The sequence below is a fragment of the Oculina patagonica genome, chromosome 11 (genome assembly GCF_052425735.1).
Source record: "Oculina patagonica isolate OP01 chromosome 11, crgOcupat, whole genome shotgun sequence".
Classification (NCBI taxonomy): domain Eukaryota; kingdom Metazoa; phylum Cnidaria; class Anthozoa; order Scleractinia; family Oculinidae; genus Oculina; species Oculina patagonica.
Genome location: NC_135768.1, coordinates 23,406,700 through 23,478,052, shown reverse-complemented (window position 1 = coordinate 23,478,052; position 71,353 = coordinate 23,406,700). Strand labels below are relative to the sequence as shown.

Genomic DNA, 71,353 nt, shown 5'->3' with positions numbered 1-71,353 from the left:
AATTCGCTTTTGGCAGGAAACGAAAAACTCTTTAGAAGCAAGTTACTGGTCGACAATGAAGAGTGCTGTGATCTTGTTCTTTGTTGTTTGGATGGTCTGCGTAGCTGATGGTAAGGTGTTGCTTTTAAGTTGTCATTGTACAATGTTAGTTATATGCAATTCTAAAAATGCGCATTGAACTTCGAACTTGACTCTGAGTTTTGTATAGTTGATCTTTGCTTTCTTTTTCACTTTTTAGTCGTTGCTACAGTTTACATGCATGTTTCTCTAATAAGGGTGCCAAAAGTTTAGTGCAATTCATAACTACAATTTAAATGTTGATTTTGTGCTCTCAATGATCAGTCATAACTTAATTGCTAGAAAAATTGTAACTGGGTTTGCGTTTAATAATTCGTTAAATAACATTCTTTCGTTTGAAATTTTGATAACGAGTATCAGGCAAGGGAATAAAATATTGAACTGGTTTTAAAAATTTTAAACCAAAGATAAATTGGAACTACAGCAAATACCTTTACAAACTTTAACTAAAATATTTGCCATCGCTTTTTATGGAGCATGTTTCAGCCCAAAGCACTTTACCATTTAATAACGCTTTACTGCACAATCCAGCAATCCAGGGATGAAAGCAGAAACTGCCAAGCTGTTTTGGTACTGTCAGTACCTCCTCTTGACTGGACTACTCACCCACGCAATGTGCGAGATTCGCGCGCATGACGAGCCGCAGCCAATAAATTCCATTCCGACAGTGTTCGAAGGCTACCAAACAAATGTTGTCATCGCTCGTAGTAGTCTGTCAGAGTAAGGGGTCAATTCAGTCGCCGTGAATGCAATCGCATCCTCGAGCATCCCATCACGTCTCATAAATAGCTGCGCAGTTTGTGTAGTCTGCAACAGGAACGAACTGAAGTTGCTTTTTGGGGAATCGCATTGCTCTAATTTTTATTATTATTATTATTATTATTATTATTATTATTATTATTATTATTATTATTTATACAAGAGCAGTTTCAAACACCGCGAGATTTCCTCCTGTCAGCGAACGAGGAATAGAAGAAGTCTTTTTTTTTCTTTTTTAGTAGTAGAAGTCTTTATTAAGAAATCAGTCACAACATACGGGTGGCTTTAAAATCAATAACAAACTAAGCTAAACTAGAAAAAGAAAACCTTTCATCTGTATTATAAGAAGGATTTTAAGAAATAAATTTAAAAACACATCTATTTACAAAAGCCCGTTTGAATCGTTCCGTTTTTACTTTAGGGAGTATGAAGTCATGGCCCCTTTCTCTAAGAGCTCTGTTAGGAATATAAATTTTACGTTCAAAACATGTCTTTTGCAGTGATCGGGGCACGAGCTCAATGTCATTTTCCTTTCGAATATGAGGGCGAAACGTACAGCGAATGTACCTATAAAGGACATTCCATACCGTGGTGTGCGTGGGATAGGATCTACCAAAGCACTCGGTGGAGCAATTGCGGTAAGAAACGAACCTTAGCTGAAGCGAACCATTTATTTTCGAACTACAATACTATTTTCAATTTAGCCCCACTGGTACATACAACCCCTGTACCTATGTCAATTTCAAAGTTCAATTGCGACCTAGCCTCTTCACCTTTTCGCAAAAAAACTGACGATGACTTTTCAATCCCACTCATGGCCTGACCGAATGAATAAACAATGCCCAGTGAAAATACAATCGAATGCTGTCTCGTCGGCTCGATTACCAGCCGCTAGAAATCTAGAAATGAGTCCATCACTGCTTCCCGAAAAGGAGGATCCAGGGCCTTTAAATGCGTAAAGTAATTTGAAGACAGGCAATTCTTTAATTGACTTAATTTGGAATTAATCAGTGTTGTTACGTCTGGTGAAATAGAGCCCACCAAAGAATCAGAACATTTCCTAAGTTAGCAATAAATTAAAAATGCTGTTCTTTCTGAATGAAAACATCCCTATAACGTCGAACCATGTCGGTTGTCGGTTAGAATTTATTCGTCGCTAATCGGTAATTTTTTCCTAATTTCTTCGGTAGTCAGTAACATTGTTCGCCCTTTGGCGTTAGTCGGTTAACCCTATTCAGACACTAGTTTTCTATATAATATCAACACTTCATAAAATTTATATATATTTATTCTTTTGTATTTCTGCACTCGGTTTAATTCACATTTTACCTTTCATTTTTTGCCTAGAGTGTACAGAAAGTGAAAAAAGCAGATGTACTGAGGAAAAGCCGGTATGCGTGCCACCCGCTGATGGTGAGCCCGCGAAATGCACCAGTATGAGTCACTCGGAGCTGACTTATGGACGACGCTAATGCCTAAGACCTTTCCACTTGCGTTAATCATGTTTTTTTGTTGCATCACACTGAGAATGCCTTTAGTTTGTTTATTGTGTGCAACAACTAACTTACACAGTCTAGTGCAGTGATTGCTGAGACATGATGAAAAGAATAAAATTGATTTATGAAATGTTGTTTCTAAATTATAATATTTATAATTTTCCAACTTTGGCTCTCGGCTTTCGCCATGAGCACCTCTTACGCTTCTTGAGTGCTCTCCAAACTTCCCGGGTGCACCATAACTCGATAGTGCACGCTAAAGCATGAACCAATTGTGAATTAATTTCACAGATAGCCGTCCTACTCTACCAAATGAATGGGCCTTGGTATTTTAATGAATGCTTTCCGTAACATATAGTGTTTAAAGGAGGGATTGCAAAGTCACGGTATTTGAGGTGGTGGTGAGAGTTCTTGACCTTGAAGAGCTCAGATACACATCTTCGTACAACTTAATTTTTTACTTTGTACATAAGAGTGGCGTACCTCTTGAGTGCGCTCAATTTTTCTGTTATCAGATGACTTATAGAAGTTCCATACTAGATGACAATAAGTTAAATATGTCAAGATGGCACTCCTATATAATATTGGGTAAATAATAAAGGTGATAATCTTTAAGCTCGGTGATAAATAATGATGATGAATTGTTCAACGATGACACAAACATGGGACAAAGAAAAAATCTGAGTCTCCGAAGGGAATCGAACCCAGGGCCTCCCAGATACCGGTTGGGCGCTCTAGCTAACTCAGCCACGAGAGTCCTGTTGTGAGCTGGGCCATTTTACTAGGTTGATATGTGACACGCGCCCTAGGTTGATATGTGACACGCGTCCTGCATACTGCTAGGATCTGCGAAATCATCAAGAGTGTGGTAAGAGTGTGGAAACCGGTATCTGGGTGAGGCCGTGGGTTTGATTCCGGTCGAGGACTCAGATTTTTCTTTGTCCCATGCTCGTGTCATTGTTGAACAATTCATCTTCATTATATAATATTAGCTTGGCATAACAGGGTATTAAATTACGCAGGGGCACAAATATTCCTACTTTTTGACTAGCTCTAGTACAAAGCTTGCTTATATGATCCGCGAAATTAAGATTCTAGTCAATATTGACTCCCAAGGTTGTACATGTAATATATTGAAGGAAAAAGAAACAGAAAATAAGATACAAACAAGAAATTAATATCTACATAAATAGTACTTTAAGATAGAAAGTAGAGAAACAAGGAAAAGACAGAAATAAAAGCAAACAAAAAAGTACCAGTTAGTGAGAGAACCAAATTTCTATCACGGCATGGAGTGAGGAAGATGGAATATGATTGGTTTATATTATACGACAATTGAATATAAGGCAAGTACCCATGTAGTCGACACTGATCTATAAATTATAAGGCGTGCCATTTGAAAGAGCTCGATCCTGAAGGATAACAACAGAAACAGTCGTTTTAGTTTCTGAGGGACGCAAGTCGATTAAAAGCATAAATAAGAAAAGAGCTTTTCAACAATGAAGATTCTTGTGGTCTTGTCCTTTCTTGTTCTTGTGATGCTCTGCACAAGAGGTAAGTTGAAATACATTCATTGTGTTCAAATTTCAAAATCCACTTTAAAATGAACAAGTCTTCTTTTTTTCTTTGCATACTTTTCTCCACTTCAAGTTAATTTTAATAAGAGTCGACTCGAACTTGCGGACAAGTCTGGTAACATTTAATAGATTTCCTAAGTAGTGTGTCAATTGTTGCAAAAAAGCAAGTGCGAACCGCGAATTTTTAGGCAAACAATTTGTTCAACAATATAAAACAACAAAGAAATAGGTGACCCATGATCAGCTAGTGTCGCAAACACGATATATTTTGTTATTTGAAGTAAAAAACAATCGCTAAAGCAATTACGAACTGCTTGTTTTGACTGGGACAAATTTTGTTAAGACAGGCAAACCGTCTTCCAACCAAAAGACAGGACAATCTAGGACAAGCCGCATTCCCATATTGGATATCCCTTGTGACTCCAGATAACAATAAGTGGTTGATGATTGACTAGATTTTCCTCTAAGAATTAAGTACAGTCACAAGAACCGATGAAAAATGCTTCTTTAAGGGTGAAAATCACCCACTTTGTTTTTCTTTGACGAAAACTTTTGTGCGATAAAATTGATTGTTTTGTATAGCATTCGGTTGCTTTCACGTGAATCTGATATGGCGATCGTTGCAGGTTATGTCTTCGACAGGTAAAACTTTCAAATAATTGTTTTGTGAAACTGAAGACAAAAGTACTGTCATCCCTAACCTGAAATCATGCCCTCCCACCCTACTACTTTCGCCTGAACTTGGCGATTTTTTTGGCATAAAAGCGACTGAGGAATGTATTGGGATGCCAGCAATACCTGCAAAGCTATTGTACTAGTGATTTTACCTTTTGTTGTCTTCAAAATGTCACTCACATTCTGACGCGACAATTTGTTCAGAGAAATGACTGGACATTTCAAAACTTGTCCGCAAGCGTGAAACGGCATAGGTCACTTAAGTGTAAATAGGTTTACGGGCTTAACAACAGGGCACTAGTTTTTATGGATTTTTCACATGCAAAACCTATTCAAACATCATGTAGATCTCGTGCAGCGATCTTTTGTTGACGTTTTGTCCTTGTAGCACGCGCAAATACGTGAACCGTTAAAAAAAGCCGTTACGGCTTTTAAGAGGCTGTGTCTGTAATACTGGTCTGCCCGATCTGGCTTGTTAAATAGATTTCGCTCTTTTCTAGTGTGTTGCAAGACTTTCATGTACTTATACTAAAAACACAATTCACTTGACCGGATCATTAATTTTTTTCCAGTTTTTAAGGATTTTCGGTTCACCCGAACGAGCGCTTGTAACGACCACTGTCAAGGCTTAAATTTACCACAACTTTGAAAATTAATTAAAAAAGAACTAACAACTTCTGTACCAAACAAACACCACAGCCTGTTAAATTATGTCTTTTTAATTTATCACACCAACTTTTACGAACATTGAGTTCGAATCAAGCTAGCAGCAAAACATCAACGACACCCCTATCACACACCTTGATGAAACACTTGAAAACGGCTCAGATTCAAACTTTATTTTTGAAAAAGTGAGGCGGTCTACTTCAATCAAACCAACGCAGCCGAAAAGTAGATGTAATAGAAAATGTTCCTATCGAAAAAAACCTTCTGGTATCGTCTTAATGAAATATATACAGCTGTGTAAACTTGCATAATTTCGAAGATCTTCATGTTTGCAGCCATATCATTTTGAGGGACTCGTCAGGACGAGGAGTTTCATCAACTGGCCTCGCAGATATACCGAACACCTTCAGAAATAAACAAAGATTAGATATAAATGCATTGCAGTTCAACTGAAAGAGAATAAATCGTATTTAAAAATGGAAGCTCGACTTACATTTTGACTGTTACGGACGTACGGTTGTTTAATACTATTGGAATTTCGCTCGATGATTCCACTAGAAATAACAATATTTGACATACAAACTTCGACTTGATGTAGCCTATGAATCAGCTCAAGGCAGTAACTTCGTGCTTTTCCTTCCTTACTGGCGTACAGCAAAGATTATCCATCGCAAAACGTTGAACGTCGAAGAAACAGCCGAAGAAAACGGCCTGTCGGTCACTACTTCATGTATGAGGCACTATACGGTACACATACGGTACACAACGGTACTCCATACATGAAGTATATACCGACCAATCGATAAACATGTCAGTTTGGTCCTCTTTACCTGATGCTTGCTGTTTTGTCGTGAAAACAACTTCGCTGTACGCCGGTAAAGAAGGGAAAGCACGAGGTTACTACCTTTAACTGATTCAAACGCTACATTCAGTCAAAGTCTGCGTGTCAAATATTGTTATTTGTTGTGGAATCATCAAGCGAAATTCGAACAAGAATGACCTTACGCCCGTAGAAATCGTTGAAATGTAAGTCGAGCTTCCATTTTTAAACACGATTTATTCTCTTTCAGTTGAACTGCAATGCATTTATATCTAATCTTTGTTTATTTCTGATGGTGTTAGGTATGTCTGCGAGGCCAGTTGATGAAACTCCTCGTCCTGACGAGTCCCTCACAATGGCTGCAAACATGAAGATCTTCGAAATTGGGCAAGTTTACACAGCTGTATATATTTCATTAAGACGATACCAGAAGGTTTTTTTCGATAGGAACATTTTCTATTACATCTACTTTTCGGCTGCGTTGGTTTGATTGAAGTAGACCGCCTCACTTTTTCAAAAATAAAGTTTGAATCTGAGCCGTTTTCAAGTGTTTCATCAAGGTGTGTGATAGGGGTGTCGTTAATGTTTTGCTGCTAGCTTGATTCGAACTCAATGTTCGTGAAAGTTGGTGTGATAAATTAAAAAGACATAATTTAACAGGCTGTGGTGTTTGTTTGGTACAGAAGTTGTTAGTTCTTTTTTAATTAATTTTCAAAGTTGTGGTAAATTTAAGCCTTGACAGTGGTCGTTACAAGCGCTCGTTCGGGTGAACCGAAAATCCTTAAAAACTGGAAAAAAATTAATGATCCGGTCAAGTGAATTGTGTTTTTAGTATAAGTACATGAAAGTCTTGCAACACACTAGAAAAGAGCGAAATCTATTTAACAAGCCAGATCGGGCAGACCAGTATTACAGACACAGCCTCTTAAGACCTTTAAAAAACCGATGAAGACCGAAGATTTTCGGGTCGAGACGTCTTGTTTTAGTTTGTAACTTTGTGATACAACGTTAAGCTTTTTAAGTCAGTGACAAACCTTTTAATAACTTTGTTATGCCTATTCCTGACTGAAATTTTAGCATTTTTCGATCATGTCATTTATTTTATGCCTTAGAGGATATAATATTATATAACAACGATTAGGAGCAGTGGCCAGGAATATAATTCCAACTGGGATGTGGAACCTACCTTCAAGATATATATGACCATTCGGTCAGTCGGCGGCAAATATTTTAAGGATTTGTATGATACTAAAACAAAATTATCGATTTTCGATTGGCTTGGCGCGCGCCTATTTTGTCGCGTAATTGGCGCGCGATCACGTGGGTGTCACATAAACACGCTTGTTCCAATTTGAACAACTTCAAATTGGATACCTGTAATTGAAAACCTACGCCATTCCTGCTGCAGTCGTATGTACTTAGATGGGTTCTTTCTTTCTCTTTTGCAAATGTTTTTAAAACTGATAGAAAATACCTTTGAATATTTCATACAAAAACGTTTCTCACAGACTGCCAGACCTCGAAATTTATTATAGATACAATTAATTACTAACTGGATCTCGTGTGGCACAATTCAGCGAGTAAACATGCTCGTAATTTTAAAATAAATGCTGGTAATTTTAAAATTTTCGGCCCAACAAAGTTCTAGATCTGTTCACGTCAAAACTAAAGAAAGCTAGTATTCTGGGTGTTGGTGTTAAATCCACCAATAGTGGACTATAAGCATATGGAGTGGCCTTATGCGAGACATCTCTATTGCGCTAGTATTTCTCTTTGGACCACGAATTTGGTTTTAAGTCATCAGATCTTGGCATGCAGAATAATTTAAAGGAAAACATGGATTTCCTTTTTCCCCTGTCACTGGAAAAGATTTATTCCGTGCTTTTCAGTTCCAGTATACTGTTTTACATGAACTGGTCTCCTTTTTTGCTTTTCTTCCTTTTTCGTCTTGATCAAACGACATCGCTACAATCTTGGACAAAACTAGTTGCAACATACGAATTCCACGCATTTTTCACAAATGTCCCGACCTGCAAGCGGGTTTAAATATCTTATCCCCCTCCCCCCTACTCAATGTTGTTTCTTGAGGTTTGCAGCTTTAGCCCCCCTCCCCCTTTTTCCGATACAATAAAGACTAACCAAGAGAAGAGTCTCTTAAGAGCCCCCACATCAAGTCACTAGTCAGCCCCCCCCCCCCACCCCACACACACACACACTTGGAAAAATGTTCCGCCGTCCCTGCTATTAACAAAGGTATTTGCAGTCTCCGATATCTCTTTTATAAGGACACAAAATATGCTTCCTAGGAAAGATATAAGGCTCCTTAACAAAAACTTCAAACGTCTCAAAAAAAATTTTGAATCACAAAAATGGTATAAGCGAGTTCGATCCTTAACTTAAAAAACGGCGATTAAATTAATGGTCGCATTCTGAAGGACAATGTGTTTATATTGTGAACATATATACCCAAACACTTGCAAAGCAAATTAAGAGATCATTTACCTCAATTTCTCGCTTCGAATTTTAGCTAACTGTCCAAATTACCATCTCTGACACTTGAAAAACCTTCTGAATCATCTTCCTTTTTTGCAAAAAACACCTTCGCAGGCCGGCTTTTAAAAGCTCTCAAAGTTGGTTTAACTGAGTCTGACATGTGGGTCTTAAAATCCACGCTTGAATCACGATCGTCAGGGTCAGGGTCTCGGTTTCAGTGTCTTGGCCTAAAATCGTTCTGTATTTGGTTAATTTTATCAACTTCTCGTTCTCTAAATTTAGAGGAAAACGGAAGTAAGGCAAATTTTCTAGGAATTTTCGCGCTACCGGTCCATATGGACTGGTAAACGGCCTTGCGTAACAAGAAAGAACTAATGAAGTAATTTCCCGTAAGTTAGGAAATTCACTGATCAGAAGCTAAGCAATCATTATGTTTAGTTACATAAAATAGTTTATTTTCTGAAATAAATATATTTCATTTTTTAAACTCTTTTTGCTATTGTTTCTTTATTATTTCCTTTAAATGTAATGTGTTCTCCATATATCAGTAGTTGTTGAGAGCAAATGCAGCTATCAGCCGCATGCGGGACGAACTGCACGGCAACGTTATATAGACCGACACACGACACACAGAGGTAAATAAATTATAATTTAGCTTGATTTTTTAATGTTATAGTACACCCATCAAAATTACTGGATTCTGATTGGACGAGAGTACTACAATCAATCAAAAATTTTACTCCCTAGGAGAACCTATTACTTTTCTTTTCGAAGTTGACCCGAAGTCTTCCCAAGTTGACCCGAACACTTCCGAAAATTTTCCGATGTTAATTAACATCGGAAAACAAAAGTAAACATCGTCAACTAAAAATTTACGCGTCTTAAATAGGCCTTATGCATGATAACGTCGTATGCTCAAAATTCACCACCAAGCCTTGTTTACGCGAATTATTTTCAAATCTCTATCACCTTCATGCAGTTTTCTCGAGGGTATTCTTTTCATCTTTGCTGCTTTGGGAATTTGTTCATGATAAAATTTACAAGAATGCATTTCCAAAGCGAGTCTTGGTGGTGAAACAAGCCTGTCTGACGTAAACATGCATAAGGGCTATAAACGCGACTTTTTGACTTGGCGTTAATTTCATCAGTCGTTAATTTCCTGTAATGAGGTTTATTTATTTATTTATTTATTTATTTATTTATTTATTTCCTAGTGTGTACAGGACAGGAAGCACGTGACAAGGGCTGCCAACACGGGGGCACATGTGATGCAGCAGTTGTTTTTGGAAGAATTCGAAGTTTTCAGTGTAACTGCACATCCGAATATTATGGAGACCTGTGTGAAGCTAGGCGATCCAGCGGAGGCGATCCAGAACGTTATGGCAGAAAATGAATAAAAGGGGTTCAATTAATATTTAAAAAAATCACTGAAATCTTTCTGCTGTCGTTGTCTGTAGCGAAATTGATAATTTTGGCTTGGTGGTTCTTTCAATTGAACCCGTTACTTTGATAAGAAAAGCAAAATCGTTGTCTCCATTAAATGAAAAAAAAAACCTGCCCACAGATATTGTTAGAAGGTGCTGTAAAGAGAGTGTCGAAATATTTTAGTTATGTCTACACAAGCGTCGTGAAAATTCACCAAGTTTACACAGGTGCAGTGCAATCGGCTGTTTAGAAAATAGCATGTTCCTTGAAATAAATGAAAAAAAGTACACATTTCCACACTTTTGTTACGTCCAGTGTATCGACAGGGTTCCGATTCAAGGGCAAGTTTATGTATTACATATTTAAATTCATGGGTTCCCAAAAGTTTTCCTTGGACAGCAGATGCCACCCCCCCCCCCCCCGGTAAGGTTTTTCCGAAGTTTTGAAAAGAGGATTTACTCTACAACGCAGAAACTTTCAGTAGCTGTTCATTCATCCCTTGCAGAAATTTTGATATGTCAACTATGTGCCTATGACATTTGACGTTGGCATAGTAACGTCATAATTACAAGCAGGTCTGGCCAAAATTCATCATTCCATAAGCATTCTGGCTTGATTTTGCATCAATTTCCATTACTTTGTGACTTTTAAAGAAAATGGTGAAATCCAAGATGGCGGATCCAAGTGGGCAGCTCTAATGACGTCACAGCCAACACAAATTATGTCATCTTGTACAGTAAGCGAAGGTCTTTCTACTCAGTGCAAAATAAGTTCGATGCGTCTTAATAGAACAAAAACTCTGGGGAGGGGTTTCATCCACCCCTCCTCCCTTGTACGATGGTGGGGGTATGAATTTGCTTGTACGTCCGAGGGTTAAAAATCTACTTGGTAGAGAAGATCGAAATTTACGGCCAATTACCATGTCTCAGGGACCGCGGAGCAATTTTCCAATTAGGGGGGGGGGGGGGCTGACTAGTGACTTGACATATGAGGCTTTATAGACTCTTCTCTTAGCAAGTCTTTATTCTTTTCGGAAATATTGGGGTGGGGGTGGGGGCTGGGGGTGAGCCCTCCCAGCCCCCCCCCCCCAGTCTCAGCGGTCCCAGAGGGCCTTACAGAAGTGCAAAAATGTGAAATTTTCAATTTATTTCAGTGGACACGGTATTTTTCTATAAACGGCCGCCGGAGAACAGCGCAATTTAAGTGTTTTATATTATTATTACAATGGTTACAAAGCGGTGAAATACTTTAGCGCTTTATGAATTTCTAAGAACAGCACTCGTGAATTTTGTTAAGCTCTTGTTAACTTAACTTGGAACAATTGGACATGAGCAATGCTGTACTTGTTTACCTTCTTCTTATTATTCATATGAGAAACATGAGATCTTTGTTCTACTAGCGGGGGTCCCCACGCTGAACGAATAGGGCGAGGAAGATGGAAGATGATTGGTTTATGTTGTACGACTATTGAATAGAAAGCAAGTACCAATGAAGTCGACACTGATTTATAAATTATAAGTTGAGTCACTTGAAAAAGCTCCAGAGATTAACAAAAACAGCCTTTCGAGTTTCTGAGGAACGCAAGTCGATTAGAATCATAAACAAGAGAAGAGCTTTTCAGCAATGAAGATTCTTGTGGTCTTGTCCTTTCTTGTCTTGGTGATGCTCTGCACAAGAGGTAAGTTGAAATACATAAATTGTGTTCAAATCTCAAAATCAACTTTATAATGAACTAGTCTACTCCTTTTCTTTGTTTTCTTTTCTCCACTTTAAGTTTAATAAGGGTCCACTCGAACTTGCGGACAATTGGTAGATCTTGATGTTTTAAGTAGTGTGTCAATTGTTGCAAAAAGGAAGTGCAAACCGCGTTATCTTAAGGCAAACAATTTGTTCAACAATTTAAAATAACAAAGAAACAGGTGACCTATGATAGGCCAGCGTCACAAACAAGATACATTTTGTCATTTTAAGATGGTTTCCGCACAATTTTCGAGCAATACAGGCAAAAATAAAGTTACCAAAAAAACCTCTTATCATGGCAACAGTTTTAGTACAACTAACAAAAACCTGCCAAAAATTTAGCACTCAAGCTGACCCCGCGCGAGAAAAATGGATTTGAAGTTGTCTTTATTTCAGTTAAAACGGACGTTTCGCGCCAGTTCAAAACAAAATGGCGCGTGTTTTATACATTTTTTCGAGGTTTGACTTTAAATTTCTCGAGAATGCTTTAAAATTTAATTGCGGGGTCACTAAGACAAATGAATTTCGATGAGATCTTTTAAATAGTATACAAAATGTTGCCGTGCAATGAGTAGATTTTTGGTACTTAATTTTCGCACTCATTGCTCGAACTTTCAGCGGAATCCGTCTTAAGTGAAAACATTCACCAAAATAAGAACGAACTGCGTGTTTTGACTGGGAAAAATTTTGAGAAAACAGAAAAAACGTCGTCCTATTTTTCCAAAGGCAGGACAATTCAGTAAAAGCCGTTTCCAATATCCTTTGTAACTCCAGGTAAAAAAAGTCCTTGGCGATTGGCCTTTCCCAGTGTCTTTTCTCTGAGAATTTAGCGGGGCCTCAAGAAGCGAGAAAAAATGCGTTAAGAGTCGATATCGCCCACCATTTGACGAAAAATTTAGAGTGATAAAATACACTGCTTTGTATAACATTCGGTTGATGTTTTCGTGAATCTAGCATGGCCATCGAAGCAGGTCATACCTTAGACATGTCAAAATCTTCAAATTATTTTGTTATGAAAAACAAAATTATCGTAATCCCAAAACCTAGACGTGGTCTTCATAATGGAGAAAGCTTTCTTTGCAATTTTTGCTTATACCAGGTATCCTAACAGCCCGAGCATCAAACGCTGGACATCTGCGCGACTCAGAGAAGCGCACATAGCTCGCACTTGGTCCAACGCCACTGCATTTACGTCAGCCTTAAGATGGGTTTGAGTACGAGCCAATCGAACCTGTGAAATTTTGGTAGTTTGGCGGGGTTTTTGCATAAAGACAACTGAGAAATATATTGGGATACCAGCAACACATGCAAACTATTTTGCTTGTAGCTTCTCCTTTGGTTGTCTTTGAGATATCTGTCGCATTTTGACGCTACAATTTGTTCATCGGGACATTTCAAAAAGGGTCCGCAAGTGTGAAACGGTATAGATCACCTAAGTGTAAATATTTTTATCGGTTTAACAACAGGACAATAGTCTTTACGGATTCTGTAACACCTGCTAGCTAGCACTTTTCTACATGCAAAACCTATTCAGACATCATGCCATTTCTTTTGTGCCTTTACACCGTATCTTTAGGACACCAGTTTGGTTTCTCTTAAGAATATAAGATATAACAAAGATTAAGAAAAACGGTCAGGAAATCTCAGCAATCGTCTGGTTTTGTTTTGGCTTCTATGTTTATCGGGTGTTCAAGCTCTAAACGCGCTTGCGTGGAGGTACATAGAAGGAAAACTGAATATTTTCTACACGCTCTTCAAGGCACCCAAAATTTGAGCTTGGATTGAAATCAACCACGTGCTAGCACAGGGAACCCAGTTTCACGAAATGACCACTCTTTTTTTATTTTTAAATAAATATCATTTGATTCCTGAGATGAACTTTTATTGCTGTTATTTCTTTTTTATCTCTATTTAATATAACATGTTCTTCGTATTTCAGCTGTTGAAGGCAGTGGGACGATTCCCTTTGGCACAGACATGAACGGGGGAACAATGGTTAGGAACTGACAAAAACCTGTTGAAAAGACCTGGTTTAAACTTGAATTCTGCACCTGTACAACAGAAGAGAAACACTTTGAAACATTTTAGGACTTCCACCACGACTTAAAAAACATTCGACCACGAAAACAGCTTTTTAAAGCTATTGCATTGGAGCATGGATAATAGCGTATTTACCTAAGGCCAAAGAGTATTTAATATTATTGTATAAACATGCCGTTAATGCATAGTTGGCGGTCCTTTATCACACAAGCGATCGCTGCGAACGTTCCAGAACGACTTCTGACCACTTCTCATACTTGTGATTTTTGCGACCGAATTTTGCCGATGCATAAATAACATCGTCAGCTTTGCGAACTGTTCTTAAAACATCGGTGAATAATTTACCTATACTGCAGGCCTAAACACATGTTATGGCACATATTTTCAACAGACGTCACAGGTATCTAAGAACCCTTTCTTCTCATTAAAGTAATTATTTATAAAAAAAAACGCTTGTTGATTAACTTTTAGAACAAATATTGAAATTCCATTTTTTTTTTCACTTGTAAGAGAAGTATAGAGAATTAAGCATGTTATCTCGATAGGCACGACACGTTCCCCGCAGATCAAAATCATATTCTCTACATATTCTCCTTCACTTAATTTGAGCGAATTTGCATTATTTTTTCTTTTGAGTTATAATAAGAAGAATAGCTCATTGTCCCGTGGTCAAGCAGACAGTTAATAAGCTGTCAAGCTACTTGCTGAGTCATATTGGTCCTTGTCTGTCGCCAATCTATCATTCCTTGTCAAGGCTGTCTCTTTGCAGCAATGGAAAAGTATTTTTTAGCTTTTGCCTTCGTTTTGATTGGTGGTAAGTTTGTTTTTAATGCATATCTTTACGTACACTGTCTAAATATTTATTTTACACAACTAAGCTGGCAAACGATAACAAATTAATTCAACCTTATACCAACAGCAATATGGGACAGTTGTGGCCCCCTTGATAATTCCTACAATGTCCTATATCTACGAACTCCATAAAACAAGATGAAACAAGTTTTGATCTATTTTCTTATTCCTGACATAAGAAGAAAAGTCTAAATTATTTCATAACGCCTTTGGCAGATACTAGAAAGTTGTTCATGCGTTCATGCATTCAACGGTTCTGAATAAACATCAAAAACGAAAAAAAAAATGACAAAAAAGCTACAATTCTGGGATGTGAATGCCAAATATTTCAAGGTGCACATATGAAAATAAGAGAATATAGGCTCTGAAATTGAAACAGGCGGTCTTAACATAACAGCTTAGAGCAGCTTAAGTGCCTGTCCTGTATGACTTATTACGTAACCGCATGCAAACAATATTTTGCCATGAATAACTTGAAAAGCTTTGTCAGAAGTTGAAGAATTCATGTATTTTCTTTCGTTTTTTCGCGGAGTTTATCTGTTTTTCAAACTGATCATTTTCATACATTTTGCGACCGCCATAAAACAATTTCGTGCCAAACCTTACGTGTACATTGTGTTTTAAAATTACCAATTTATATTTAGTTGCTTCTATATAGATCACAAGAGGCCGGCAAAAAAACACTCCATCAAAACATTAGAAGGCTCATTGACTCAATACGCCTCTGGTAACAGGTTTCGATGTAATCGCTTTTCTTCTAGTTGATGTAATGTAAGGATCTTCTTATTGTTTATAGTTTTTCACATATTCGTGATAAGGTATGTCTGACTTGATTTATAAAAAGGTGGCTATTCGGGATGTTAAGGAAATGAGCGTTTTTTTTTCAAGGACATGGAGGATTACTCGGCTTATTTTCAATGGAATGATGCCCTGTTTGATGCAGTGATTTCAATTTTATATTGTTTGGTTTTTCTTGAGCTAAAATTAGCCCTCATTCACCGTTCGTTACAGAAATATGGCTTCAGAACTACGGTGTCATGTCAAAATTGGGGAGACACTTTTATCAAATCAAGTCAGATGTATTTATCACAGGAAGTCATTTCATTTCTAGCTGACGAAGGACGATCGACGTCACAAAAACGTTCAAAGTCTGGATGGACTAAAACTGATCGTGGCTATCAATTGGTCAAACTTAAACTGTCAGAAAACGTGTTTTTCAACCAGTAGCTGAGATCCAAAATCTGCACAACTTGCCGATAGCTGAAAAATAAGCTGAAATTTTAACTATTAGAATTAAAAAAACTGATACAAGTAATTTACATTACTCTGTTCTTATTTAAACCCTTTCAACAAGTTTTATCCGATCTACTTAGGCCAAGTCCAATCTAATCCAGATAAATTTGAAAACGCACTTTTTTGCTCTGATTTCGGCAACTGTCCAAACTACATGTAATCCGGTTAAATTGTCCAACGAAAACATAGTTTTTCGAAAACGCTCTTCAAAATAGATTATTTTGAAAATGCCAGCTTTGCGTTTAATTGTGGACGAGAAAAAAAAATTCGAAAACGGAATTTTTCGAAACCGGTCTTCAAAGTGGATATAATTAAAACGCATATTATCCGTATTTGACCAAAATAGATGCGTTTTCAAAATTATCCGGAATAGTATGGACGGAAAATATTTTATACGGCGTTTTCAAATTTCTCAGTTTTCCAATTTATCCGGAATAATGTAAACGGGGCCAAAGTTACCGGAACGTTTCTATTAAGGAATATTTTACAAACTTGTTCCGAAATTTCAGCCGCAAGTACCACAATGTATGTATTATTTCTCTATTCAGTTGCAGACGCACAAATCTTCAGAACGTTACCAACTAATGAAACAGGGAGTGCAGTGTCGTTCCAGGTTATTCTCAATACAGGTGTCATCTGTGCTTCCATCAACGAAACGTTCCAGACTACGGCTTGTTCCGATCCAGGTCGAGTTGAAGTGGTGTTGAATAGTATCAGAGAAGTACACTGGTTAAGGAATAAAATCGAAGCAGGAGGCCGTTTTGAAATAAATGGTACTTGCCAAAGCGACTCACTGGCTCACTCCATCTCTGGAATAAGTGGTGGGCTGGGCATCAGCAATTTGGGATCCCGAGAATTTCTCCTTGATGGCACAGAAGAAATAATGAACGTTTCCTTTATAGAACTAACTTGGGATCTGTCAGTCGAAGGACAAGCACAAGGAGCCGAGATGAAGTTCATCCTTTTCTTCTTTACTAAGAATGTTACCATTATATTTGAAGGACAGAAAGCTGATGTTTTCAATGGCACCGTCAAGACCACATATGAGGTAAAATTGGAAACAAACTGCCTTAGAGCGTCGCTTTGTTTACTGAAAGTGATGTTTTAGTCCGCTAGTTATTCAACTTGTGTGTTATATACTAAAACAATTATTCACCTCAGTGTCGGTGAATGTGGTGGATATCCACCACTATTTACCTCCACTTCGGTGAATTACTTATATTGGTCAAGGGTTTAAGTGACAAGTTTATCAAGCATTTGTGATTGATGGTTTTTCTTTCAGATTACAAATTGGCAGTTTTGTGACATTGAATCAGCAAACGAAATTTATGGCGAGCAGACCCTTGATCAGTGCCGGGAAAACCGAAGAAAATACAAATCTAAAGAAAATATCGATGAAACAGTCCTTGAGCTGAAGTTCGACATCACAAAGTTCTCGGCTGATGATGATGTCGATGCCATCATCAACTGTTTCCGTGACAAAGGGGATGACTTTGCTCCTGTCTGCCAGTTTGGTAATCATTATGCCGTAACATTTTCTGAAATTGTAAGTACATACTATTGCTATCCTTACTTTCATTGTTGTGCTAAATACTAAACTGCATTATTAGTTGCCTGGAGTACAAGATTTTATGAAATATCATTACTTGAACTATATTCCCTCGGGTCAAATGTGTCAGTCTTTGCAAGTCAATGGTGGTGTGACTCTGGTAATGATTTCCTGAGTTGTTCGTGATTTGAAAATTAATAATTTTGGGTTGCAATTTCTTTATTCTTATCTTCAACGCTCTCCTTCCATCCCTTAGTAGTGATTTATCAAAAGGACTGACAAAATGTATCGATTCTGAAATATTTGAGAAAGATTTTTTGAGGCAACTGCAAGTACTTTAGACACGTGACCCGCATGGCGCAGGCGTGTTGTTGGCGCAAAAATCGCCTCCCTGTTAAATATTCGACTTCTTTGTAAAATTTGGCTCTCTTTTGATATAGTTACTTTATTTGAAGTTAGGCTTGAAAAATTTAGGCAAGGTGATAATGCAGAGACGTTTTTGTCAAACTTCCAATATTATAGGCATGAAGTGATGGGGTATGTAAAATAATAATACTTGACTTTTGGGGACTAATATCTTCTTCTCGAGTTTTCTCATAATGTTGAGATTTTTCAGATACACCCACCGTTATTCAACACTGAATATGTAATGGTGTAATATATTTTTTTGTTGCTGTTTAATTATAAACAGCATTATAACTCATTGTATTATACCTCATTAAGCACACCTTTGTTTTTCTTACAGACTACAATAGACGGTGCTGTGGCTTGTCTACCCAACGAATATCCCAGGATAAATGACTGCGAGGCTCCTGAAGATTCTGTTATTTACAGAGAACGATTGACGAAGAAGGGCAAGGGTAGGGGCAGGGGAAGGGGCGGTGGCGATCACTATGACGATGACGACGACGATGATGATGATGATGATGATGATGATGATGATGATGATGATGATGATGATGATGATGACATTGATGATGACGATGATGATAGCAGTGACAAGGGCAAAGGCAGGAGCGAGGGCAAAGGCAAAAAGGGCAATGGTAAAGGCAAGTGCAAGGCCAAGGGCAAGGGAAGGCGCAGGGGAAGGGGCAGGGGCAAGGACCGGGTCAACGGCAACGGCAACGGCAAAGGAAATTGCAATGGAAATGATAATTTCGCGTGCAATAAGTCCGCTATTACCTTCGCTCTGCCGAAGTTTGAAGTCTCAGGGGTTTACGATCCTTGTGAGAGTCTTATTTGCTCCGGCAATTTGCATGAGTCAGCATTTTCATTATTGATGTTGAGTTTCATCAGTACGCTTTTCAGGTTCTTCTGAATAACGTGGATGCAAAAGCGCGATCTCTGTTGTGATACTTTCATGGAGGCTCTTTACATGTAGTATAGTAAATAAGTATAAAAAGCAAAAGGTGCGGACACAGACGTCTCTTCGCCTCACTAAACCTAGAGCTGAATTTCCCAAGTGACATTAGTGCAAGCGTTAGCGAGCGAAAATATCAGTATTTTGAAAATAAGCGAAAGCACAAGAAAAACAGATGTCATCAATAGCAACCGCCGTTGCATAAGCATAAGACATGGCGTACAAAACTAGAACTGTTTCCTATTAGAGAAACACTAAATATGGTGCTGTAGGACTAATTAAAAAGTTCCACCAACGTTCTGGTAATTCTTAAACGACAATTTTATATTGACGCCCATAGGCCCAAATCCAATCTGAAGACGTGGGATTCCTTAATCTCTATCCTTTAACTCAAGTTAACCATTTCATTCTGACAAAGGCACACTATTGTTCACACATAACCCAATCCCTCAAATGCGTTAATGCTATCGTTACTTTTGCTAAATTATTCATCTTGCACATTTGTTTCATTTGCACTGCTCAAAAAGCTCAATACTAAACATTTTGAACAAAAAACTGGAGTCGACATAATATTTTTGTGATAATGCTCATAATAAGGTAGCACTAATAAAATTACACTGTAAGTTATTTATGTTGGGGTACTGTAATTAACGTGTGGTATTATTAATAAGTGATGTTAAGTATTGTAAGAAGCGTTAAGTATCGTAAGTAATGTTCATATTGTAAGAAATTAAAGAATTATAACAATTGTTAGTAGTGGCAGTAATTTTAGTATTGTAAGTAATGTTGGTATTGAAAGTAACGTTAGTGAAAGACAACTTCTGTGTCTGACTCGCGCTTTATTGAAGAAGAACAAAATTATTGTAATGGATGAAGCAACGATAAATGTGGATTATAAAACGGATCAATTAATTCAGGAAACCGCTCGCACGAAATTCAAACATTGTACAAATACATATTAGGCCAATTGTGACCCTCCACGGGATTTGGTCACTTTGGTGTTGACACGCGCAGGACACGTTCGCACGGTTATAACACGGCACGCTTAGCGTGTCAAAAACCTCGATATGCGCATAACTAATAAGCAAAACAAAAGCTAACGTGTTCCGTGTTGGTTGCCTTTGTTCTTATCTGCTTGACACGGAAAAGCTTTGTTTTCTTGACACGGTGCGATAGGCTTTGTTTCTTGACACGGTACGAGTAAGCTTCCGTGTTGCTTGACACGTTTCGAGAAGATTTTGTTGCTTGACACGATAGGAAAGGAATTTGTTCTTGACACTTTACTTTTGACGAAATTAAATTCGAAATGCCGGTTGATGTGATTATTTAAATTCCAGTCGGATCAGATTTGCCCTGAGTGCGTTTTCAATCGGTTAACTCGAACTAGGATAACTCGAAAACAAAGCTAACTCGAACTAGATTAGAGCAACGAACAGATCGCATATTTGACGGCCATTTTCCACTCCTATCATAAGAATGTATGATCGGTTTACAGTTTTTTGACAAAATAAGTTTTTTAACTGATTTAGCCGGCCGAAGGCCGGTTAGAGAAAAAGAGGATACAAGGCTTGCAAGTCGGCGGCCGCCAGCAGCGACCTCCTCCACTTCAAACCGGAATAAACGCCAAACTACTGAAGCCCATCTCGCCTGTCTGACGATGGCTGTCGATCGGTGAGTTGTTGCTCTATCTCTTCGCCGAATTTTAGCTTCATCCCTCCAACATTTTCCGAGAAAATCCACGCTGAAATCATGGATACAGCTTTCTCAATATGATCGGTGCTCAACTCAGCGACCAAAGGAATTCGAAACATGCAGGTCGTTTCAAATTCACCAATCAGGTTTTGAACCGCGTTGGGCTGCCGCGGGATGCCAGCGCTGATTGGTGAATTTGAAACGACCTGCATGTCATCGAGATCAACTGTCAGATATAAGATTTTAACAGATGTCCATTGTCAATAAATCCTCTGACGAGAAAGCGACTTTATAGCATAGCTAGCAAAGCCGCGCAATCAAATTCAGTGTACATAAGCGTTTTTTTTTGCTCAAAAATGCAATAAGCCTGCCGGTTCTTTTTTGGGTTAAATGGTTAATTCATTTTTTTAATAAACATTTACTTTATTGTTTCTTATTTTCTCGGGAACTATCTCGCGAAAATGGAACGGGCATATTTTGCGGGACTTAATTTTCGCGATTTGGCCAAAAAGTACGTTTTAAACATAGAAAGTACAATAGAAAACGTTAAAAATAAATTTTCGCGGATCTTTAATTTCGCGAATTTTTGAAAATCGCGAAAATTAAGTCCTACGGAAATTGGTAGCAATAAGGTAAAATCCTTTTGTAGGTCACTTTTTCCCCTTAAGAACTTCAAATGATTGGAATGGAATTCTCTATTCAAATGAAAGAATGATGGAATTCTCTATTCAATGATGGAATTCTCTATTCAAATGAAAGAATGGAATTCTCTACCTAACTTTATAAGGCTATGTAACTTATCTGACTTTAAAAGGCACATCTGCAAAGCCAATTCAATTAGTTAATATAAGTCAATTTTAAATATGTAAATAGTAATTTTTATTTTAATTTGTTGTTATCTATTTCGTTCTTGGAAATATTAGCTGTCAAGCTACTCTAAATTCGAGTTTAAATAAAGTTTTATTATTATTATTATTATTTAAATGATTCGTTGCTCTATGTAAGTGGTCTAAATGATTAACATCGTGAACCACACTGGTACACACGCAGGGTCAAAAAAGCAATTCAGATAAGACTTCACCCTTACAATATCAACAGGGATAGTGGAATTGAAATTCCCGAAGCATGGATGCCCATGATCAAAAAACACAACACCAGAAGAACTAAACGACAGCGGACCCCTGAGGGAACAACACGACACCGGAACAGCGAGGATCGAAATGCACCAATCACAGCTGTTGAGAACCAACCAATCACAGCGCAGCAGCGTGCTTTATAAGGTTACACCCGACCAGTCGACCTTATCGCCTGATGAAGACTAGCAGTGTGCAGTCGAAACGTCGCAATCTACATCACAAGTGACACTACGTCGTGAGACAAACAAAAAAAAATACTTTATTATTATTGTCCTCTACCACGATGATTAACGACAACAGTTTTTACGATATTATCAAAAAGGTATATATTTGTAGTTTGTCTCTAAGTAAGTTATTACTTCGATCTTACTTCTTACTTCGATGATTTTTGTTTTGTAGCTGGGACTATTTTTTGATTAGTAACGACCAAGGTCGGATATTTGGCAAGTACTTTAGTGATTGGACTGGGAAGGTTATTCTCGTTACTGGTAACTACACAGTGATAACATTCAAGACGGACGCATTTGGCCAAGAGAGAGGATTTATGTTGAATTTCACTGTTGTTTCACTTGGTAAGAATAAGCAGAGATAGAGGATAATACGTGGTTGCGCGGAGATATGAAATTTATCTTCGAGTGTTCAAATCGATAGCTCACGAGTGAGATATCGGCTTTGAACACAAGAAGATAAATTTCATATATCCAAGCAACCATGTATTTTTCTGTTTATTATATAAACCTACTTATTACGATTTTTTGACGATTTTCCGAAGATTTCCGACCATTTTCCGAAGATTTCCGAAGATTTTCAAAATGTTGTCCGAAGGTCGTACGAATGATTCCAAACATTTCCCGAACTTTCCCGAAAATTTCCGAAGTTTTCCGAAGATTACCGAAGATTGCCGAGGAGATCCGAAGATGTTTCGACTAAATATCGATAAAATTTGGCTTATTGAGCATTGAAACGAGGCAAACTTTGCAAGCTGATTGGTTAAAAATGATATCACACATGTGTGGATATCATTTTTATCCACACATGGGTGAGACCATTTTTCTCGATTTGCTGCCACTCGCTATACCACTGCAGTTTATATAATAATGTTTTGTAATATACGTTAGACGAGGGTCTCAATGGGGTTAAATAACTTTTAAAAACAATGGAAACTAATTTTTTAACTTCTGTTAACCGTAATGGAAATAAACTAATCGTTAACCGTAAAAGCCAACCCCCCCCCCCCCCCATTGAGACCTTCTAAAATTAAATCAAATCAAATTTTATTTATACACGTGACACTAAAGAGTACATACAGTTCTCGTCAGAATGTGTACGTGTGTAAAAACAACAATCTATATAAATAGAAATAAAAAAGGATATTTAAAATTCTCATTAAAAATTATTATCGATATTGACAATTAATATTTACAAGTAAAAATTTAAAATATATAATAATTTAAATGTCGCAAATTACAGGTACTAAAGGTACTTAAATTTAAGCCATATAGGCCTTAAAAGATCGCTTAAAAGATAAAATGTCCTTTGATTCTTTTACTGATAATGTCCTTTGATTCTCTTAGACCCACTGCTCATGTATGTGTTACACAGTTATGATAAGAACTTTAACATTTCATGAAAATTATTTTAACATGTTCATGATCTAACGTGGTGCCTCGCGAAAGACGAGAACGCGTTTTTATTAAATCTAAAATAGCTGACTGTACAAAAATTCGTCTTTCGCATGAAGATGCTTGAAAACTAATTCTCAAAATCATAATTTTCAAGTTAAAACAAAAGTCTGAACCGTGACGGTGGTTTGTATATGGGATCTTAATTACCATAGATTTTTACGATTTTGTCTCTTTTCACTTTGTAGTTTTAGGTTCCATTGAGAAGATATATCAAATACTGAAAGCTCGTCAAAAATACTCCGCTGCGCGTCTCATTTATATTCAACTCCCTTTTCGTTGCTTGGAAATGTGATGTAACACTCGCTCTCGTGTTTGCTAAAACAAACATTAAATCTTCTAAAAAAGTTGCCCACGGAATTTTAATCTTATGAAAAGAAACAAACCACAAGCCAACTATTCTCGCCCAAAGTGCCTCAAAACCACGTCTGTTTTCGAAAATTGAAGACCGATCAGTATCGTAGTTATGATATTGATGTATTATAATGTATAACAATTAAGTTCTGAATTGCTTTTTTTACCATCGCAGGGAATGGTACGCTACTACCGTCTTTTAAAGGTAAGGTATAGCAGTAATGGGGGGGGGGGGGTGTTATATTTGACATTTAAGCAATGAATTGGAGCACTATAATTTCGTCCATTTCATTTATCCTTATTTTTTTCCACGAAACACAACAAGTATACAAGGCTAGCTTTTGGCAGTTTGTTAATTAAGGATTCCCACTTTGGAAAAATTGAATATTGGTACGCAGTCTTCATCGTCTTTAAACTTGGCAAGATATCCTCAGTTCTTGTTATAAGCAACAAGGGTTCGCCAATTTCCTCTTAGTATCTAATTTCACTGAATAAAAGAATTTATTAAAGCTTTTCCTGTCTTCCTTTTTTCTGTTGGAATAAGCTTAGCTTTCTTGTCTGGAGGCGTGAACCCTCTTTCGGATGATGTCAACAAAGTTGTCTGCTTCCTCTGAGTCGTTTGTTTGGGTCTGTTTTCCGGCTCCTGTTTAATAACAGACATTCATCTGAAAGTTTTGTTTTTGTTTTCTAGCGCTAAATGTTTTGAAAAGTCCAGACATTTAGGGACTTCTAGATCTGTCTCTTTTATCAGTGGAAATGATCCTTTTTTCGTAACCTGTGTTGATGTTTTCTCCCTGGCAACAATTTCTTCGGTACGGAACTGTTCCGCACTGGACTACGTCTGTTTACATGGAACCGTTTGGAAGCGATACGGGCCGGTTCCTGGTTCTTCACTGATTGTTTATGGAACCGGTCCGGTAGGGATCCATCCGAACTTTCCAGAACGGTTCTAGAACGCTCCCGTGTAAACAGAAAGCCTATTTTCGGACCGGGTCCATTTGGATCCGTCTGGAACCGGCCCCGTATAAACATGGCCTTACTGATAACAGGATGTTTTTAGAAAATTCACAATTAAAACTGTTGTTTTCCGTTGACGTCTCCACAGTTGGACCGCCTCTGTTAAACGGAAAAGAGACTTATTTGCTCATTTGTCAGTGTTAAAAAGCAGTGTAACAACCCTAAGAGTTCAGTAAAGGTTGATGATGAATGGTACCGAGAAGAACAGCAACGGATCGGCAGACCATCATTCAGGGAATGAAGACAACCCCGCTCCTGGAACTATTGTCATCATAAATTGTGTTCTTAATGCTCCACTGATGCTCATATCCATTCTGGGCAACGCTTTGGTATTGGCCGCCATAATAAGAACTCCTTGCATTTTCTCAACTTCAATGATTATGCTCTGCAGTCTCGCTGTTTCAGACCTTCTTGTTGGTCTCATTGCTCAACCGATTTATATTGCTCTTCATCTCACGAAAGGCCGTTTCATATACCATGTTTGGTACATGGTAGGGCCCTCGTTAAGTATAATTTCTCTCATGACAATAACAACCATCACTGTGGATCGATTTCTGGCTGTTCACTATCACATGAGATATGCTACTTTGGTGACTAAATCCCGTGTTAAATATACTTTAGTAATCATATGGTTCTTCAGCTTTCTTATAACAGGTTTCCACTTTCAGAATAATCGTGTACATAACTTTCTTTCAGGCGTTGTTATTATCATTTGTCTTATAATTTCCATATTTTCTTACATTAGAATTTATCTCGTTGTTCATCGGCATCAGTTACATATCCACGCTCAACAACAGGCAGTGCAAAGTTTCAATGCTGAAAATAACATTAACATGGTGCGATTGAAAAGAAGTGCAATGAACACTTTTGTGTTCTACATAGCTTTAATTTTATGTTATTTTCCAATTTATATTCTATTGACTCTCTTTGGAATCTCCGACATAGACTGGCAAACAGAATGGGAATTTGCTAAAACTGCAGTATATGTGAACTCTTCAATTAATCCATTTTTGTATTGCTGGCGTCTTCGCGAGCTTCGAACGGCAGTTGTAAAGACAGCAAGGCAGATGTTATGTAAACAAATAGAAGAAAACTAGACACTATCTTCTTTTTGAACAAAAAGACATGTAAAGAGAAGTTTTCGTCTTTTCCTTGATGTTTTAATTTTATAGCTCGTGGTGGAGAAATTGTTAATAACAAGAATTGTAAATAAACAAGATATACTTGTAAAAGACTCTTACAGGTCCTTGTGATGTTAGATTGATTTGCAATTAAATTTGTCACATCCCTAAAGAACGTTTGTGATAAACTTGAAATGAAAACCAAATACAAAAACCTGCGTTTAGTGTTTTTAGTTGTATTTACAAACGATGTTTACCTTTTAATAAGTTGTCGAGAATTCGAGGGGTGCTTACCATTTAGCCAAAAAATCCGGAAATTTCGGTTCGAAGTCAAATGGAAAGGAAATTTTCCGGAAACTCCGTTCGGAAATTGTGGACTACGTTTTGAGGTAGTCCTTTTATTCCGGTTGGAACGAACCGACGGAAATTTTCTTACCATTTGAACAAATCTTCCGCGCGGTTTTTGATATGTTTACAATATGGCGTCTTTATACCGATAGAGAACGCATATATTCACTTCGACCATAGAAATGTCAGCACTTGTTTAACAGGAGAAATAAGCTGCCTGCCTCTGGTATTCCACTTTGGAAATGTGTTAATATTTTTTTTCAGGACAGGATCAAGCTTGAACGTGCCAATTGTCACCCGACTGCGAAATTCACTCGGTGCGTAGGTGGAAACAGTTACCTTAAAATAACCTTGTATTTTGTTTAAATCGCGTCTCATGGAACAGCTAACGGCAGTAAACAGCATCAGCCCATCTTCTTCGTCAAAAAGTTTGTTTTTTACCTCAAAATATTCAGTTATATCGACCGAAAACAACACTGAATTTGGCGCTGGATAGAGTGAGCGGAAAGGAACGCCTGGTAGAACAATGGTAAGCGAACTCTCATCCGGTTGGTCGTTATATTCGAAAAAATCGCTTACCATTATGCAACGGTCACACCAACCGGATTTTTCTTACAAATGGTAAGCAACCGAGGTCGACTGATTAGAAAATTTTACTATGTTCAATATGGATCCATGACCACTTGAAATTATTTTTCGTTTTTAAAGAAAAATGGGACGGGGCTTTTGAGGCCCGCACTGACTTTGAACGCTTATTACTTTTATCAAGATTCAACCAAACGCTACCTGGTTGGTAACCAGTGACGGATCTAGGGGAGGGGCCCTGGGGGGCGGACCCCCACCTTATTTTTGGGCCAAATATAGGCCCGTAGGGCCGAGAAAAAATATTTTGAGAGCTGGCCCCCTCTTATTGCAGGGTCTGGATGATCGGGCCCCCCTTTCAGGGACGGCGGGGCAATTTCCAAGTGGGGGGGGGGGGGGGGGCTGATTAATGACTTGAAGTGTGTGTGTGTGTGTGGGGGGGGGGGCTAAAAAGACTTTTCTCTTAGTAAGTCTTTATTTTTTCGGAATGCACAAACAATACTAGCATGTATAACTTTTATTTTTTTTAATTTACTCACACAAATCTATCACTGCTGTGTTAGTAAGTTGTGTTAGACAGTAGTCTGCCAAGAAGGTCAAGAAGCCGTGATTTAAACAAGTGAAAAGTTTTTGCGGTCTTAGCGTCCGGGTCGATGGCTACCCGGTCTATACAGCTCATAGCAAAATGCAGGTTTGCCTTCAGCAGCTGTCATACACACGTCTGTCCGCCTATTGCAGTGTAATCGTCTTTCTTCCGCATAACTACACCCTAGGAATAAATGAAACGGACAATGTGATTAAGGTAATTCCCTTGAAATAGAACTGCTCATAGATTTCCAACCAAACTTTGCCAGTTGGTTGTTTACCTTAAGGGAAGTTAAATTTTGAAATAAAAAAGGGGGGTCACCGTATTCGTTTAGGAGCAGGAAGACCTTGTATTTACCATATAATTCCTTATATTTCATTTGCGAATACTGGCAAAGTACACGTTTTCGGTGATAATGTATAATTCTGCCAAAAAAAAATTGATCTGTATTCATTTTAAAGAAAGAATGTTTCTCGAGCTAAGAGAAAAAAATGATAGGTCACCGAACTCGTTTACGAGAAAACGATAATTTCTCTCTCTCGCGAGCCAAGCCGCATAGAAAAAAGCCGCCATTTTGTTTATGTGCGCGCGCTAATTACGCGTAAAATTCTGCGCAGTAAGGATGCGCAATGCAATACTAGGGAATCACCTTAAGCCCCATTTACACGGGAGAAAAAAATTGGCACGGCTCGGATAAAATTGGTACCCGTACCAAAAAAATAGCACTGATACCCTGTTTACACGTACTTTTTTCCTACCGTGCTAAACTGCGTTAAATAATGTTTTGGTGCGGGTAAAAGGCTCAAAACCTTGCCAGCGTACGCGATTCTGCCTTAGTGCGCATGCTGCTATTTCATTTAAACGTCGCATATGAGTCGCGCATCTTTTCGCTTTGTTCCCAGAAGACTAGAAAAGGGTGAAGGTATATGATTATTGTTCAAATTGCAGCAGTAAATGGCAGCAGTGATGGCTTGTACCTCCCCTTTTAACGACGACGATTATTTATTTGTATTATTATTTTATTCTCCTCGCATATTTGTATCAACTCCTTAAATCATGTTCTTCCAAGGCATAATTTCAGATTTCGGCTCTGGACACTAACGATCACGAACTCAGGAGAAAGCGACCAAAGAAGACTGCTGAAAGTCAAGCTAGTTCTTCCGTGAATGTTCATGAGATTTTCTTGGCAACTGTTTCTCTTAAAATACGTGTCTAAAATTCCGCTATGTCGATCGAGTGGAATTTGTTGCAAATTTATTGAACGAAGTTTCATAAGAAAAGAGTTGGTTCAGTACGGCTAATCGTTTACACTACACATTTTATTTGAGCCGGGTTAGATTTTCAGGAACGCGGACCAATTTTATCCGTGCTCGGACTACCTCGCGACTAGGTCCGAGCACGGGTAAAATTTCGGTTCGGTACGGGTGAGGCAAAGTCGTTTACGCGACAAAATTTATCCGTGCCGAACCATTTTTTTCGGTACGCGTACCATTTTTACCCGAGCCGTGCCAAAAATTTTCTATCGTGTAAATGGGACTTTAGGGACCATTCATTATTTATGCCAGGGGGTGGGCTGGCAAGATTCATTATAGACAAAACCAAAACATGTTGACCCCCATTCCATACAAAAGAAAAACATAATGCCCCCGCCAAACAGGAACTAGCCTACTAACAACCAGTGTTTATTTTGTAACAAAATAGCCTGCGTAGCAGGTTTGTATCCAAAAACAAACTAGTGACGAAAACACTAGTGAAGGAGAAAGTGACAGTGAGGAGGACATCGTTCTTGTGCACCACAGTAGCTCAGTGTCCTCGGAGAGTGAAAACAATACGGAGGAAAATCCCCTGGTGTCAGTTATATTCTGCCAAACATGATCTGGAAACACCATTGAAATCATTTTTTACAAAATCAAAACTGCTTTTTGAACTGACATTAATACTGTAATACACACGATCATAATTGGATAGAAGTGTTAATACGAAAAAAAAATAGCCCACCTCTTTGTCTGCAACATTTGAGGTGAGCCACCTCAGAACATCCTGGATTTTTCATGACCCCCCCCCCCCTTAATTCTTGCCAGTCCACCCCCTGGCATAAATAATGAATGCTCCCTAAACGAGTGCTGAAATATTGGAGAATAACTATGTATGATAAGAAGTAGTGAAGTCTTATATTACATTACAAACACGACACCTAAAGATAGTGTTAAAAAATTATTTAAGAATATTCCGGCTTGGCCTGCAATAAGGAATGTGGCATAAAACGACCCTGATCGTAGGAAGAAATTTCAGTGAATGTCAAAGATAAGACATTGCTACATGGTACTTTAGTGTTTATCGCGAATTACACTACATTATGGGTCTAAATTCAAAATATTTGGCTATGTCCGTTCCTTACCGCAATAGCTGTGTCGACCGGAACGGTATTCACTATCCCATGCACAGAACGGTAATCTAGGATCGCGAGCATAGGTACAGGAGTTGTACTTCTTGCCTTTATACCGGAAAGGGAAAACGCATTGCTTTCCAGTCACTGCAATAGAGACGTTTTGAACTTTAAACTCTAATGAAACTCTAATTTAAACTCTAGTAAGGAGCTAATTTTTAAACTGCAAGAAATATGTATAACCTTCTTAGTTTTTTTTGCACCGTTTTATTTATTTTGAGTACTTTCCAGTAATTTTGGTCGGTTTTCCGAAAGATTTTGAAATCCAAGATGGAGGATCTAAGATGGCCGCTGTTTTGACATCGTGATGTAATTGTCACGTGAGGTGATGTCATAATCCCACGTTAGGTGTATCAAAAGATAGATTTTTGGACATACTATATATCCTTTAAGCTTCATTGTGATTGCTTAAATATTCTGCAAGTTACGGGGGGGAAGGGGAGGGCGGAATCCGCCCCGCCGGTCTGAAAAGATCCAAAAAAGCCCGGTCTTAATAGGGTTAAAAAGACTTCATGATTGGGCCTAGAACACCTCACTGACCACTTAAAATTAATTAATGGGAGCATAGATTTTGTCGATTAAAGTTTGTGATTGAATCTAGTACGAAGTTCGCCTACCAGGTCAAAGTACTTTAAGCGGCGTCTATGTCACCACTTCCAAATATTTAACAAATAAAGAAGCCTAAGCCATGTTTTATTCTGTCATTAAACACGACGGGCATTTGACAACACGAGGGAAATGTAGAAAACATTAGCCGCAGGCGAATGTTTTCTACATTTCTCGAGTGTTCTCAAATGCCCGGAGTGTTTTATGACAGAATAAAACATGGCTTAGGCTTCTTTGTTTGCTTTATGATATAGATGTTAGACGCCGCGAGTGAAAAGTTAAATAAGGTCTCGGTGGAGAGCGACCGAGCAAAGATGAAATTCAGCAATTAGTTTACGGGAAAACCAGAAAACTGACACAATTTCATTCAGTGTTCGACGTAAAATAAGGCTAAGCATTTCAGGTAAGTTTTTACCTTTAAATCTTGATCTTGTCTTTTTGAACTTCAATATTAAAACTTCATCGACTCTCAGTGCAATTCCGTCTCAGCATAATATAAGCTTAGTAGTCTCGACAACATCCGTCCTGTGCTTCGTTCGACTTGAACAAGGCGTTTAATCTCCAGAAAAGCTATTGCTTCGGATCTTCCCGTAAACATAAATTGTTGTCACAATTTTCCAGGATAAATAGACGATTTAAGAGAAGATTGTCGAAGAAAATCTTCGAAAGAAAACTCTCTCGCTCGCTTTCCTTGCGAGTTTCATGCAACTCAAGAAGTGAACACCGCGCCACATTTTCCCGCCTGCTCATAATTTCACTTCGTTAACATCAAAATGAAATGTCCAGTGGATTTATACATAAAAAGGAATTTAATAATAAACAATTATTTCATTCGCCTTTGTTGGATAGGAGTGGTTATAGCCAAAGAACAGTCAACGACGCGCGAAGCACTCGAGGAAAGCTGACGAAAAACAATAAAACATGATTTTTCTATGTTTTATTTAACAAATAAAAGAGCCTTGGCCGTGCTTTGTTCTGTTATAAAGCTCGCAAGGAAGTGACGAGAGCACGAAAGAAGTGTAGGGTGAAACACGAGCCGCAGGCGAGTGTTTCTCCCTACTTCTTGAGTGCTATCGTCACTTCCTTGAGTGCTTTATAACAGAACAAAGCACGGCCAAGGCTTTTTATTTGTTTTATAATAAAGTCTTACTTAAAACTTTAGAGAAATTGGATTTAAACAAGATTTGATCTCAGAATGCGCGCGCGGAATGGCGTGACGGATCGTACGCGACTGCGTCAAGTCTTTTGATCTACAAATTCTTTTTTTGCAAAAACGCGTCTGAAATTTTAAAATAAAAGCACGTTAAGCACTACTTGAGGACTTATCATTAATTTTTGATAGAGCTGAACCACTCAAACCTTGAAAATTCTCCTCGGTTTGCTAAAACAGCGAGATTTAAAATGATCCACAAGCTGCACGCGCACGCAAACGGTAAAAGATGGCGAGAGCACTCGTAAGCAGCGTGCTTTATACTCTCATAAAGCACGTTGTTTAAACCAATCAGAACGCTCGTTAGATTGTCACTTTATTATAAACTCTGATAAAACATAGATTTTTAGCCAATCAGAGCGCGCGTAGACTCCTTTCTATATTATAATATCTTATACAATCAAGTCAGCGACCGGCAAGTTCACACTTTTAGATTGCAGCAGACTAATCATCATGTTGTATCACGTGACGGTATGAAACCTAATAAAGCACATGGACATTACCTCATTAACCCACCGGCTGTTAAAGCTTTATCCATCGCTGAACCTTTTAGCGATCTAGTTAACACCATCCTTACAAAATCACAGGTTCCAGATACTTGCAAACATGGTCAAATAATGTCATTAAAGATGTGTTTATTGTTCATTGTGGCGTAGAGATAGGAGAGATGAACGTTATTCCGACGATTTTACTCTCACTCATGCCCATTACGCCTAAGTGGCATGTAGGGCAGCAACGTGCTCCCTCCATATATGGAGGTCCCTTGCCATGAACTTGATGCCCTCCCAGGTCTTCCCCATCTCCTTTATTTCCTTCCCAACCGTCCGTCGCCATGTGATCTTTGGGCGACCTCTCTTTCGTTTCCCTTCCGGCGTCCAGTGCAGGGCGGTTTTTGCAATGGAGGTTTCCTGGCGAGCGACGTGGCCAATCCACCTCCAGTGTCTCCTCATCAAGATGGTAGCCATTGATTCAGTTCTACACCGTTCAAAGAGATCTTTATTTGAGATGACATTGGGCCAAAAGATGCGTAAAATACGCCGAAGGCTCTTGGTGTGAAATGTGGAGAGTTTGGATAGATCCTTCTCCGTTAAGCGCCAACATTCTGAACCATACAGAAGGGTTGTGAGGACGCAGCTGTGATAGAGCTTCAGCTTAGTACGAGTACTGTAAGTGGGGGAGCGCCATACCTTATTCATCATGTTGAGCGAGTTCCTGGCCTTGTTGAGACGGCTCTGGATGTCCAGGTCGGTTCCTCCATCCGTACTGATGATGCTGCCGAGATAGGTAAATCTGTCGGTGTACGGAAGTTCTTCATTATCAATCTGGACTGGTCGTGTGCTGGTAGTATTCAGTGCCATAATTTCGGTCTTCTTGCTGCTGATGTTAAGGCCAACTTCCTTTGCAAAGGTGTTGAGGCGTTGCGTCTTCTCTTGAATGTACGTGTGGGTGTGTGATAATAAGGCTAGATCATCAGCGTAATCCAGGTCTTCCAAGTAGGAAAAAGGCGTCCATCTGATGCCCCTGATCTGGTCTTCAGTGGTGCGATGCATGATCCAGTCCACAACAAGGTTGAAAAGTAATGTGGACATGACACACCCCTGTCGGACACCAGTGTGAACTTCAAATAGGATGTCACCATCACCAACACAGCAGGTAAAGTTGTCATAGAAGCTTTTGATGATCTCAGTAAGATGGGAGGGGATTCCATACGCTCGTAATATCTTCCAGAGGCTGTGCCGGTGCACACTGTCGAAGGCTTTGGCAAAATCTACAAAGTTCACATAGAGAGTTTGCTGTCATTCTGTACTCTGTTCAATAATATTTCTCAGCGTGAAAATATGATCGATACAACCCCTTCCTCTCCTGAAACCTGCCTGCTCCTCGCGGAGTTTATCGTCCACAGCCAGTGATAGGCGCTTCATGATGACTTTCGCTAAGATCTTGCTAGGAGTGGATAATATCGTAATGCCACGCCAGTTGCTACATTCAGAGAGAGCTCCTTTCTTTGGAATCTTAATGATGATACCCTGATTCCAGTCATCAGGAATTTTCCTTCTGTCCCATATGGTGTTGAAAAGTGGTTGCAAGATGGTTGAGGTGGTCACAGCGTCTGCCTTGAACAGCTCAGCATTGAGGCGGTCTTTGCCAGGTGCTTTGTGGTTTTTTAGAGAGTTAATGGCTGCAATGATCTCTTCTTTCTTCGGTGGTCCAGTGTCAACATCTAAGTCCTCCTCAGCTTCTGGAATATCAGGCTCCTCTTCTGGTGGTGGTCTGTTGAGGACTTCCTTGAAATGCTCTACCCAGCGTGCTTCTTGGTCTTTTTCAGAGGTGAGGAGCTGACCTTGTTTATCTCGTATGGGGGCATTTCTGCTGCCATTATATTTTCCACAGATCAGTTTAGTGACTTTATAAACATTCCTCTGCTCTCCCTTTTGCGCCGCTTCCTCTGCTTCTTTTGCTAGTTCTTCCATATATGCCCTTTTGTCAGTTCGGATCTTTCTCTTGACACACCTGTTGGTTTCTGTGTAAGCCACTCTATAATTCTCTCGGAGTCTGGCTAATCTGCTATCATTAATCTTCTTCTTCAGCTGGCGTCTCTCCTCGATAGCCTGCCACGTGTCTGGTGTAATCCATTCTTTCTTTTTTCTAGTCTTTTGCATCCCCAGGCAGGTTTTACTTGCTTCATCAAAGATGTTCCTCACTTGCTTCCACTGTTGGTTTACAGTGTCTTCTTCTTCATTGTCTTGCTCGCCTATGTTACTCAAGGCTTGGAACCTGTTCCTCAGCTGTAGGACAAAAGCATTCTTAGTCCTATGATCTTGTAATCTGCTGATGTCATATCTAGGGGTGCGTTGTTTGTTTCGTCCAGCTGCTCTCAGTTTCAGTCTCACCTTTGCAGTCACAAGATGGTGATCGCTGCTTGCATCAGCCCCTCTTCTTACTCTTACATCAAGTAGAGAGCGGCGCCACATGCTGTTAACCATTAGATGGTCTATTTGGTTTTGATCCCGCCCATTTGGGGATGCCCAGGTGAGTTTGTGAATGCTGCGATGCGGGAATAAAGTTCCACCGATGATCATGTTATTGAATGCACACCATTCTACCAGCCTCTCTCCATTGTCATTCTGCACTCCACATCCTTCTCTTCCCATGACCCTTTCAAAATTCACGTTGTCTGAGCCCACCTTGGCGTTAAGATCACCCATCACCAGCAGGAGGTCTCGACAATGGACGTTCTCAAGTGTTGCTTGCAGTTGCTCATAAAAGGCTTCTTTATCTCTGTCGTTGCTGTCATTAGTAGGTCGTGACAGTGGCTTCCTTTCGGCTTTGGCCACTGTCAGTCATTCGAATCCTATTGCCTGCAGAGTTGCTGGTGTTTTCACTCTCGGCATTCACTGCTGCCCATGACATGGATTCCGGAGGCTCGTTCTGCACAGATGATTCATGTAAGTTACACGTTTCTGTTTCCGTAACAAAAGCTTTTTACATGACAGGGTTGTTAGCCCTGTGCAAAACCCCCAAACCTGGGGGACCGGTAGATTGCTCTTTGTCTGGCCCCTAACCTTTGACCTGTCTGGCATGGGTGCCCCTAACAGGACCTCGAGAGGTCCAGCCAGCATAGCTCTCGGGCTCACTGGAGCACGCAAGCCCCCCCACCACGGCAAGGTGGCAATCATATTCGGGGGAGTCCGACGATTTTACCGGCACTTTAAACGTTTATTCGAACGTTTCGACCGGTATTTTACGATTTTTTTGGCAACAAAAAGTCAAATCGAAGCTTAGAAAGATCTTATCCAGGCCGAAGTTGTTTGCGAAAAATGTCTTCAAGAAATTAATCGCCGTTATATAAAGGCCCTATGTCACGCAATTTTATGCAATTTCGGCACTGACCAAATGTTTACAGAATTTACTGAAATATCACAATAACGGCTTAAAACTGTAGAAGAACTCAAAAGAAACACAGGAACGCTAAAAAGGGCCATGGATGTGCAAAATTCGAGAAGATTAAAACGGATTGCTTTGGGTAGACTTGAAAAACGTCGGCCCGGCTTTTTTCAAGTTAATCTCACTTGATATGAGAGTGTCATTTACAATGCTCGAAAATCGTCCTTGTTTGTTATGTGGCCGTAATTTTGCCAATAAGAGACTTTTGCTCTACCAATTTAAAGTTTAGAGCTCTTAATTAACGAAAATCAATTAAATTTACCTCAAATACCGTGACCTAGCCCTTTTCAATGCAAAGATAAGATGTGCTTGCCAAAAACCGATTTAGTTTCTCAAGGAAACAGTTGAATGTGAAGTAAGAATATTATCTATAATTATTGCTATAGAAATTAAAAGGTTATAAGGAATCGAGTTCGAGCTCGAAAGAAACAGCGTGAAAGCACAAGAGAAACGACATGATTTTACGACTACGTTTTGTGGATAAGTGTAAAACTGTCCAATCCGGCATTCACAGAACCCATGAAGACTATTAGCATGTCGTTTAACTTCCTAACAATAAAAAATTTACGCCAAGAAAATTCAATTAAACTTGAATAAAGAAAACGTAAGGAAATAAAGAAAAAAGAAGACCAATCCATTATAAGGTCGATTTTGAACATTTTCACGCAATAGATATATTTCAACTTACCCCCAATGCCAAGCATCAATACGACAAAGGACAGGACCACAAGAATCTTCATTGTTCACAAGTTCTTGGACTTCTTCAAAACTCTTTCTTGGCTGCCAACTGGAACACCTGGGATGATCAGAAGACGTTTGTTTCTCCAGTGATATCTTCTGGAACATTTATTGGCTCAACAAGATAAATTGTAAATATCGACTGAGTGGATTAATGCATTTTACTTTCCTTCTATTCCTTTGTCGTATGTTTAAGCCAATCAACTGCCTCGTTATCTATACAGCGTGACGAACCCCATTTAGTTCTAACAATTTTTGATCTTTGTTCTAATGAGTCCCCAATCATTAATTCAGTTCCATTAGCGAAACGATATCTCGCATTTAACCTCAACCGAGGATGTTAATGTATTTTGTTTGTGTTCTATGTCAATGCTAAACAATATTAACCAATCATCTGCCTTTACCGTTACGAACGCCTTGGATGTTCCATTATGCTCGCGACCAATCATCCGAAAAGCCCCGTTGAGTGGTGGAATTTTAAACATTTCATGATCTCATTGTTTCCAAATGTTCCTATTAATCACTTTATTCAGTTCCATTAGCGTGGCTACACTTTTCTGAGTACTGGTCTGTTGTTTTCGAGGGCAGTCAAGCGACCAGCCCCATTTCGTGGTAGATGAACTTTTTAACTAATTTAGTTCCATTAACGATGGAGTAACGTAAACAGCATTGCTCGTCCTAATCTTCATTCTCGAAAAACACTAAACATCAATAATAATGTTTCCCTTCCGAATCTGCCTTGGAAGAACTCCACATCACGACGAAGCGATGTCTGAAATAAAAACCCTTTCTGGTTTGCATCTACGGTCAGTACAATTTACCTAAATATCCAACTTAACTTGCTAATTGAGCGGAAGATTCTCCTAGTGTTGAAAGAGGCTTACTAAAACGGCGGGAAGATTTGTGCAGGAATTTGAAGATAGATTGAAAACAATTGGAAAACTCTAAACATACAATCACGACTAGCCACCACAGAAGCCACGAAATATAGGACTACAAATATAAAGTGTACTACAAATCAAAATGCTCTATAACCAGTAACCTGCGAAGGCTTTTTACGTTGCTATTATTGATAAAAGAGTGGCACATGTTACCCAGAAGACAATTTTGTGAACGTTTAATATTTTTCTCAGTGCTAAATTAAACGAAAACAAAGAGCAGGAAGTCTGATTTTTGCTACGGATGGTCGTCTAAAAACTGCATGGTTGATAAAGAGGATTGAGCGGGAGTAACAGTCAAAATAATTTTTATTTTTACGAAATAAGAATAACATGGCCTGCGACCTAGCATTCTCAAAATTTGTAGGGATTAGCTTATCTATTTTTTTATTTTAAAAAGAGTAAAAACAGTACTAACTACTTGCCCACTAATGTCCTACCTCCCGTCTTTAAACCTTTTTGCGATTGATTATAAAAATATGTTTAATTTTGCCAAATTGCAATACACTTCTATTGTTGTGGTAAGACGATAGTCGCCCCTTTTAAATGGCTAAAGCCTTTATTTTTAAACTTTCTTATCGGCGATTAAGTATTTTTCCACGTGCCGCCTAAATTTACGATTCAAGAAATCGAGGTAATCAATGATTCATGGTAGCGTTACGTGTGAGATGAAACTCTGTGAAATAAGCACTGTATTATGTTACGCTGTCGACCGCTAAATAATAAGGGAAAGCAAATAAGTGAAAAGAACGAAACTGAAAGGTGAAGTACAGTTTTTCCTATGCTATTCTAAGAAAGTACACAGCTTTGACTCGTAATACTTTCAAACATCGATTTCTCGGGCTGCCTTCTATTCTTCTAGTTCAGGTGGCAACGTGTAACCACGTCGGCATAACTAAATATATCACGCCCAGTTAAAACCAGAATTCTGTTGGCTGTAAGTTTATGTTATAGTTCTTATCCTCTTGGCGGTATTCGAAGGAGTAGCTAAAAGTTTTGCCAGTTCAACAGCTCTTCCTTTCTTAAGCAGTTTTATTAGCTAACGACCTTCTGCTAAACGGCGCGTAATTTCTTTAAAGTGCATTTTGTGTGGCTGGTTTGAAGGTATCTGCCGTAGCAAAAATCAGAGTTCCTGATCTTTGTGTGTGTGTGTGTGTGTGTGTGTGTGTGTTTTAATTTAGCACTGAGAAAAATATTAAACGTTCACAAAATTATCTTCTGGGTAACATGTGCGTCTCTTTTATCAAGAATAGCAACGTAAAAAGCCTTCGCAGGTTACTGGTTTAGAGCATTTGATTTGTAGTACACTTTATATTTGTAGTCCTTTATTTTGTGGCTTCTGTGGTAAATTGTTTTCGATCTATTTCAAATTCCGTGGGAGGTGATTGTATTATAAGCTGTTATTCCTGCACAAATCTTCCCGCCGTTTTAGTAAGGCTCTTTCAACACTAGGAGAATCTTTCGCTCAATTAGCAAGTTAAGTTGGATATTTAGGAAACTTGTACTGACCGTATATGCAAACCAGAAAGGGTTTTTATTCGAGACATCGCTTCGTCGTGATGTGGAGTTCAAGGCAGATTCGGAAGGGAAACATTATTATTGATGTTTAGTGTTTTTCGAGAATGAAGATTAGGACGAGCAATGCTGTTTACGTTACTCTATCGTTAGTGGAACTAAATTAGTTAAAAAGTTCATCAACCACGAAATGGGGCTGGTCGCTTGACTGCCCTCGAAAACAATAGACCAGTACTTAGAAAAGTGTAGCCACGCTAATGGAACTAAAACAAGTGATAAATGGATACACTTTTGATACAATGAGATAATGAAATGTTGAAAACGGGTTTTGTCAGATGATTGCTCGCGAGCACAATGGAACATCCAAGGCGTTCGTAACGGTAAATAGAACAAGGCAGATGTCTGGTTAATATTGTTTAGCATTGACATAGAACACAAGCAAAATACATTAACATCCTCGGTTGGGGTCAAATTCGAGATGTCGTTCCGCTAATGGGACTGAATTTATTATTTAGAACTAAATGGGGTTCGTCACGCTGAATAGATAACAAGGCAGATGATTGGCTTAAACATACGACAAAGGAATAGAAGGAAAGAAAAATGCATTAACCCACTCATCCGATATTTATAATTTATCTTGTTGAGCCAATAAATGTTCCAGAAGATAACACCGGGGAAACAAACGTCTTCTGATCATCCCAGGTGTTCCAGTTGGCAGTCAAGAAAGAGTTTTGAATAAGTCCAAGAACTTGTGAACAATGAAGATTCTTGTGGTCCTGTCCTTTGTCGTATTGATGCTTGGCATTGGAGGTAAGTTGAAAGATATCTATTGCGTGAAAATTTTCAAAATCAACCTTTTAATGGATTAGTCTTCTTTTTTCTTTGTTTCCTTAAGTTTTCTTTATTCAAGTTTAATTGCCTTTCCTTGGCGTAAATATTTTTATCGTTATGAAGTTCAACGACATGTTAATAGTCTTCATGGGTTCTGTGATGCCGGATTGGATAGTTTTTTCTTCGTGCTCGAGCTTGCGCGGTTTTGTTATAATCATTTGATATTCCATAGCAATAATTAAAGATAATATTCTTACTTCATATTCAACTGTTTCCTTGAAAAACTAAATCGGTTTTTAGCAAGTACATCTTATCTGTGCTTAAGAAAGGGCTAGGTCACGGTATTTTAGGTAATTTTATTGATTTTCGTTAATTAAGAGCTCTAAACTTTAAATTGGCAGAGCAAAAGTCTCCTATTGGCCAAATTACGGCCACATAACAAACAAGGATGATTTTCGAGTATTTTAAATGATACTCTCATATAAATTGAGATTAACTTGAAAAAAGTCGGGCCGAAGTTTTTTAAGTCTACCCAAAGCAATCCGTTTTCTTCTCGAATTTTGCACATCCATTGCCCTTTTTAGCGTTTCTGTGTTTCTTTTGACTTCTTCTACAGTTTTAAGCCGTTATTGTGATATTTCAGTAAATTCTGTGAACAATTGGTCTGAGCCGAAATTGTCTAAACTTGCGTGACATAGCCCCTTTAAAACGGCGATAAGTTTCTTGAAGACATATTTCGCATTTAACAACTTCGACCAGGATATGATTTTTCTTTTTTTTGCCAAAAAAGTCGTAAAATACCGTTGGAAACGTTCATATAAACGTTTTACGCGCCGGTAAAAACGTCCGAATAAACGTTCATCTTTCCTAACTTACACCATGATGAACAATAAACACATCTTTAATCACATTATTTGACCATGTTTGAGTCAATAAATCGCTACTGTCGTGGCCAAATTATTCCATCTTGGTTATCTCACTTTTAATCTGGGTTGTTTTCCGATAAACAACTGGCGGATAACAATTAAACGTTGTCGTAGGCATCCACATAAATTTAATAAATTTCATTTTAATTAAATAGTGCAACGAGCAGATCTCGTATTGGGCAGTCATTTCTTGATCTTATAATAATAATGTGTAATCTTGTTACTGTTTGTGACGAGATAAGTTTTTGCAAACGAGACAGCCGAGCCAAGAGGCGAGGCTGTCGAGGCGGCAGAATCATAGAGCCGTGTGCGTATGAGTGTATAGGCAGAGAAAATCTTAAGTTATGCGTAAGGGACTTTTTTTGACCATATTTGGGTGTAAGTAAACCCCATATTTGGGTTGTATTGTTCTTCCCAACTGGTTCCCAGTCTCTCACTCCTTGCTAGAGAGCAAATGACCAAAATGGCGTCCACGCGGCTCGCTGTTAAAATTTTTAATGTGGTCATTCATCCCTTTACCGATAAATACACCTTTAGTGAATTATAAATCGAAAGAGAATACCCTACAGAATATTCGACCGCCGAAAAAATGAACATCAAGGTCTTCAAAGCGATGAAATAATCTTTCGACTTTGGAGTCCTTTGATTTACGATCGAAGAGAGACATGAAAATCAAAAGCGGACTGTTGACTTCAAATAGAGTTTTCTTGACTTATGAGAATGCTGAAGTCGGGTAAATGCTTCCTTTTAGTGTTGATTGTGTTTATAGTACTTGTTTGACCGATGATTTTTTCCAAATCAAATACCGTTTATATTTTATTTGGCACGCATTTTTGCTCCGCGTAGGAATAACATCAATACAAAGCGACGCTCACTAAAATTACTGCATGTCATACACACAAGAAAGTCAAAAGTTTTTTGCTTCTAACGGCAAATGTAATGTTAACTTGAATAAAAAGTTTGTCTCCAAATAATCCTTGACCGTTCAAGTTTTGTTTTCTGTTCAAATTTTTCAAGTTTTGCGTAACTGAACATGACACTTCGCATGCGAGACTGAAATCTGACCCGTGCATTACTGTCTCTGATTACTGAAAATTATTTTTAAAAAAGCATCTTGGCAGTTTTGATTTTGGGATTTGATTTATAAGAAGTTCTTGAAATGCAACTATCCCTTTTGTGGACGGAAACATTTTAACCATCGCGTGTTGTATTTAAAAAACAGTGATTAAACCTCATTTATTGCCTACATTTTGTGACATTTTAACGTTGAAAAGAATTTAAAGATTTGTCAAGAGTTATCAATCTGTCAAACCCGTAGCCTGCGTAGCAGACATCTGTGTACGTTTTTTAGTGTGTTTAAAAGAGTGCGCGATCGCGAGAATACGCGCGCTAGAAACTACGGCGCCTGTTACGCAGGCTATCAAGCCTGTGTCATTTATGAACACCAGAGAAATAGCACTTTTTTCGCATATTACCTAAAATACAATTTACCATATTTTGGTCATTTCAAATATAGTTCTATCAAAAACCATTCAATATCTGTTCTTATGAACAAACATGAGTATTTCGCTCGGTGGCACTTACCGATAGGTACAACTAGTATTTAAACTGTATTGTACACTGAAGTGCTGAAAAATAAAAAAACTATGAATTATTAACATAACAAATTGAATATAACCCCCGCTAATTCGAACTGTTTTTCGTTTCCCTTTAGAGTTCAAGTTACCGGGGTTCTACTGTACTTCCTTTTATTAAATATATCTCTTTGATGGCTTTTATAAAACTATAGCAGCATTTATTCTAAAGAATGAAGAATTTATGTTAAAAACTTTTTTTGCAGTGACTGGAGATCCAAAGAACTGCGTTTTTCCTTTCAAGTATGAAGGCAAGACGTATAACAAATGTACCTTTGCTGGCGGTTGGCACTGGCCGTGGTGTGCATATGATCGTGAATACAGTCGAAGTCGTTGGGATTTTTGCGGTAAGGAACAAACCTAAGCTGTTCTAAACCATTTATAATTGAAATAAAACATTTATGTGAATTTAAGCCGATGTAATAGTAATTTAACCAATTCGGTGTGCCCAGTTAGTTTACATTTATGTAGGCTAGATAATTAGACACGATGAATGGATGAAAAACCTTATTAAAGTGTCAAAACCACATAGCTAGAGAAGATTCCTTTACCGATTTGGGGACACGTGATTAAAAGATACAAAAAGTTACAATTAATAATATTATATTGAAAACTGTGTATAATATCAATAGTAATATAAAAATCTAGCACTCATCATACTAATCTAATAATTTGAAGATTGTTGATCCAAAACTGTAAAAATCGAATTATAATCGCTAAAAAGTTGATGTAATAAATATTATAATTAAGTTATTATCATCGTCCCCCTCCTCTCTTTCAATTTCGAACCCTTCGTGGATAAAGATTGTCTCTGCAATATGTTGAGGAGGGGGCGAAAAAGAAAAATTTGGAAATCATGCCAACACCATTGACGGATAGATTTGAATGAACTCCGATTAGAAAGCAATGTAGTACCGAAATTGGGCTAATGTGACGCCAAAGTATCATTTTGCTATAATTATTCACTCTTTTTATTTTATAAGAATCTAGCTTATAAGAATACCGAGGCTGAAATTGGCGAATTTTTAAGAATATTTTAAGAATAAACCCGAGGCTGAGATTTTGAAAAGTATATAGTTTTAAGTTGAAACAAAATCAGGTATTTTCATTTCCGTCACTTTATCTCTGTGAGGAATGCTTTGTTTAAAGCCAAAACGACCAGGCTGCAACGAAAAGCAATGATACATGTGCCAATGTAACACGATACAAATCTGGACACCAAACACTTGTAATTGATACCCAATACATGCTAAAACAGAAATGTCATGAATGTCAAACGGTATTTTCTAAGAATGTTCATAAGAATATTTTCAGCCAAAAATCGGCAGAAAAAAAAAAGAATATTCAGCCTGAGTCGGAAAAACTGAATAAAAAATAAATAAAAAGAGTGAATAAAAAAAAAAGAGTGTATTTTAGCATTCGTTTCTAATTAGAATTTTCTGTTTCAATTATTCCTAGAGTGTAGCACAAAAGATGAAAGAACATGAAACGCTAAATACCAGCGTTGCCGACCAGCTGGCGATGACCATCCCCAGCAATGCGTATATGCAAGAGAAAATAAGGGGACAGACAGGGACTTCGAGGGCGTTGGCCGGGATATGTCAAAGACAGAAAAGTTATTTTTAGATATGCGGACGTCCACAAAAGCGTAGTTCCGGTTCTAGCGAAGTCAATAAATCGTGCCAGCGTGACATTTGTTTTATCGGCTAATGAACATTCAGCATGTCATTTTTAGTGGGAATTTTACAGGCGTTTAGTCTTCGGCAACGATATTAATGTCAATGATAGATTGTATCGAAAGCTTTCCAAAGTAAGCGTCTTCTGAAGATGCTAAATAAAAATCGTGACAGGCCTACACCGACTCCTACTGTTTATTATTACTATTGCGACGTGACTTTTTAACCGCTGTGAGCTCTGAGAAGCGTGTCTTTAAGCGATTTGCTTTTTTAATGCGACAACATAGGATAGGAGGCCTTCGAAAAAGGCCTTCTCCTTAGTTGCATACTATATTATTGAAAAGCGTTTTAAGTCAAATAGACGTATATGGCACTCCAAAAGTGTAGACTGGAGGTCACACAAGTCTGCATGGTTTCCTGCAGTTTGTAAACATTAACACCTCTCTCATTTGCTAAATGATTTTGCCCGTGCGGTTTGATTTGGCTGATATCATTTTGCAAAATGTGTTTTTTATGTTCGCCCTGGAAGGACTTTGTCGGAAACTTTCTTTGAAAGTGTTGATAACTTGCATTTTATTTTTGTGACGCCAGTCTGATTCGTCAGAGAATGTCGAAAAATATATATATTTGTTTCAAAGAGACGCTGTGCCGTATTCGATTGGGCGTTTTGTCGCTTGAGCTCGACATAACGGAGGATTTTTATTCCCCTATTTGCACGTGATGGTCTGGCACCGCATGAATCAAAATAATGTAAGATTATCTCTCGGCGTACTGGGGTCTGCTATCTGTTATCTGTTTTGCCTCGTGTTTTGCAGGTTTAATTTTTATGGTTTTCACTATATTCTTCGCGAGCCATTGGATTTGAAAAAAAATTGTAGAATCTATCTCTTATTCCGAATATTTCCTGCGAAAATATCATTTCACAAATCACTCTCATCAATGAAACGTTTCCGCTTTGACGCCATGATCATAAATGGCGTGTGCGGAAGTCAAAAACAGACACTTCCGTTTTGCATGCCCTATTACGTGGCCTGGTTGTTTTTAGCTCAAAATTCTCCACAGCAAAAGGATGTGGGGATTGCTTTGGTTGCTGTGGCGGTTGAGGTGATGATGGTTATCATTTGCGAGAGCTAATAAACATTAACCCGGGCATAATGGTTGGTAACCAGTGTCGGGCCCCCTTCTTATCTGAAGGTCTGCCACTGGTAACGATCAAGTTTTCCTGATTAAAATGGAAAGGAAGTGGCTCAGGATTTAGGAAAGTTTGAGAACAAAAACGATAAGGGAAAAGCTTAAGTTACTATATTTGTATCGTCTAAGTCACAAACAATACTAGCATGTATCACTTTTAGTTTATTTTTTTAATTTACTCACACAAATCTATCACTGCTGTGTAAGTAAGTTGTGTTAGACAGTAGTCTGCAAAGGAGGAGGGTCTGAATGGGGGTACCTCGATAACAGTAAACACTTAATTTTTGGGCTCTGTAGCATGAAACAGTTAAATTTTAGGCATTTTGACACTAACAGTAGAAAATTGACTGTAACGGTAATTTTTTCCGAAAAGAAACAAAAGCGGTTAAAAAAGGCCAATATTATTTTGTTAAGTATATCAAGAAGTTTTCGGACATTTTCCGACGATTCCCGATCAGTTCGGAAAATTTCTGAAGACTACCGAAGATTCCCAAAGACTGCCGAAGTTTGCGACGGCTACCAAAAATTTCCAGAGACAATCGAAGATGTCCGAAAACTACCGAAGATTTCCGAGGAGAACACACAGCGCAAGCTCAAAGATCATAAGTGATTTTATTACCGATTTTCGAGGAGCAGACAAGAATTTACAATGCTGAAAAACTATGTTTTTTTTCACGAAAAAACCCTCCAAACACTTAACAGTGTTTTCTCCGGAAACAGTAATCATTAAAAAAATGGCCAATTTAACAGCAAACAGTAAAAATTATGGGCAAATAACACTTAACACTAAACCCCATTCAGACCCTCAAGAAGCCGTGATTTAAACAATTGAAAAGTTTTTGCGGTCTTAGCGTCCGGGTCGATGGCTACCCGGTTTATACAGCACATAGCAAAATGCGGGTTTGCCTTCAGCAGCTGTCATACACACGTCTGTCCGCCTATTGCAGTGTAATCGTCTTTCTTCCGCATAGCTACACCCTAGGAATAAATGAAACGGACAATGTGATTAAGGTAATTCCCTTGAAATAAAACTGCTCATAGATTTCCAACCAAACTTTGCCAGTTGGTTGTTTACCTTAACGGAAGTTAAATTTTGAAATAAAAAGGGGGTCACCGTATTCGTTTAGGAGCAAGAAGACCTTGTATTTACAATATAATTCCTTATATTTCCTTTTCGAGTACTGGCAAAGTACACGTTTTCGGTGATAATGTATTATTCTGACATAGAAATTGATCTGTATTCATTTCAAAGAAAGAATTATTCTCGAGCTAAGAGAAAAAAATGATAGGTCACCGAACTCGTTTACGAGAAAACGATAATTTCTCTCTCGCGCGCAAGCCAAGCCGCATAGAAAAAAGCCGCCATCTTGTTTATGTGCGCGCGCTAATTACGCGTAAAATTCTGCGCAGTAAGGATGCGCAATGCAATACTAGGGAATCACCTTAAGCCCCATTTGCACGGCAGAAAAAGTTTGGTACGGCTCAGATAAAAATGGTACCCGTACCAAAAAAAAAAAATAGCACTGATACCCTGTTCACACATCCTTTTTCTACCCTGCTAAACTGCGTTAAATAATGTTTTGGTGCGGGTAAAAGGCTCAACACCTTGTCCAGCTTAGTGCACATGCTGCTATTTCATTTAAACGTCATATACGAGTCGCGCATCTTTTCGCCTTGTTCCCAGAAGACTAGAAAAGGGTGAAGGTATATATTTTTTTTTCAAATGGCAGGAAATGGCAGCAGTGATGGCTTGTACCTCCCCTATTAACGACGACGATTATTTATTTGTATTATTATTTTATTCTCCTCGCATATTTGTATTTGTTAACCAAAAGACAACTTACTAAATGCTAAAGAACATCAGGATCTCTGATTTGCTTTGTAGATTCCAAAAATCCACACGCTAAAAATGCACTTAAATAGCGCATAAGCTCTGATATCACTAACTAAGAAAAAGGAAGGCCGTTAAACGAGCAAGATTTTAACTATTCTAAAGAATATCGCCACGAGATTAGGAACTAATAAACAAACTTCAAGAAAACAGAGCTTTTTACTTAAGTTTTGCCGACGTGGATTCACGAACTGCGAAGTAATATATCAAACACGAGAGGCAGTGTTTCATCAGGATATCCAAACACCGAGAAGAGAGTTGAAAATACGACGCGCAGCGGAGTATTTTTAACGAAATTCGAGGTGTTTGGATAGCCGATGAAACACTGTCTCGAGTGTTTGATATATCTTCTCAATCGAAATAAAAACCAAAGAGTAAACGGAGAAATAAAATCGTAAAAATCTATGCTAATTAAGATCGGGTATCCAAACCACCGTCACGGTTATGATTTTCATTGTGTTAGCTTTATGAATTATTAATGAGTTTGAGAAAGAGTGATACACCTTACCACCTGGAACCAGATGAATCACAAGCAGCCCAAACTCACGACACGAGAAATCGAAGTCATGTTTGTGTTTCGAGTGGATATATTCTTCTCACCTTACAATAGTATAAGGAAAATGTATTTTACCTCTCTTCTTTGTTCTCTTTAGCTATTTCACTGCTTTGCTAGCCCTCATTTCATAAATTTAACGGCCGATCAGCTTAATATAATTAATATAATTTTCTATTTCACAAACTTTACTCTTTTTTAGAGTCATGGCTGCCCTTGTGGTTCTCTGTAATTTTGGATGCAATTTTTTATTATCGGGACTTAAAAGTCCTTATTTCTCAGGTACATGACCTTTCCATGAAAGTCTCCTGGAATGTTCTCTTAAATTTAATCTAGCGTCGTTACTGTATTCGATAATTTTAGAGATCGTGTAAAATAAAATTAAAGGTCTAGCGAACTATCGCTTTTGATCGCGAATTGTCGTTGTGCTAACGACAATTCGTTGAATTATCGGTCTTTGTTCTAGCGAAACATCGCTCCAAGCGTCGCGAATTGTCGTTTTTGTTCTATCGAAATATCGCTCATAGCGTCGCGAATTGTCGTTGTAGTAACGACAATTCATTGAATTATCGGCCTTTGTTCTAGCGATGTATCGTTTAAAGCGTTGCGAATTTCGTCCCGAATTAGCGAGCGAAAATTCGAAAAAATGCCGGTCGGGAAAACAAAGAACGAAATTCGCGCTTTTCGTTTGCATTACTTTTGCACAATACTGTAGAAGGCATGAAAAGTCGATAGAAACCAAGAGCGAGCCGTTTGATAATTTTAGCATAACCCAGAGACTGATCTGTCCAACAAACAGTTCAGTTAACGTGATTTATTTATAGTTTTGGTCTGTGATTTAGGAGATTTTAGTTCCGCTTGCTCTCAGGGCAATATCTTACTCTGATCCCTCTTAGATTTCTGGTATTTAAAGAGAAGACCTGCCTCAAAAACAGTATGGCCACCTCTGCGACTTATGAATGTGCGATTGAGATTTGTTTTTGAAAATACTTGACGCTGGGGAAAAATCATGTTTTTTCGAAATAAAAACAATATGCTCGATCTGCCATCCCGCATTAGATTCCTTCATTTTTTTTTTTCATTTGTCCAAAAAGAGTACGAGAATTTGTTGCTCCCTAATTCCCTTCCTCGTACTTTGGGACGTTTGAAAATTTCCCTCAGACCGCTAATTTTGATAGATGTACATCATAAAGAACGATTTAATTTTTCAAACTGCGGTACTCTTTCAGTTATTTAATTTGTTGCGGACAGACGGCAGCTGGTTCAGAGTAAATGACGAAAGCCTCGATTTACAGGAAGTCTTTCTTTTGATGACAAATTAAAGGACAGCGCAAATTCACTATACGAGAAACCGAGGTAATTTTTATGTAAGCGTTACAAGTAAAACGACAAAAACAGCAAAAGTAATGCGAACGAAAAGCGCGAATTTCGTTCTTTGTTTTCCCGACATTTCTTCGAATTTTCGCTCGCTAATTCGGGACGAAATTCGCAACGCTTTAAGCGATACATCGCTAGAACAAAGGACGATAATTCAACGAATTGTCGTTACTACAACGACAATTCGCGACGCTATGAGCGATATTTCGCTAGAACAAAAACGACAATTCGCGACGCTTGGAGTGATGTTTCGCTAGAACAAAGACCGATAATTCAACGAATTTTCGTTAGCACAACGACAATTCGCGATCAAAAGCGATAGTTCGCTAGACCTTTAATTTTATTTTACACGATCTCTAAAATTATCGAATACAGTAACGACGCTAGATTAAATTTAAGAGAACATTCCAGGAGACTTTCATGTAATATATCAAACACGAGAGGCAGTGTTTCATCAGGATATCCAAACACCGAGAAGAGAGTTGAAAATACGACGCGCAGCGGAGTATTTTTAACGAAATTTGAGGTGTTTGGATAGCCGATGAAACACTGTCTCGAGTGCTTGATATATCTTCTCAATCGAAATAAAAACCAAGGAGTAAACGGAGAAATAAAATCGTAAAAATCTATGCTAATTAAGATCGGGTATCCAAACCACCGTCACGGTTATGATTTTCATTGTGTTAGCTTTATGAATTATTAATGAGTTTGAGAAGGAAACGTCATGTACCTGAGAAATAAGGACTTAAGTTACCAGAATGAAAAATTGCTTCCAAAATTACAGAGAACCACAAGGGCAGCCATGACTGTAAAAAAGAGTAAAGTTTGTGAATAGAACATTATATTAATTATATTAAGCTGATCGGCCGTTAAATTAATGAAATTAGGGCTAGCAAAGCAGTTAAATAGCTAAAGAAAACAAAGAAGAGAGGTAAAATACATTTTCCTTATACTATTGTAAGGTGAGAAAGCGTTGCAAAACACAAACATACTTCGATTTCTCGTGTCGTGAGTTTGGGCTGCTTGTGATTCATCTGGTTCCAGGTGGTAAGGTGTATCACTCTTTCTCAAACTCATTAATAATTCATAAGACTAACACAATAAAAATCATAACTGTGACGGTGGTTTGGATGCCCGATCTTAATTAGCGTAGATTTTTACGATTTTTACTCCTTGGTTTTTATTTCGATTGAGAAGATATATCAAGCACTCGAGACAGTGTTTCATCGGCTATCCAAACACCTCAAATTTCGTTAAAAATACTCCGCTGCGCGTCGTAAATATTTTTTATTTCATCATGGCTAGGCCGTTATGCAGAGTTCTTCAAAGGCAGATTCGGGAGGGACTACATTACAATATTATTGATGTCAGTAAACTGCATTTCTAGAATAAAATTTAAGACGAGCAACGCCGTTTACGTGACACCACAACAGGTAACTTCGTTAATTAAACAAAATTAGTTATGGGGCTGGTCGCTTGACTGCCCACGAAAACAATAGACCGGCACTTGCGACAATGTTGTTTCGCAAATGAAACTATAGTGATTACACGGGACATTTTGAAGCAATGACATAATGCAATATTTAAATATAAAATTTTACCACTGTTAAGGGGGGTTGTCGGATGATTGCTCGCGAGCATAACGGAACAAGCAAGTCGTTCGTAACGGTAAATAGAACAAGGCAGATGATTGGTTAATATTATTTTGCATTGACATAGAACAAAAGCAAAATACATTAACCCTACTCGGTCGAGGTTAAATACAAGATGTCGTGTCGCTAATGGAACTGAATTAATTATGGGGGACTAAATGGGGTTCGCCACGATGAATAGATAACGTAGAAGATGATTGGCTTAACTATACGAAAAAGGAAAAGAAGGCAAGTAAAATGCATTGACCCACTCAGTCGATATTTATAATTTATCTCGTTGAGCCAATAAATGTTCCAGAAAATAAAAATTATATCACTGGAGAAACAAACGTCCCAGAAGTTCTAGTTGGCAGTTAAGGAGAGTTTCGAAGAATTCCAAGAACTTGTGAGCAATGAAGATTCTTGTGGTCCTGTCCTTTGTCGTATTGATGCTTGGCATTGGAGGTAAGTTAAAATACGTTGATTGCACGTAAATTTATAACGGATTGGTCTTATTTATCCTTGTTTTTATTTCTTTGTTTCACGTTTAGTAACCTACTCTAAGCGTAAATATTTTTTATCAGTTAAAACGTTTATGGGTTCTGTGATACTGGATTGGCAATACTTATCCACAAAACGCAGTCAAAACATCATGTCATTTCTCTTATGCATTCACGCTGTTTCCTTCGAGCACGAACTTGGTTTCTTATAGGCGTATGTTATTCTATGGCAATGATTAAAGATAGTATCGTTTGTTCACACTCGCTTATTTCCTAGGAAAGCGAATTTGGTTTTTAGCCATTACACCGTATCCATCTATGGAAACAAGTAAAGAAAGTCGACAGCGATAAATTTTCTTTTAGACATATTTCGGGCTTAACAACTTCCACCTGGATATCTAACGTTTTTTAAGCTTCGACTTGACTTCTTGTTGCCAAAAAATCGTAAAATGCCGGTTATAACACCTTTCCCCGCTTATAATCCCCCTCCCGCTAATATGAAACAAAAAAAATTGCATTATAGATTATAAGCCCCCGCCCCCCGATATACCCCCCCCCCCCATGTAACGTTATCGCATTAGCTTACTAATGTTCTCAGGGAAGATTGTATTTATAATAGAATAGGCAGTTTTGCAAGTACAGTGTAGATCTAAACGTTTAATAACAGTGGCTTTTTATAGATAAACTTTGATGACGTCTGACAGCGACTGCCTTCGATACCCAAGCCAGCTCTGCCGGGTTCTTAGTAAAACGCTTATAAACGGGGTAACGGGTTACCTTACCAGTGTCGCAATAACGTCTGAGTAATTTGTTTTATAATTTTCCAGCGAGGAAAAGTTGTTTTTATTTCACGATAAAGTGTTTCGTTATCACGAAGCACTGTTTACAATTCAACGAAAAAACTAACCCAAGAGAAGCTTTTCAACCGCCATTCATGGCATTTCTGTGGCGTCGTCCAACTGTTCAACATCGGACAAACATTTACAGATTTCGATAATTTCTTGAATCACTCACTGTCTGATTCAAGCTTGTTTAGCCCAGTTAAATGTTCCGAAAGGCTGTTGATTTATAATTTAGCTGAACTTTTTCGTTCTGTTGCCGACAACACCGATTTGGGCTATGAACTCTGATCACGGGCGAGAGTCACTCCACGCATTGACGTCATCTGTGCGTCTGTGTTCTAATAGAAAACAGGCATCAACCAATCACAGCGCGCGCAGTAACTCGGTTTTTGTATAAATGCTTCTCTTTTTCTAATCTTTTCTTGTCTCTGTGTTATGTTCTTCGTATATCAGCTGTTGAAGGCAGAGATGTGGGGACGGTTGGCAGCCAGCTCTTTCGCAAAGGTAAATATTTTTTTATCCTTGAAATCTCGTTGCTTTATAATAAAATGTGTCTACACAAACCTCGATTGATCAGGGCTTTTGTGGTAACGCAACGATTTTGATTTAGGTTGAATAAATGGGAATGCATATTATATTAAAAAACATCGAACATTCACCACATTAACCTCTTGTCTGCTGAATTTTTCCAAAAATTGTCACTGAATTAAATGTAAAGAAACCTGCTTCCCGCCGCGCTCAAAAGCCTTATTTAAGTGGCAGTTTCTTTTAAAGCGGTCCATCGCATTTCGGGTCGGAAAAACGTTTTCCCTCAAACTTTGCCCAGTGAACTATCTTAGGTTGTAAGTAAATGCAACGACTTCAGTTTTTGGAAATACGTTAAAATATATTTTTTGGAGCTCTCAACAGTGAAGGCGTCAAAAGGCCTAATTTTGAGCTTGGCCAGAACGAGAAATTTCATAAGTTGACGAGCTCGCCGCTCAAAAACAACCAAACGCACCAAATTATTATTATTATTCCTACGTTAAGTGGTCCTTTAAAGGTTGGAAACGCATGTTAATTTTGATATATTTTGATTTACGGGTCGGTAAAAATTTAAATATCAGCAACCGTTAGATTGCTTTTTGTAAACATGCAAAAGTATGGTGTCTTTGCTGGCCTTTATTTCACGAGTCCAGACCAGACTATTCTAAATTCCAACTAAATCCTACTAAACAGATGTTATGAAGCATAGAAATATAAAAATACCTTGCACTTTTTATCTTCCTTTGCCACAGCGACTTCAAACATTTCGTGCTTATGCGAGTAAGTAAGCTCATTTGCATAATGTGTATGAAATACTGGCATAAGCACGAAATGTTCGAAGTCGCTGTGGCAAAGGAAGATAAAAAGTGCAAGGTATTTTTATATTTCTATGCTTCCTAACATCTGTTTAGTAGGATTCAGTTGGAATTTAGAATAGTCTGGTCTGGACACGTGAAATAAAGGCCAGCAAAGACCCCATACTTTTGCATGTTTGCAAAAAGCGATCTAAGGGTTGCTGATAATTTAATTTTTACGGAACCGTAAATCAAAATATATCAAAATTAACATGCGTTTCCAACCTTTGAAGGACCACTTAACGTAGGAATAATAATAATAATAATTTGGTGCGTTTGGTTGTTTTTGAGCGGCGAGCTCGTCAACTTATGAAATTTCTCGTTCTGGCCAAGCTCAAAATTAGGCCTCTTGCAGCCTTCACTGTTGAGAGCTCTAAAAATATATTTTAACGTATTTTCAAAAACTAAAGTCGTTGCATTTACTTACAACCTAAGATAGTTCACTGGGCAAAGTTTGAGGGAAAACTTTTTTCCGACCCGAAATGCGATGGACCACTTTAAGAGAAACTGCCACTTAAACGTACAAACTAGCACTCTCTTTCCCTCTGGCGGTTTAAAAAAGTTGTTTCGCTCTCCTTCAATCCTTATAAATCGGGCGTGTGTAATACTGACTTATTCCTTTTTTCCTTTCAGGCCCCGCTATCAAGCTGAATTTAAACCCCCGGACGTACGGAAAGGAAGGGTGGTGGTGGTGGGGGGGGGGGGGGTATGCCACCCCTCGTGCGGTTTTTTCGCGACTTTGAAGAGTTTATTTACTCTATGATGCTGAATTTTCAGTAGCTTTTCATTCATGCCTCGCGGAAATTTTGATAAGCCAACTTATTACATCTATCAGTTTGGTCAAAAATCGCCACCCCCCCCCCCTCCTCCTATCTTGTACTATAGTGGGCTATGAAATTCGTGTACGTCCGAGGGTTAACATATGAAAGTAGCCCATATTATCATAAAACTGTTAATCTGTATACATTCGTCTAAGATAGAGCCCTGAAGTGGAGCGGGCGATAGATGTTAACAGGCGCTTGCCCGTTTTTATATCAAGAACTTTGCTCTGCTAATTCCATACTACGAGACCTTGCGCCTTATTCGCTAATGTGGCCCACGCGTACGGTTTATAAGGCGGACAATTATTTATTGTTCCTCGCGAAGCGAGGCCGAAGGCCGAGCGTAGCGGGGTGTATAATTTTGTCCCTCAAAGGGCTCAGGCGGGATGAAATCTCGAGTGGAGTTTACGGTCATATTTGTGAGCTTGGTGTATGGCGGAAATGACGTCACACGGCCGCGCGCTGGTGCCTAATGGTGTGAGCGTCGAACTTCAAATCAGATCTTCGGGACTGAGGGCCGGGGTTCGAATCCGGCTAAGGTTTTTTTTTCTTCTTCTTTTTTTTATATTATTTTTTTTTGTGGGTTCGAATCCTGAGCCTTTCATCTTTATCGTTTTTATTTTCGTATTATGTGGAAATCAGTGTTTTTTTAATCCGAAAATAAAAACGATAAAGATGAAAGGCTCAGGATTCGAACCCACAAAAAAAATAATATAAAAAAAGAAGAAGAAAAAAAAACCTTAGCCGGATTCTAACCCCGGCCCTCAGTCCCGAAGATCTGATTTGAAGTTCGACGCTCACACCATTAGGCCACCAGCGCGCGGCCGTGTGACGTCATTTCCGCCATACACCAAGCTCACAAATATGACCGTAAACTCCACTCGAGATTTCATCCCGCCTGAGCCCTTTGAGGGACAAAATTATACACCCCGCTACGCTCGGCCTTCGGCCTCGCTTCGCGAGGAATAACACTCATTTCCACATAATACTCCCTCAACGCCTATTCAGGTTATAAACCTTTCATGGCCATCAGGGGCGCGCGGGCGGAGGATTCGAATCCTCCTGCCGTTCGTTCTTCTTTTTTTTAATGCCCTGAAATAAATGTCCAAAATGTGAATATCCAATAATTTGTCGATGATTTTGAAAATAGCCTGCGCTTCCCAACGCTTTATACCTCTTTACGAACCAGAAAGAGCCGCCATTTTCAAAGCGGAGTAGACCCTGGTAACGAGAGTGTCGCGGCCATGTCCGTTACTAGGCAACAATAACAAATCACCGGTTAAAACCGGTTATCACTCCTTATTTATAACACCCCCCTCCCTCCCCAGCCCAGAGCTTCGCGAGGCCCTGCGAGTCACGTATTACTAGTAAACTTTTAAATTTTTTAAAAATGTTAAATCAGTTTAACATTTTTTTTAATCTCCTAGAGTGTACACCAGAGCAAGCAAGCAGAAGAGCCTGCCAAAACGGGGGGACTTGTTATACTTCTTGGAGCTCAAATGACCCACTCAAAATTTTCCGTTGTCACTGTACATGGAAATGCGAAGGAGACAATTGTGAACTCTGTCCTTTCCGCTAAAAATTAAATATAGAGGCTATTAAAGAAAATTAAATTATTGGAGGCTTAAGAAGTGAAACTCCTTGCTTCTTGCATAGAAATAGTTTTGACAATTGACTAAGCCTCTGAATTGAAATAAAGATTAACCAAAACATATCCTTATGGTTGTACTTTCAGTGACAAGATCTAATCGATACACAACAACATCGTCAATCTCTATTATCACTCAAATACTAACCATGGGGGAAAGATACCCGGCAGTAATCCTATACAAAAACATGACTAAAGGTCGACTAGATAAAGTAAAGATCGGTAATATCAGTGGAAAGATTATCTAATAAAATCAGCTGAGGGGAATTTTTAAATGGCCCAAAGCACGAGGAAGGGAGCAAGTAATTTCCCCATTTTTTTAAAAAAAAAACGAATAAATAAATAAATGAATGAGAAAAAATGCTTTGGAGTCGTATCCAAATAGACTGTCGATCGTTGAAAACGACAGCGCCGTAAGTTGTCTGATTATTTCAGAAGCAATTTTCTTTCTTTCTTGGTATCAAAAAAATCTATCTGATATGTTTTTGCAACAATATGCAAAGTAAAACCATTGTTGAAACCCTGTGTTAGAACAACAGGCTCGGCAAAGACAACCATCGACAAATAGTCAATTTATAACACGTACAACAAATTGAATTAACGGATTTACAATACACAACGACACCAAATTGTACATACACATACTTTTACAAAATATCTCTTTTAAGTAAATAAAATTCATTTAATTTTTAACGGGATATAATGTGCAAAATTACATTATATAGATACATTGTAGGCTTTGTCGCCTGTTAGCGTGCTTGTTAAAATCATTTCCGTTGTCAAGGTAGCGAACATCCATGTGCCGTTTTGCCTTAATTTTACACACTGGACATTTTCTCTTGCGAATTCCAAGGAAAAAAGATTTTTCCTCTCACAGGTGTCGCATTTGTTTATAAAGAACCGTATGTTGGACTTTCAGAGCCGAAAAAAGGGATTGAAACAAACAGTTTTCAAATTTTGACCCCAGGAGCGAGTTGCATGTGTCCGGGCTGGACATATAAGGCGGGGGAGAAACACAGGAACAGCGTTCATAAACACAACGAGTTTAATGTCCATGAAAATGTCACTACACAACAACCGATGTCGACCATTCATCTGGATTACAACCTTGTGACGAGGCACTGACGAGGCGTAATAACCTACGGGACATAACAAAATTACCTTGCGAAACGAGATTCGATGTAACACAGTCTAATAACCTACCATATGATGAAAGGACTCGGTATAAGCGGTAAGAATTCACAACTTCAGCGTTGAACACACAAGACACGAGCGCTTCACCACGTGCGATTTTTCCTTTTCACGACAAACTACCGAAGCATCATGGTCTTACGTAATTGAAAAACTGGAACGGTGGAATGGACTTGTTATAAAGACCTTTGTTGAGGAATATCCTCAACATCCCGGGGGGTAGGGCCGAAATAACCCGATAACTAAGAAATCTTAACATGTCCAAAGCGGTCGCTTATGAAAAATGTAAACTAAATCAATGTTCAGTGTCAATATTCAGTGTTCACATCTGATCATCATACTGTCTCTTCAAGGAGGCACAACTTTGTCACAGGTCGAACGAGTTTTGAGCTCTTTGTCTTCACTTCAGCAGCACGCACACGTGAATCTTCACCGGGAAACACCTTTGTGACACGTCCTAACAACCAGCGACACCTCGGTACAGTGTTGTCCACAACAAGAACTAGGTCGTTCACTGCTAAGTTCCGCTTGTTCAGTAGCCATTTGTGGCGTTGCTGTAAGGTCGGAACATATTCTCGAATCCATCGAGACCAGAAGCAGTCAGCGATGAATTGGGCGCGCCTCCATTGTTTCCTTGAATACAAATCCTCTTTGGCAAAGACTCCTGGAGGTAAGAAGATGTTCCGTCTTTGTAAAAGAAGGTGGTTTGGAGTGAGCGGCTCTAGGTCATTCGGATCATCACTGGAAGGGCAAATAGGACGACTGTTCAAGATTGAGGTAACTTCCGCAAACACTGTACGTAGGGTCCCCAAACCAACGAGAGCACCTTGATTACCAAGAACAGCTTTCATAGCTTTCCTCACACTTCTAATAAGTCTTTCCCATACTCCTGACATGTGGCTTGCGGCAGGAGGTTGGAAACGCCACTCTGGCAGCGGGCACTTGTACCATTCTACTTCACGAGAATGTAGCTCGCTCTTGATGTGTTCGTCGTTTAAAGCTTGAACCGACAGGCGAAGTTCCTTCTCAGCGCCGGTAAAATTCGTTCCATTGTCCGACCATATCTCCTTTGGGCAACCACGAACTGAGATGAACCGGATCAAGGCTTGGATGAATGTGTCCGTTTCAAGTGAGCTGACATCTTCAATGTGTACTGCTCGGCTATTGAAGCAAACGAATATGCAGCCATACACTTTCACAGTACTGCGGCTTCGCTTCACGTAAAACGGTCCGAAGAAATCTAGACCTGTGTATGTGAACGGTGGCTGATAAGGCACTAATCTCTCTTTGGGAAGATCAGCCATAACTTGTTGCATAGTAGGCGCATTTCGCTTGCGGCAGTTCACGCACTTGCTTAGGATCTGGCGGACTAGAGATCTTCCTCTCAGAATCCAGAAGTTCTGACGGATGACGGATAACACATGTTCGCGGCCTGCATGGCCCAGTACATGGTGGTAGTAGCGAACTATTAACACAGACACGTGATCAGACTTTGGAAGGACCATTGGATGAGCTGCCTCGAAGGCTATTGGCGCCTGATGAACTTTTCCTCCAACACGTATGATGTCATCAATCAGGATGGGACTCAGATTGGCTAACTTGCTATGGCATTTCACTTGTCTTCCTCCCTTTAGACACAGGTACTCTTCGTGGAAATGTTGACGCTGAACCACACGCACGATTTTTTGACTCGCTTGCTGTAGTTCTGCCAGCTTAAGTGTGCTTGACTTCACATACTCTGGAACTTCCTTTCTAACACTCTTGACAAAACGCAGCACCCACGATATAACTCTCAGCAAGTGGGACCAGGATGAATAACGTTGCAGTAAGAGGCCAATTTGCGAAGCATTTGAGATACACATGACGGCTGACGACTTCCGTATTTCACTGTCATCATCTTGAAGATCTTTGACTGGTACATTTGGCCATGTATGGGCAGGTTCCCACAGAAATTTTGGACCTGACCACCAGCGACACTCTGCGTGAAAATATTGAGCACTAACACCTCGTGAACCATCATCAGCGGGGTTTATGACACCAGGAATATGGTGCCACTGTTCCGGGGAACTTGTTTCATGAATTTCGGCGACACGATTGGCAACAAATGTTTGAAAGCGCCTCGTTTCGTTCTTGATGTACTGCAATGATGTCATTGAGTCAGACCAGTAGAAAGTTTGATCAACTTGCAGATCAAGTTCCTTTAGAATTATCTTGCTCAGACGTGCTGCCAACACTGCTGCTTGAAGCTCAAGGCGAGGGATAGTCCACTCCCTTATGGGCGCGTTGCGAGTTTTTCCCATCACGAAGGAACAATGAATTGCTCCATTCTCGTCTACGAAACGCAAGTGTGATACTGCTGCGTAACCACGTCTGGATGCATCAGCAAAATTGTGCAGCTGGATGGTTGATGGGTTTCCAGAGACCTGAGTCTTGTAGCACCTTGGAATGTTAATAGTGATGACATGTGGCAACTCCTCCAACCAGCGCTGCCACTGCGAGAGGTAAGGTTCCGGAATTTCTTGGTCCCAAGGGAGTTTGTCTCTCCAAAGTTCTTGCAATAGAATCTTGGCAGAGAACACGAAGGGCGAAAGGAATCCTAGCGGATCAAACAGTGAGCTTACGACAGAAAGTACTCCTCTCTTTGTGGGCGGTTTGCCTGCTTGCACGGCTTTAAACTTGAAGGTGTCCGACTGGGCATCCCAGTACACACCCAATGCTCGCTCTAATGGTAACTGATCTAGGTCCAAATCTAGCAGTGGATTCGCTCTCAACTCTGGCGGGATAGATTGCAAGACCTCTCGGTTGTTGCTTGCGAACTTTGTAAGACGGAAGCCTCCTTCCTTCAGCAACTTGGTTAGATCTGATGTCAGATGGACAGCTTGTTCTGTACTTTGGAAAAATTTAACACATCGTCAACATAGAAGTTTCTGCAAACTGTTTTGACGACCTCAGGCGGATAGTTATCTTTGTTGTCTTGAGCTGTCTGATTTAAGGCTTTGTTAGCACAACAGGGTGATGACTTGGCACCGAAGATGTGGACCAACATTTTGTAGTCTTCGGGTGGGTCTTCAATACTTCCAGACCACCACAAGAATCTCAGCGAGTCAGTGTCACTTGGCGTCACATTGGTCTGGTAAAACATGCCTTCAACATCTGCTGAAAAGGCAACCTCTTCTTCACGAAAACGAATTAAGACACCAGTCAGGTCATTCGTTAGACAAGGTCCTTGCAAGAGCTGATCATTTAAGGACATTCCATTGAATTTCGCAGCGGCGTCAAATACTACCCTCACTTTACCAGGCTTGTTAGGGTTTGTCACTGGGTGATGAGGAATGTACCATGTGATATCACTGACTGTGGCAGCTTCCTCGTTGCTCAGCTTTCTAGCGTACCCTTTATCCACACACTCTTGAATCACAGCTCTGTATTTAACTTCCAACTCAGGGTCTCGAAGGAAGCGCTTCTTTAGGTACTGTAATCTTGCCACAGCCAGAGCTCGATTATAGGGAAGCACAGGATTGTCATCCTTCCACAGAAGGCCCATCTGATAATGGCCATCTCGCAGGCAAATTGAGTTGTCGATGAGCTTCAGGGCTCTTCTATCTTCCACGGACAATGATTTGGTTTCAGACTTTGTGGTGCCATGGGATTCGACCTTCCAGAATTCCTCCAGCTGCCTGTTCAGTGAAACGTCTTCACCACCGATTAGGTTAACTTGTCCTAGGCTGCAGGACTGCACGTTTGAGGAGCCACCGAGTATACTCCAACCAAGACATGACTTGATGGCAAGCGGTTCATTTGGGTTGCCTCTCTTCACATCAAGGGGAATGAAGACTTCTTGAATGTTAGTACCGAATAGGATTGAAATCTTCTCTCTCTCTACTTCAGGAAAACACACTTGCTGCAAATGTGGCCACTGTTCCACAGACCCTGACACCTTTGTGTGTTTAAGGGGAATCGTAAGATCCTTAACAGCCCATGCAGAGTTGACATCAAGCACATGGTCATTTTGGCTGTCCACTGATGCAATTTTGAAGTCAACCTTCATTGCTTTCTCTTCAATCTCGGCACTGTTTACTGTCGTGAGAGACAGCTTGCTTGGTGTTCCTTTAATGTTCAGCAACTCCACAAGAGAGGGGTCAATCATGGTTATGTCAGACCCTGAGTCAATTAGACCATAAGTAGTGATTTGGTAGCCAGCATTACTTATTACTTTCACTGGAATGACCTGAAGTAACACCTCACAGGAATTAGCTGCTGCACTAGTTGAAGGCGTTGAAGCCGTACACGACGTTCCTTGGTCAGGCACCGAGTTCTGGTTGACCTCACTGGTCTGGTTTGCAGATCCCTGGTTTTCCCTTTGCTTGGGCTCAGGAAAATGTAACAAAGTATGATGCGGTTTTCCACAACCTTGCACCTTGCACCTTATTTCTGACTGGCATTTCTTGGAGTTGTGTAATGATGAGCTAATACAGTTGAAGCATATTTTGTGCTGTTTAACAAATTCATTTCGTTCCTCAGGTGACTTGGATTTAAATGTCTCACATTGGTACAAGCGGTGAGGCTGACGACACAGTTGACAAGACTGTCCCTTTCCTGTCACCATATTCACATGTGAAGGAAATTTGGGAAGCACAGGTAGTTTACTCTTAGACCTGTTTTTGGCAGCCATGTTTTCACCACTACCACAACTAAAGAAAGGATGGTTTAAAACAAAGGCTCGCTCCTTAAGGAAGTCCACAACATCCTTAAAGGTTGGCATCGCATGACCGTCACTTTCCAGGCGCTTCAAACGTTCAGCAAACTTTGCTTGCATCCACTTAGGCAGTCTCATAATAACTTTTTCCAGGTTATCTGCGTTCATTTCATTCAAGTATCCCACAGACTCCAGGGTGTCATAGGTAACTTGAGCCATGTCTGCATATTGCTGCAGGCTTTCCTTGTCGTTAGCTTGTATTACAGGTCCCTTCGCAAGAGATTCCACAGATGCCCTGACTACTTGGAAAGGCTGACCGAAACGGTCCTCTAGTGTCTTAAGTGCCTTTGCTAAACCACCCGGCAAGGGCTCATATCGCTGAACTGCAATAAGTGCGGGTCCCTCCAGGAATTGTAAAAGGCGGGTCATTTTGACAGCATCGTCAAGTGGTTTTGACTCAACCAACTGTTTGAACCTCTGACGAAAGGCTGGGTATTGCTGCGGTGATCCATCAAATTTTTGAACTCGCACATGAGGGAGATCATGAGAAGCACTTATCTTTTCCATCGAGGTCATGATGGCTGCAAGGCTTTCACTCACTTCTGCACTAGACACATTAGGTTCGACCGTAGAGGTCACAGAGTTCAGCGGTTGTGACTGGGTTCGATTTTGACAGTTAACTTCGACAGGCTTAGATATGTCACTCTCATCCACAGCTGGTCTACGATGCATTTTTGGAACCACAGGTGGTCCATTAAAACATATTCCACGATTAGTGTACATGGAGGCAGTTGTTGCAGGGTTTTCTACAGCAGGCGTAGACATAAAGGGTGGGTTAACCATTGACACAGAGCTGGGAGTAAAACTGCTAGTAATCACTGAAGGCAGAGAAACATTTGGCACTGCGGGGGGTTGCATCAGATCTGCAGCAGGCGTAGACGTAAAAGGTGGGTTAGCCATTGACACAGAGGTAGGAGTAATCACAGAAGGCAAAGAAACAGTTGGCACTTGCACCAGATTTCCCATTGGTTGGATTTTAAGTTCAGGAGACCACTTAATACCTTCTTGTTCATTGTTCAGTTCAGACATTTCCTGTTCTGCCAGAAAGGCTTCTAGATTAGCTAGTTGCGCTTGGTCCTTTGCGGCCACAACCTCCCTTTCTGCTTCCAATTTAGTCAGTTCCAGTCTTTGTTGCAGTTCCAATTGCGTTCGTTCTATTTCCATTTCACTCCTTTTTGCCTCTAGTTCAATTGCCTTCCTACTTCTTTCTTCAGCTTGTTGCTGCATCAATGCTGCCTTTGCAGCCTGCACTTTAGCTTCACGAGCCTTGCTACTAGATACACTCAGTCTTGAGGCATAACTTTTACCCGATTTTAGAGATTCTGGCGGGGAATGTTTCCTTGACACTTTCACATCTTCAGACACTTCATTATTGTAAAATTCAGCAGCACTAACAACAAACTGTTCAATTTTATCATTGTACGCTTGTACCCTTGAATGTTGAGCAGCACGCTCGCTCAAAACACTTTGATATTTCTCACAGGAAGTGTCAAGCAAATTAGCATATTTATCACAACATGCACAGTATTGTTCCAAAGCAGTATTAAGTTGTTTTTGTTCGGTTCGTACCTTCACAACATTGCAAAAATCCTTTAAACTTTCGTCCAGCGTGTTGCACACTCTTGTAATGGAAGATAAATATCCTCGGCGAGATCTTTCCAGTGACTCGAATCTTTCGTAAAGAATTCCAGCCTGAGACATGATGCACGGCGGCGGTTTCCTTTGATCAATCGGCGACTCGCCAGTCGAAGTTACAAGCCACGCAAATAATAAGCACAATTCCACAGTTAGGAGCGATAATAACAGCATATGGTTATTACATCAATGTCCGGGCTGGACATATAAGGCGGGGGAGAAACACAGGAACAGCGTTCATAAACACAACGAGTTTAATGTCCATGAAAATGTCACTACACAACAACCGATGTCGACCATTCATCTGGATTACAACCTTGTGACGAGGCACTGACGAGGCGTAATAACCTACGGGACATAACAAAATTACCTTGCGAAACGAGATTCGATGTAACACAGTCTAATAACCTACCATATGATGAAAGGACTCGGTATAAGCGGTAAGAATTCACAACTTCAGCGTTGAACACACAAGACACGAGCGCTTCACCACGTGCGATTTTTCCTTTTCACGACAAACTACCGAAGCATCATGGTCTTACTTAATTGAAAAACTGGAACGGTGGAATGGACTTGTTATAAAGACCTTTGTTGAGGAATATCCTCAACAGCATGCAAACGCTGTTTTAGCTTTAGCTGTTAATTTCATATTCTATTCTTAAATAACAACAGAGAATATTTCCTTTCTGAAAACCTGTTCGTGTTCGTTTCGAAAAATTAAACAAGGCTACTTTATAATTTCTTGGCAGATAGGTTATCCGCAAATAATTTAGAAAAATAATGAAGTGTTATTGTTAAAATCTCTTTTTAAGAACAGCGTTAACTAAAAGAGAAATAGTATTAATTAACAGAGTGTGAGTTGGCGTTTTGCTCGAGAGAAAAAATGCTTTCGAGTCGTAGCCGAATAGACTGTCGATCGTTGAAAACGACAGCGCCGTGAGTTGTCTGATTATTTCAAAAGTAATTTTCTTTCTTTCTTATCATCAAAAAAATCTATCTGATATGGTTTTGCAACAATATGCAAAGAAAAACCATTGTTGAAACCCTGTGTTTGAACAACAGGCTCGGCAAAGTCAACCATCGGCAAATAGTCAGCTTATAGCACGTACAACAAATTGATTTAACGGATTTACAAAACACAACGACACCAGGCAGTACATACACATACCGTATTTACTCGAATAAGCGCCGCGGCGCTTATTAAATTTTTGGCGTCTCAAGTGCGGCGCTTATTCGAGGGCGGCGCTTATTTGAGGGCGGCGCTTATTTAAAATTTGAACGCCACAAAGAGTATAATCTTTTACAGTAATAAAAAAAATCCCGTCTTTTGATCGTCAGTATTCGTCTCTTACTGAAGAGAAGAGTGGCACTAGCTGTCCGGGCAAAGTTCGCGGCTTTTACAACATTTTCAGAACTATGTATTGTAGGAATGTTGGAAAGAAAACTAATGGGCGAACGGTAAAATAATCACTTTGAACTAAAACACATCGCTTTTGATGGAAAATATGTCCAAGTTTTTTTTAAGAGTTGCTCTGTAGTGCTGTTTTTAGTTGAAAGAAATTCCTCGAATACGCGCCGCATCGGGACTGCGGCGCTTATTCGGGGGCGGCGCTTATTAACTTTTTTGTCCCAAATGCGGCGCTTATTTGAGGGCGGCGCTTATTCGGGGGCGGCGCTTATTCGAGTAAATACGGTACTTCTACAATATATCTCTTTTAAGAAAGTAAAATTCGTTTAATTTTTAACGGGATATAAAATGCAAAATTACATTATATAGAAACATTGTAGGCTTTGTCGCCTGTTAGCGTGCTTGTTAAAATCGTTTCCGTTGTCAAGGTAGCGAACATCCATGTACCGTTTTGCCTTCATTTTACACACTGGACATTTGCTCTTGCGAATTCCATGGGGAAAAAAATTTTTCCTCTCACAGGTGTCGCATTTGTTTATAAAGAACCGTATGTTGGACTTTCAGAGCCGAAAAAAGGGATTGAAACAAACAGTTTACAAATTTTGACCCCAGGAGCGACTTGCATACGAACGCTGTTATAGCTTTAAGTGTTAATTTCATATTCTATTCTTAATTAAAAAAAAAAAACGAAATGAAAAATAATTTAAGAGCTTAAATAAAGGCCATTGTATTTATTGTCAATTTATATACGATCGCAGTATTTTGGCATATTTCAGCTATTAAGCTTTAATTTTACGCTTTTGTAAGCTCAACAAAAGACCCGTCCGTTGGTCCTGGACAGGTAGATTTTCTTAAGAGGAAAATTAGATTTCATACTCACTTGCCATTGGGCAAGAGCACTGGTAAGTCGTCTGCTGACTAATTCGTAAAAAGCGAAACTACAAGCCTGTTTTTTTGAAGAAAAGTTATCCCTGGTAGGAGGGTTACCCTCTCCCGCGAGCCATCTGTTAGCGTGCGTTCATCGGGGTCACCCTGAACCCCACTCTCAGTCAAGCTGTAAGACGCTTTTAAGCGTCTTACAAGATCCTAAAAAGATCTTAAAAGATCCTTACAGTCATTCTAATCATGAGAAGTAACAATGCTCTATGACGTCACGCTGTCGTGTATTGCCAGCCCCCATGCACGTTAATGAAATTCCTCCCCAATAAAGGACGAAAACATCCCTTCCATATTAATCCTTTTGAAAGGACAGAAAGCCACACGTCACATCCAGTTCTTAACAGTGAGGTAACCTGTAACGAAGCTTTGGCTGAATTTAAAGGTAAAAGTTAAAAATTAAGCATCTTGTGCAGTATTATAATCACATTTGTAACAAGAATTTTCAACACAAACAGCTAGGTACGTAAAAATGTTTTCTCTCAACTTTGTGTACCAACGTCAAGCGAGAGGCAGAGAATAATTTCATTTCTGAAGACCTGTTCCTGTTCGTTTCGCAAAATTTAACAAGGCTGCTTTATAATTTTACATTGACAGATGGGCCATCCACAAATAATTTAGAAGAATAAAGAGGTGTTAATGTTAAAATATCTTCTAAAGAACAGCGTGAACGAGAAACAGTATTAATTGACAGAGTGTGAGTTAAAGGTTTGCTCGAGAGAACAAAATGCTTGCGAGTCGTAGCCGAATAGACTATCGATCGTAGAAAACGACAGCGCCGAGAGTTGTCTGATTATTTCAGAAGCAATTTTTTTTTCTTTCTTGGTATTAAAAAAATCTACCCGATATGGTTTTGCAACAATATGCAAAGAAAAATCATTGTTGAAACCCTGTGTTAGAACAAAAACACATCGGCAAATAGTCAGCTTATAGCACGTACAACAAATCGAATTAACGGATTTACAATACACGACGACACCAGGCAGTACATATACATACTTTTACATAATATCTCTTTTAAGAAAGTAAATTCGTTTAATTTTTAACAGGATATAAAATGCAAAATTACATTATATAGATACATTGTAGGCCTGTTAGCGTGCTTGTTAAAATCATTTCCGTTGTCAAGGTAGCGAAAATCCATGTGCCGTTTTGCCTTCATTTTACACACTGGACATTTGCTCTTGCGAATTCCATGGGAAAAAGATTTTTTCTCTCACAGGTGTCGCATTTGTTTATAAAGAACCGTACCCTGGACTTTCAGAGCCGAAAAAGGGGATTGAAACAAACAGTTTACAAATTTTGACCCCAGGAGCGAGTTGCATACGAACGCTGTTATAGCTTTAGCTGTTAATTTCATGTTCTATTCTTAAATAACAACAATTTTTAAAAAAAAAAAAATGAAAAATAATTTAAGAGCTTAAATAAAGGCCATTGTATTTATTGTCAATTTATATACGATCGCAGTATTTTGGCATATTTCAGCTATTAAGCTTTAATTTTACGCTTTTGTAAGCTCAACAAAACACCCGTCCGTTGGTCCGGGACAAGTAGATTTTCTTAAGAGGAAAATTAGATTTCATTCTCACTTGCCCATTGAGCAAGAGCACTGGCAAGTCGTCTGCTGACTAATTCATAAAAGCGAAACTAAGAGCCTGTTTTTATGAAGAAAAGTTATCCCTGGTAGGAGGGTTACCCTCTTCCCCGAGCCATCTGTTAGCGTGCGTTTATCAGGGTCACCCTGAACCCTCCTCCTAGTCAAGCTGTTTCGATTTAGAGTCCTTACCGTCGTTTTAATCATAAGAAGTAACAAAGTTCTATGACGTCACGCTGTCGTGTATTGCCAGCCCCCATGCACGTTAATGAGATTCCTCCCCAATAAAGGACGAAAACATCCCTTCCATATTAATCCTTTGAAAGGACAGAAAGCCACACGTCACATCCAGTTCTTAACTGAGAGATAACTTGTAACGAAGATTTGGCTGAATTTAAAGTTAAAGTTAAAAATTAAGCATCTTTTGCAGTATTATAATCACATTTGTAACAAGAATTTTCAACACAAACAGCTAGGTACGTAAAAATGTTTTCTCTCAACTTTGTGTACCAACGTCAAGCTAGAGGCAGAGAATAATTCCTTTCTGAAGACCTGTTCCTGTTCGTTTCGCAAAATTAAACAAGGCTACTTTATTATTTCTTGACAGATGGGCTATCCGTTCTGTAACATACTGTTCAAGGGAAATCCAATTCAGGGTGAATCTTTCTAACCACACTTCAAACTGCGGTACCACAGCTGGCCCTACGTGCCTGAACCGACAATAGATCAACCGTAACTGAAATAAAACTAATCATATGTAAAATATTTGCAAAAAGCAAAAGTCCAGTGTACGTCTTGAAAAACTAAAAGTTCGTTATTTGCGCTTTAAAATCTTGACGATGAGATTACATTAACTGCAAGTTCGAAAGACTTAAAAACCTTCACAACTAGGTTACATGCATTCCTCTAGGCTTACTTTCTAAAGAGTACAAGACAAAATGCGAATTCAACGGCTTCAGGTTTCCGTGGATTTATTTGGCAGAGATAGCCCTAGGGATAACCTTACACATGTAACGGAGGGCTATCTTTTGACCCTTCTAGAAGGGTAACGTATCCCTTCTAGGAGGTTGACCCGTGCAGTTACTCGTAATCACGAAAATGTCCAGGGGAAAGCCACTAAGGGAGTTTTGAAGTTACATATATTGACTTTTGGGTGATACCTAATCTACTAACTTCATTTTTAGAGGAACTCAGAGCTTCACGATGAAAGGAGGATTTGCTGTGTTTGTCTTTGCCCTTTGCCTGTTGGCTGCTTCTGCCATGCCGTATGAGTAAGAAAGAATCTGTATGGTTTAATATCAAATTTAAGTCATATAATTATCATGACTAGAGTGACTAGCTGATGAATTGTTTGTTTTTGGCCATAAGCTTGCTTCATTATCTTTAAATATGAGGAAAAGAGAAACGGATTATCAGTGAAATGGCAATTTTGAATTTTTGACAGTAAATCACGAAGTCAAATTTGGTGCACTTTAATCCACGTTCATTCTTAGAATGCTGCATTTATTTTTAAACTAACTGTTCTCGTTTGCTCTTTGGCCGTCTTTTTAAGCTGTATATTTGGTGGTTTTTGGAAATGAAAAAATGAATGTTTTGTAAAAGAAATTTCGATATTTAAGCGCTTTCGTGTAGTTGTTTACGAGAGATGAGGGTTGTTCTTGCGATGATTATATCACAAGCTGAGTGTTTTTAATATTTTGTTAAGTTACGTGCCTACAGCTTAAAGTAGTCTCTCTAATAAGATCGTTTTTGTTATATTTTTCAGACAACAGGATATGGAGGACGGCAACAAGATTGAAAAGGAGGTAAATGTAACCGATATAATAGTTATGTAGTAGAGAAAAAAGTGGAAAATATATAGGAAAGATGAGGGGGCGAAAAAGACGAAAATTAAACATGAAATAGTCATGATCAGCAACCAATAAAATAAACTTCTAAGTACACAAAGGATTCTGTTAGTTAACAGTTTTAAGGAGATTGTGAAATAAATAGGCATGTAATACCTGAGAGTGCAAATTATTCCACTTTCCTTGGACTACTTTGTTCTGTTAAGGTTTTTTTTTTACGAACGTGGTCATATCATAGCAAATCTTTCATCTCAGATATAGGTGAGTTCAATGAGTTCAATCTTTGGATATAAAAAGACGCTAGCCAACAAGGCGCTTAGAACCTCAGTGCAATATTGCTCTGGTGGATAAAGTTTTTTTTTCTTTTTCACAGCCGGTGAAAAGAGGTGGAACTGAATGTGGCAGAGGATACCGTGGGTGTCCTCCCATGCTGTACTGGTAAGTTGGTATCGCTAATGCACTTGAATCCTTTTATTTCTGGTAGTAGTTTTCGAGAAGACGAGCGAAAACCGCAAGAAGGACAGGATACGGCGCCAATATCTTTTTTACCGGTTATTTGTGCCAATACCTTTAGGAGCAGTGAATTTCTTTTATGGACCTGAGGGAAATAAGTTATTTATTTCCCTCAACCATAGCCAGTTTTCCTTTACCCTATTTTGCAATAGACAAACACTCCCAAAAAATGATAAAGTTACGACTTCGAGTTCAAATTGTCGGCAAAGGAGTTTATCAGAGAGTGATGAAAATTTCGCCTACCGGAACCTGAAATTCTTCTCTCCAAAAGTGTGTCGGGCTTTAGACAATTTGCTCTTCGTTTTAATCCCACAAACGTTTGCCACATTTAGAAACATCGCTCTATTTGCACTTAATTGATCACAGCTCATTTAACGTTTTCACGTCATTCTTGGTTCTAGTAGCTTTAAAATGATAAATATGTTTAGGCATTTTCCTAAAATTACGCGCAAGTGAGGATGGTTTTGCGCAAATTGCTTACGAACCTATTCAACATTCCATGTCCTGTGTATGTCACCTTTTTTTCCAGCTAGCTGTAAACATGAATATGCTTATACCTTAGACTTCTCTGCATGCATTGTGTATCTATTAGTTTGTTTGGCGATAATTTTTACGGTGGAATAATAGAATAATAGCCCAAAAGTTTGGCAATAAAGATATAACGGAAGTTATGTTTCCTTTGAAATAATCAGCGACATTTCTCTAGAATAATGCATTTTTTTTGTTACGTTATTCCTCTTCAGCCCCGACGCTAAGCGTCCAGCACAGGCTATCTGTAAATAAAGAGGTTGTTTTCCTTCGCACTGCTAATCTATGTTTATTTTCGCACACAGTAAAAATGGCTATTGTGTACGTACCTAACTCAAGCAGGCCATGGAGTTTGAGGCATCAGTCCACGGATGAATGGACTTATTAAAGTAGTGTTTGTCATTTAGAAATAAATGTTGCCTCACGAAAAGGAAGTTTGGCGCTTGTTTTATTCTGACTCCTAAGTAACTGGGTAAATTTGTCATAGTTGCCTAATAAGGAATATTTTCTGAATTGACAACATGTATGTTATTGCATCACGGGACGATAAGCTTCATAACTCCTCAGTTCGTCTTCAGAATACTTCGAATAAATTTCCGAAACCTTCCTAAGTCTTCGGGCCTACATCGGAAAAATCTTCGGTTCACTTCCAAAAGTCTTCGGATTAGTTTTGGAAATCATCGGAAGTATTTGGGTCAACATTGGAAATCTAATCTGTGCCAAGCAATACCCGATTCCCTCTATAGCGCGCGCCTGCAGGGAATCACGGTAGTTGTATTCATTAAGCCATGCGCGAGACTCAGCAACGATGCAAGTTGCTGAGTCTTGCGCATGGTTTGATGAATACAACTACCGTGATTCCCTGCAGGCGCGCGCTATAGAGGGAATCGGGTATTAGAGAATAATGGCCTTAATTTTGCCTTAATTTTGATCTCTCGTACCAAGCCCTTAACCCCATTTACACGGCAGAAAAAGTTTAGCACGGCTCGGATAAAAACGGTACGCGTACCAAAAAATAGCGCTGATACCCTGTTTACACGTACTTTTTTCTACCGTGCTAAACTGCGTTAAATAATGTTTTGGTGCGGGTAAAAGGCTCAAAACCTTGGCCAGCGTACGCGATTCTGCCTTAGCGCGCATGCCGCTATTTTATTTAAACGTCACATACGAGTCGCGCATCTTTTCTCCTTGTTCCCAGAAGACTAGAAAAGGGTGAAGGTATTTGATTATTGTTCAAATGGTAAAATGGCAGCAAGGATGGCTTGACCTCCCCTATTAACAACGACGATCATTTATTTGTATTAAT

General features: G+C 39.1%; 6 protein-coding genes and 2 long non-coding RNA genes across 9 annotated transcripts in view; 5 read left to right on the top strand and 3 right to left on the bottom strand.

Annotated features, from left to right (window-relative positions):
• LOC144629868 (uncharacterized) overlaps window positions 1-36,380 on the bottom strand; it is a 182,981-nt gene extending 146,601 nt beyond the window's left edge. Inside the window, exon 1 of the mRNA XM_078488112.1 lies at window positions 36,237-36,380. Within this exon, the coding sequence (XP_078344238.1) occupies window positions 36,237-36,288 (52 nt within the window). The 5' untranslated portion in view covers window positions 36,289-36,380. The remainder of the gene's footprint in view (window positions 1-36,236) is intronic.
• On the top strand, window positions 3,750-10,227 carry LOC144629869 (uncharacterized). 2 transcript variants are annotated; one of them, XM_078488114.1, is made up of 3 exons: window positions 3,750-3,887; window positions 9,116-9,199; window positions 9,779-10,227. In XM_078488114.1, exons 1-3 carry the CDS (start codon window positions 3,833-3,835, stop codon window positions 9,955-9,957), a joined length of 318 nt encoding a protein of 105 aa, XP_078344240.1. In that variant the 5' UTR covers window positions 3,750-3,832; the 3' UTR covers window positions 9,958-10,227. The 2 variants fall into 2 exon arrangements, with proteins under 2 accessions (XP_078344240.1, XP_078344239.1); XM_078488113.1 differs by having other exon boundaries at window positions 9,113-9,199.
• LOC144630941 (uncharacterized) lies at window positions 14,505-23,281 on the top strand. Its single transcript, XM_078489298.1, has 5 exons — window positions 14,505-14,583; window positions 16,463-16,962; window positions 17,197-17,460; window positions 18,209-18,323; window positions 23,226-23,281. Exons 1-5 carry the CDS (start codon window positions 14,541-14,543, stop codon window positions 23,279-23,281), a joined length of 978 nt encoding a protein of 325 aa, XP_078345424.1. The 5' UTR covers window positions 14,505-14,540.
• LOC144629463 (histamine H2 receptor-like) lies at window positions 24,883-25,814 on the top strand. Its single transcript, XM_078487666.1, has one exon. The coding sequence runs from the start codon at window positions 24,887-24,889 to the stop codon at window positions 25,799-25,801; it is 915 nt and encodes a 304-aa protein (XP_078343792.1). The 5' UTR covers window positions 24,883-24,886; the 3' UTR covers window positions 25,802-25,814.
• Window positions 36,381-50,810: 14,430 nt separating the features above from the next.
• On the top strand, window positions 50,811-55,570 carry LOC144629775 (uncharacterized). The gene is made up of 3 exons (XR_013566418.1): window positions 50,811-50,914; window positions 52,245-52,295; window positions 55,419-55,570. It is a non-coding gene; the product is annotated as an uncharacterized LOC144629775 (long non-coding RNA).
• Window positions 55,571-56,625: 1,055 nt separating this feature from the next.
• Window positions 56,626-59,696, bottom strand: LOC144629457 (uncharacterized). The gene is made up of 2 exons (XM_078487660.1): window positions 56,843-59,696; window positions 56,626-56,778 (listed from the first exon to the last, which is right to left on the bottom strand). The coding sequence occupies exon 1, from the start codon at window positions 59,128-59,130 to the stop codon at window positions 57,166-57,168; it is 1,965 nt and encodes a 654-aa protein (XP_078343786.1). The 5' UTR covers window positions 59,131-59,696; the 3' UTR covers window positions 56,626-56,778; window positions 56,843-57,165.
• LOC144629456 (uncharacterized) lies at window positions 59,696-63,731 on the bottom strand. Its single transcript, XM_078487659.1, has 2 exons — window positions 63,634-63,731; window positions 59,696-63,569 (listed from the first exon to the last, which is right to left on the bottom strand). The coding sequence occupies exon 2, from the start codon at window positions 63,393-63,395 to the stop codon at window positions 59,697-59,699; it is 3,699 nt and encodes a 1,232-aa protein (XP_078343785.1). The 5' UTR covers window positions 63,396-63,569; window positions 63,634-63,731; the 3' UTR covers window position 59,696.
• A 2,143-nt stretch (window positions 63,732-65,874) lies between these two features.
• On the top strand, window positions 65,875-70,481 carry LOC144630144 (uncharacterized). The gene is made up of 5 exons (XR_013566463.1): window positions 65,875-65,950; window positions 68,346-68,430; window positions 68,925-68,964; window positions 69,380-69,444; window positions 70,353-70,481. It is a non-coding gene; the product is annotated as an uncharacterized LOC144630144 (long non-coding RNA).
• The last annotated feature ends 872 nt before the right edge of the window (window positions 70,482-71,353 follow it).

Excerpts from the sequence above, each read along its gene's own strand:
- LOC144629869 (XM_078488113.1), top strand. The coding sequence starts at position 3,833 with ATGAAGATTCTTGTGGTCTTGTCCTTTCTTGTTCTTGTGATGCTCTGC. Across the intron at positions 3,888-9,112 it reads TGTGATGCTCTGCACAAGAG|TAGTTGTTGAGAGCAAATGC; the intron begins GTAAGTTGAAAT and ends TCCATATATCAG. Across the intron at positions 9,200-9,778 it reads CCGACACACGACACACAGAG|TGTGTACAGGACAGGAAGCA; the intron begins GTAAATAAATTA and ends TTTATTTCCTAG.
- LOC144629457 (XM_078487660.1), bottom strand. The coding sequence starts at position 59,130 with ATGGGAAAAACTCGCAACGCGCCCATAAGGGAGTGGACTATCCCTCGC.
- LOC144630941 (XM_078489298.1), top strand. The coding sequence starts at position 14,541 with ATGGAAAAGTATTTTTTAGCTTTTGCCTTCGTTTTGATTGGTG. Across the intron at positions 14,584-16,462 it reads TGCCTTCGTTTTGATTGGTG|TTGCAGACGCACAAATCTTC; the intron begins GTAAGTTTGTTT and ends TTCTCTATTCAG. Across the intron at positions 18,324-23,225 it reads ATTGACGAAGAAGGGCAAGG|ACCCACTGCTCATGTATGTG; the intron begins GTAGGGGCAGGG and ends TGATTCTCTTAG.
- LOC144629463 (XM_078487666.1), top strand. The coding sequence starts at position 24,887 with ATGATGAATGGTACCGAGAAGAACAGCAACGGATCGGCAGACCATCAT.
- LOC144629456 (XM_078487659.1), bottom strand. The coding sequence starts at position 63,395 with ATGCTGTTATTATCGCTCCTAACTGTGGAATTGTGCTTATTATTTGCG.